This window comes from Protopterus annectens, chromosome 13.part0 (assembly GCF_019279795.1).
Source record: "Protopterus annectens isolate FY-2018-M chromosome 13.part0, PAN1.0, whole genome shotgun sequence".
Lineage (NCBI taxonomy): Eukaryota > Metazoa > Chordata > Ceratodontiformes > Protopteridae > Protopterus > Protopterus annectens.
The window spans coordinates 481,305,019-481,377,107 of NC_056747.1; positions in this window are offsets into that span (position 1 = coordinate 481,305,019).

A 72,089-nucleotide genomic window follows, 5' to 3' on the forward strand; every position below is an offset into this window, starting at 1 on the left:
CTTTTTGTCAGTGGCCAATATTCCATTGTTATCTGCAGTATCCAGCCTCCACTCCTGCATTACAGCTTACAGTTTTCCATTTAGATACTCAAGACCTGACTGACTGACTAGCAAACCATGCTTCTGTTTGCTGTTGTTTGTTCCAGTTCTGTTCTGTGTACTTTTTTCTTCCTTGTTCTGCTGCCTAAGTACCTACCCACTTCTCCTGCTTCTATAATACTCCTCTTCTGTTTTCATTTAAAGGTGCTATTATTGTTGTGTATCATTCTATCGTAACTCTGATCACCACAGTCCATTCTAGGCTAACTTGGAGTCTGTCCCTGGCAAAATCAGGTCTCTGTTTCATGTTTTTCCACATCCCAGTACCAGGCCCATGCCACCTGTGTGTTGTCCAGTGCCACATCATACTCTCTAATCTTCTTCTTTCTGAATGCGGTGGCTTTGGGAACAAGTCATATTTCTGATAATGCAGCCTTCATCTCCTCATCCTTACATCGGTCTTCCACTTTACTGCCCGTGCTTGCTTTCTTCTTACCTCTTTCCACTGAGTGGTTAAGCAGGTAGTTTGATGCAAATGGACAAGCACTGGTATGAGGCAGTTGACATCAAGACAACTGATTGTCTTCTCAAAGAAGGGCATATCCTGCACACTGCCAGAAGTAACTATTGGTGTTCGGTCCCTTTTTATATATAAGGTCACTGTAACAGTTATGTAGTAGTGGATAAAATCTGGACAGAATTCTGAAGACTCTGGATAATGTTAGGGTGTCGTGGTTAATGCACTTAGTGTTGCACAGAAGGTAGGAGCAATACTTCTCGACTAGAAAACTGAGGTGGTGATCACAATTTTCTGAGAGAGTAAGAAAACTTACATGATAAAGCATACGCACAGGGTGCTGTACAGATTTCAAATGCTGTCTGATTGTTTAGTTCAAAAATACCTATAAGGATTCTTCCAATCACAGAAAGATCCACTATTTTTACTTACACAGACATTGGCTGGGTTGGTAGAGTTTGACATCATAGTCACATGGGTTCTTTGGATCAGGAAAATGGATATGAGTGTGAAGAGCTGTAGCTATGTCATCTGGCACCATGGACAATACAACAATTGGCATCCACTCAGCCAGAGGTGAGGACTGAAAAAAAAGAGTCGTTCAGAATTGAGGATTATAAAAAAAAAAAAACTGCAATGCTTTTTGTCTGCTGCACTTTCTAAACGGTGTTTCAGGCCATGTAAAAGCTATTATGCAGAAACTGTAGCTAGCTCCTTCTTTATGTTTTTTTTTATTTATTTTATTTACATTTGTTTACTGGGTTGGGTCATATAAATCCTTTTTAACAGAATTCCAAGGAGAAAATGTCCAACAGGTTAACAGCAATTTGTACCACAAATAATCAAAATAAATAATAATGATAACAGTATGCAGCATTTTACAATAGACACCAAAGTAGGAAATGCAGAAATGTAAGTGTAACGTGTTCAAAATTGTAAGTCTTAAAATCAGAAAACTCAGCTGTATAGAAGTGGAACATGCATACATATATGGCATGGGGCAGAGTAAAAGGATGTGTTTCAATAGATAGTATATATGTTTTTGGAGGTAACTATCATTGAATTGAATAAGATAAGAGAGGAGTTTAGTGATATTTGTACAACATACCAGTGGTAGGAAGAGAATTGTGGACAAGATATGAAGATGGGATACTTTGACAGCTAGTCAGCCTCTAAGTGCAAATTATTCCATGGCTGCATTTGTCTTTGTTCTTCAACTATATAGCATTTTGTATGGCAGCTATAGCACTGTGCAGTTTAACTGTATTGTGCTTGCAGTAGCAGGTGCAGTATATGAAAGGTACAGAGCAGGATCACAGCTCATTATATGCATAAGAGACAAAATAATTCATAAAACGTTTAGCTTCATTGATTTTACAAGCAATATTGCCTGTCAGGGTGTGTGTTACTGTGTAAATAACACCCGCCCTGGAGTGTTCTGAGGACTGATGCCACAGGAGGAGGGCCTCTTTGCCCATGGATTTTGATGCTTCAGGGAGTTCTGTCTGCGTGGAGATCTGACCAACACAGTAGTGAAGACAGAGAGCAAGAATGCACCATGAATTTGGATACTTGCAATAAGATTCACACTCAGCATTTAGTAAAATCAACATTGAGTGAGATTTATTTTAATTAGAACTTTGAAGTACAAGTGTCAGCACTATAGCACAAGAATGCCTTTATGAATGTATTTATTGATTGACATTTGTATAGCAGGAATATCTGATTGGATAAATGTATTTCATTGGATGCCCGGGAGAAAAGCTCCGTAAATATAGGAACACAAGACACATATACATAAGTAAACACTGACATCATTTTACAATATACTTTAAATACATAGATTAATACAAATATTTATACACATATGGCTTGTTCAATAATATAAATATGGGTGGAAGGTTGGTATAATGGTTGAGGTTTTTGCCTTATAGACATAAGGTGCGGGATTTGATTCTCACAGGGGGTAATTGGCTAGGGTGAAAATGGCCCACAAGGGTAGTTAGCCTAGTACTAATCCATGAACCTGTTTACCATCAATAAAACAAGATAAATACAATGTCAGGGTAGCACTGAAACATGCTGAGTAAAGAGAGAGGAGAGTGAAAAATAAGATGTTCTGTAGTCCTATCTCGCCTTCATTCTTACACTTGGGCGACTCAGACTCGGCAGTTTTCTAGCTAAAAGTTTTCTGGTTGGCTCGTGGCAAGGAGGTATCCCATCATGCACTGCTGACATATCCCAGATCTCGTTTGCCACTCAATGAGTTCAAAAGTGCTTCTTCTTGGCCGTGGCTAAGTGGAATTTTTTTCTTATTATTATTCGAATTATACTGTTTGAAAAAGTTTTATTTAGCGGTTTTAGTATTTGTTTATAGTCTGGTGTCTGTTGAAGACTTTGTGTGGCATTGTTTGCTGTGTTTTTGCTGTTTTTTCTTGGCCGTTCTTCCGCAGGCCTTTTTGCTGTATCCCTGCACTCGCTTTTTTTGTGTTGTTTTGCTATTGGGCTTTGCCTAATTGTTTTTCTTCTTTCAAAGCTATTTTTCAGCAAGGGCTAGGTCCGTTCAAGTTAGAGGACCTAGTCCTCGGTCTGTTGCTCGTGTTTTCTTCCTTCCTCCAGGGCTAGGCCCGTTTAAGTTAGAGGACCTAGTCCTCTGTCTGTCTATCATGTGTTTCTTCCTCTAGGGCTAGGCCCATTTAAGTTAGAGGACCTAGTCCTCTGCCTACCTATCTGTTGTTTCCTCAGGGCTAACCATTTAAAATAGAGGTAGTTCCTGTTTTGTGTTTGGCTCTAGTCACTGTGACTTGTTTTTTTTCTGTCTATATTAGATATCAGTATTGGTTTCAGATATGTCTAAAGACATGAAAGACCACAAGCCTTCTGGGTTTAAAAAATTTACCAAGTGTGCTCAAAAAATGTCCCTGACAGATGGGCATACAATTTGCATATACTGCTTAGGTGCTATTCACCTTCAAGAATCTTGCTCCTTTTGCCATGCTTTTAGTCCTCGAGTCCTTCAAGAGAGAAAGAACAAACTTATATTGAAAGGTCTCTTAAAGCACTTCTTTGAGGAAGAATTAGCATCTTCTTCCTCCTCTAGTTCCAGGTCACCATCATCTAAAAAAGACAAAGCTAAACCTGCAAAAAGGTGGTCTCCCACTCACTCGGTGTCATCGGAGATACCAGAGAAAATTTCTAAATTGACTACTTCCTCTTCGGCTCCATTGGTTTTGGTGCCAACAGAGATTATTGATGTGGAGCAATCAGTTTTGGTTCCAAAGATCACTGAGCCGATAACTGAATCTGTGTCTCTGAGCCAGTTGGCTGAACTTCGTCTGGTGTCTCCGACACTCAGATCACCAATTTTTCAGTGGTCTAGGTCCCCCACATTATCCTCCAGGTCCTCTTGGAGCTTTTCTGATGAGGATGTTGAGAGAGTAGTGCACAGACTCACCGCTGGCAAATTTACTTTCGGCTGCGTCCTAGTTGGCTCCAAAGCCTACTGAGCCCATACACCCTATCACCATTCCTCTGAGCCACTCCAGTGCTTCAGAGCCAGAGATGTCAGTGCCACTTGCTGTGGAAAGGTCGGTTCCAGCTATCTCTGTGGGCCTCTTGGTTCCGATATCCACTCCTACACCTTCCGTACCGTCTGTGGGGTCTAGGGTCCTAAGATCTCCGGTCGGGCACAAGGGGGACGCTTGGACCCGAACTTCTTCAGTTCCGAGCTTACCTCTCAGTGCTTCGGCTCAGGTGAGCTCAGACCCCACGTCTGTCTGAGAGCCTATCTCCTCGGTACTGAGGACTTCCTCTGCTCCTCCGGAACAAGGGGTGTCCTCGGAGCTGAGGGGGTCAGCCTTCAAGCTGATAAGGAGTGTTCTGTCCAAGTCTTCAGTTCCAACTAGGGGCAGCGACACACTCCCCCCTAAAGTGCTGACCTCAGTCTCAGCAACTTCTCTCATCCAACACAGCGGAGACTCGTAGCCTCAGGAACCCTCCATGAGTGGTCCCCAGTCTTCCGAGACCTCCCCAAAATATCCTTCTTAGGAGCCCCTTTGGAAGAAAACTTGGAAGAGGAAGCATGTTGACTCCCCCGATGAGTCCATTACATCAGACATTGACCTCAAGGAGTCAGAAGGGTCCCCCAAGTCATCCTCTGATTATATCTCCTTCGCAGATATCCTTGAGATCCTGAAATGGAGATGCAGCTGACCCACCACCTCCTCTTCTGATGAAGAGTAAGTGTACCTGAAGGCTTTCGGGTCTCAATCCTCTGTGTCTTGGGTATCTCCACCTTTCGCCGAACTTTTGGATCTAGTGAGTCAAAAGGTGTGGGAATCTCCTGATACTGTGGAACCAGTTCCTAGAAGACCTAATAAATTCCTATCAGCACCTCAGGACAATGATTTTCTCACCAAAGGCGTGCCAGTAGATGCCATAGTGGTGGCAGCAGCCACCAAAAAGGAACTAGCTGAAACTTCCTCCACTGTCCATCCACCAAACAAGGAGTCTTGAATGATGGACAGGTACGGGAAGCGTGTCTTTTCTTCAGCGGCTTTTACACTCAGATCGCTGAACTACCTTTCTCATTTCACTAGGCTCCAGAGAGATCTCCTGAAAGAGCTAGACGAGACTCTTCAAGGTAATGTATCTGATGCAGTATCTGATAAGCTTAACGCACAGATGTCTACCTTAAATTCTATTGTTAACTCCTCCATGAGGCTGATATCTTATGCGGCGGATGGAGCAAGTAGGGCAGTGGGTTCAGGAGTTTCTCTTAGAATGTGCTTGTGTAATTTAAGTCTACATTTACCAACGCCCTCTTTGATGGATCCTCGTTGTTTGGACCTAAGGTAAAGGACACACTCACCAGGTGTGAACAGGAAGGGAAAACCCTGTTTGCCATGAGAGTCCATTTTTCCATTCCTTCTAGACCCTATCCTAAAGGACAGAGGGGGCGGAAAGATGAGGTGTAAAAGTCTCAGAGGTTTTTCCAGGATGCACAGGGTGATTCCTTCTCCAGAGGCAGAGGAGGAGGAAATAATGGTAGATGTCACCCTAGAGGCAGGGGAGACCCGCAGAATCAGGGAGACCGTGATTCCTTTCGTGGTCATCCCTACCAGCGCTCCTGAAAGGAGGCCCGACTGTGCATCTCTGGAGCCAATCGGGGGATGTGTATCTTTTTACCCAGAAACCTGGCACGACATCACACAAGACAAGTCAGTACAAAGGATAATTACCAGAAGATACTGTATTCCTTTCTCTTTCACTCCTCCTTAGACCAGAAGAATCCTGGATGTTCCACCCAATCACAGGGATTTAGCAACTGCAGAAATCCAAAAGTTGATGAAAAGAGAGTCATACAACCTGTCCCGGATTAGGGACTTACTCCAGATACTTTTTGGTGCCCAAATGAACAGGGGACTTGAGACCCATCTTGGATCTCAGCAAGTTGAATGAATCAGTATCAAAGTCCAAGTTCCGAATGGTCACGTTACAGTTGATACTCCCGCTGTTAGAGAAAGACATTTGGATGTGCTCCATAGATCTCCAAGATGCGTACTACCACATCAAAATGGACAGAGCATGAAGGAGTCACTTAGGCTTACAGCTGGGGGCCAGTCATTACCAATTTCACACCCTGCCCTTTGGTTTTACCACAGCCCCCAGGGTGTTCACCAAATGCATGGCAGTTGCAACAGCTCACTTGAGACACCTTGGATTCCAAGTGTTTCCATACCTGGACGACCGGCCCCTGACTGCAACTACCAAGCATCTACTATTACAGGCCAGAGATGCCACCATTATGACTTGCTTGCAACTAGGAATTACAATAAACTGGCAAAAATCTGCATTGTCGCCCTCTCAGCATGTGAATTTCATTGGCACAGGAATAAACACCACCTCAATGAGGGCTTTCCTCCCCATAGAGACAGTCCAGAATTTCAGGCAACAAGTTTGGAGTCTACTTCCACAGCAAAAAGCAAAAGCGAAGATAATACTCAAATTTTTAGGAATGATGGCCTCCATGATAACATTAGTCCCATTAGCCAGGCTGCACATGAGGGTTCTGCAGTGATTACTTTTCGCCCAGTGGTCTCTGCAGCAACTAGCTCTTTCTCACCCCATCCTGATAACAGAATTGTGCAAACAGGATCTTCGCTGGTGGACCCAGTCCAGCCATCTGTTCACAGGCAGACCATTTGTTCTGTCTCTCTCAGTCACCACCGTGACCACGGATGCCTCCCAGATAGGGTGGGGTGGCATTATCCAGGGAGAACAGTCCAAGGCACATGGCAGGAACACGAGGCTCATTTGCATATCGATGTCCTGGAGATGAGAGCCGTGCTTCTGGTGTTGCAAGTACTTCACAGCTTTCTCCCTCTAGGGACGATTGTGATTCACTCAGACAAAATGTCAGTGGTATGGTACAGAAACAAACAAGGAGGGACCAAATCTTACCCCCTATGCAGAGAGGCCGTTCAAGTTTGGGAGTGGGCATTGTCTTCCCAATGCTTTCTGGTCACAACGCATATTCTGGGGAAAACCATGTAATAGCCGACAGGCTCAGTAGAGCGATTCTTATGCCTCACGAGTGGTCTCTGAATCCACACATTGCAGAACAGATTTTTTGCAGATGGGGTCAGCCTTACTGTGATCTCTTTGCCACCCCTCTGAATGCCAAATGCAGCAACTACTTCACCCTGATCCCCCCAAAGAGGGAGACACCCAGAGATGCACTTATTCACAATTGGCCCTCAAGACTTCTCTATGCCTTCCCACCTTTTCCTTTGATATCAAAGGACATTCAGAAAGCAAAATCCTTGAGAAGCAAGATGATCCGCATTGCTCCTTACTGGCCTCATTAGATTTGGTTCCCCTTCCTCAGGCCTCACATAATGTATGAACCTTGGTTTCTGGCCCCAGTGCCAGATTTACTGACGCATATGTCAGGGGTGTTGGTTCCCTCTCTCCACACCCTCAATTTGACAGCGTGGCTGCTCTGATTCCATCCCTAGTCAGGCTTCATGACTTTTCTCCTGATGTTGTACATATTATGACATCTTCTCACAAACCTTCAACTAGAAAGATTTACGCCAGTAAGTGGAAAAGGTTTTCCTTTTGGGCTCGCGATAGAAATCTCAATCCTTATACAGCCCCATCTCTGCGATTTTGGAGTTTCTTACTCAACTGTTCCATCAAGGCTCAGTCAGTGCCACTATTAAAGTTCAATTGGCAGCTATTTCTACTTTCCATTTGGCTAATGATCGTAACCTTATGGCGCATAGATTGTGCAGAGCCTTTCTTAAAGGGGCCATATTATTAAGACCCCCCCATCATGGACCTTGTGGCACCCTGGGATTTGAACTTTGTCTTTCAAAAACTTACTTAGTCTCCCTTTGAACCATCAGCAATGTGCAATCTCAAATTCCTTTCATGGAAAACCATATTTTTAGTGGCCATCACATCTGCAAGGAGTGTCTCAGAACTTCAAGCCCTCTCTATTAGGCCACCTTATTTGGTATTCCACAGAGACAGGGTTTCTCTACAGACCAACCCTTCATTTGTCCCTAAGGTCTCTTCACAGGCTAATATTAACCAATCCATTGAACTACCTGTATTTTTCTCAAATTTTTCTAATAAGGCAGAATACAAATTTCACCAGCTTGACGTTCATAGACAGCTATGATTCTATCTTCATAGAACCAAGAGTTTCAGAAGGTCAGACCAATTGTCTCAAAACCTGCTTTATCACATTGGATTTCAAGCTGCATTTCATTAATTTCTACGTCCAGTGGCAAGGTGAAAGCCCATTCTACCAGATCTGTTTCCACATCGGTGGCCTTTCAAGCCAAAATTCCTATGGATGACATTTGTGCCGCAGCAACATGGGCTACCCCTCATACATTCATAACTCATTACAACTTGGATGTGGCTTCCAGGAACAGATCTTCCTTTGGTTCCATAGTGCTCAAAAGTATTTTGCCGTGAGCCACCCAAGATAAAGGTGCTAGAGATGCTGTCCCAAGTGTAAGAATGAAGGCAAGATAGGACTACAGAACATAAAGGGGGGTTGGGAGGATGGCCTAATGGTTAAGATGTTTGCCTTGCAAACACAAGGTACAGGGTTTGAATCTCACAGGGGATAATTGGCTAGACTTAAAATGGCTCGCAAGGGCAGTTAGCCTAGTACTAATCTATGAACCTATCTATGAACCTCTGAACCTAAGAAGTTATGCACTCACCATAACGTTCCATGTTTGTAGTCCATCTCACCCTCCTGCTCTTCCAGCTTTAGGGGATGTTATTAAAGCCTGCAAACATGCCTGACAGCCAGCTGGAAATCCATGAATGTTTTAATTCTTTCAGATTTTTATTCTTTAATCCCATTTCTGATCCTGCAGTGATTTTCTTGGCAAGTACTGCTACTGCTAAACATTTGGTAAATGCTAATCCTCTCTGTCTGATAAAGATGGGAATGACTTTGATAGATTTGGGAAAGAAAATTGTATTCTTCTGCCACACTTATTTTAAGAATTCTTAATTATCAAGTTTGCATGTTAAAGTTTCTACTTGCTTCATTTGAGAGTATGAGGAACATCATAGCCACTTTTCCCTCTTGAGAGGAAGAGTATTATCTGAATACACTTGCTGCTTCTGTGCCTTAAGTTACCAAACATTCTTTGAAGTGTCCTTATGATTCAGCTGATACTTCATCCAGAGCACCTGCTACTGAAATTGTCATGAGGAGGTTTGTAAGATTATGTTCTAAAAAGTTACCTGAGGATATTGTGGCTAAAATTATGAGCTCCCTTTTGGATAGGGAGGTTGTCTTTGGACCATATACTGCAGATGTTCTGAGAAAGTATCATGAGAGAAGAAAACCAGTTGAAGGAGTGACTCTGATATTTCTGCCTTCCTTCTCCAACATTGTTAAAGCTTTCCTGCCTTCTTCAGGACCTTTTTATAAAAGCTAATAAGCAGACTCAGCAGAATTATGGTAAGCAGTTATTCAAAAAACAGTAGCAAGGAGACTCTAAAAAGAAATGGGGAGCTTGTCTGAGATCATTCAAAAACACAATGACAAGGAGGGGGGTCAGGAAACAGGGCAGTCCAACAAGTCTGATGGGATATCAACAAATTAACCCTCCTCCCCATTCCTAAATCTGGCTCTCTGTTTTTCTGTTTGCCAACAGACAGTCTCAGACAAATGGGTTCTGAAGAGAGTAATCCATCAGGCATAAAGATAGCAGTGGGAGTCCCTCTGCCCTTTTCATGGGATTCCTCCTTATCTACTGGATTAGACTATTTTCCCTCCTGTCATTCAGCATTTGTTGACTCTGGGGTAATAGGACCTGCTCCTCTTTCTCTGACAGGAACAGTTCTTTTTTTTGTTGTTGTTTGGGAATGTTTCTGTTCTAGATCTTTCATTTCTCAGTTTATGAAAATCCCTTGACAGCTTGTTACCTTTTATTTTCCCTTTAGGTTTTTGGTTAGCCTAGATTTAAAGTGCGCTTATCATCATATCCTTATAACCTCAGATTTCAAACATTTTAAGGATTTCTGTGTCTACATTACACTTTTAGTTCACTGCATTACCCTTTAGGTTATCCAGTGTTCCAAGGGTATTCACAAAGTGTTTAGCTCTACTGACAGCCCGTTGCAGACTGTAACATATTCATACTTTCCAATATTTAGACTTGTTTATCTTTGCAGAGTCTTTTTGAAAGTGTCAGGCATGTCTCATTTTAGTAAGAAATCTTCTTTGCAGGATGGATTTCCAGGAGGACCTTCAAAAATCCCACATTATTGTATAACTGGTGTGTCACCTAGGGATTTCAGTTCTAAGAGCTATTTTCCACAAGAAAAATGGTAGGTCTGTATATAAATCTATTCCTGAGATTTCTCCTCAGTCCAGAACTTCAGCAAGGGAATTTCTCAAGATATCAGGATTCATGGTTTCTGTGAATGTCATGATTCCTCTAGTCAGTCTCCAATTGAGACAGATTCCTCTGTACCTAAAATTTGTTTGGTCCCAATATCAGGATTCCTTGACTTTTCAAATTTCAGTTTTAGGGTTTGTAAAAAAGGAACAGCTTTGATGAGAAGACTCGTATCTGAATCCAAATCTCCCATTTCCCTTCCAGCTCCTGCACAGTCAGCATACTTATTAACTTCTTAGCATAAAAAATTTGGACACAGCCTAAAACAATGGAGGGTAAAGGTCCAAAAATATGGAAAGATTTTAAATATTGGTCTCATAAACTTAGGAAGCTGTTAAGATAACAGGACTTGTGTTAACATACATTTTCTGAAGGATATGAACTCAATGATTTTCCAAAAAATGCAAATTTTATGTTGAACAGACCAAAATATGGCAAAAACCTGAATATTCTGTAAAAATGTTGACAGCTGAGAGGTATGACAGTCTGTAACTATTGATACTTTGCTTGTGGAACTGTGTCTGTGAGGATAAAGCAAGTCTTTGTAATAAAAAAGACAGACCAAAACTCACAAAGATATTTTGGCACTCATAAATGCTCTCAGCTTTCTGAATGATCTGTGGTCCCCAGAGGTGATTACAGAAAACACTTCAGTGATGTATTAAGTAGACTGGGGTTTCCAGATCTTGACCTCTGTGCAGATTGGCAGTTGCCAGGGATATTACAGTTCAGCACAGTCTCACTCTACAGCTGTCTTACATTCTGTCAGAGCAAAATATTGTGGCAGACTAGCTGAGCAGAACCAGGGCAAGCCCTCATGAATGGAGGTTGAATCACTGAGTCTTCCAAGATTTAATCCAGCTATGGCAAGTACATCAGGTAAAACATTTTACCTTCATTCCCACAAACATCTGGCACAATTCTGCTCCAGAACTCCTTGCAAACAGGCCCGTAAAACAGATGGAGTCTGATTTTCTTGGACAGGAATATTCCTGTATACTTTTCTACCATTTCTATTGATATCTAGTATTATTCTGAAAATTCAGAAATCCTCTCCAAAGGTCATTGTGATGACTCCCTTCTGGCTCAGGCAACAGTGGTTCTCACTTTTTTGGAATGAGCAATGGCAATTACCACAAGCTTCCTGTCAGACTGATCCTACTCGCACAAGACTGGAGTTGTTTGATATACCCCAATTTGAAACAACTTCAACTAACTGCCTGGATATATAGTTTTGATACCTTTTAGGCACCCATTTTCTGAGGACGTGCAGCAGGTATTAAAGGAGGTAAAAAAAAATTGTACTAGGAAATCGTATTTTAGTAAATGGAAATATTTTTGAGGTAGTGCCAAAACAAGAACCAAGTCCCGTTAAAGTCTAGTATGGATCTGGTTATACAATATTTGTGCAAGTTATTATCCTTTGTCCTTTCTTACTTTTCTGTCAAGCTTTACTTGTTGAGCATTTCATCATGCCTGCCGGTGGATCTCCTCTCATTTATGGCATTTTTACTTCAAGATTTAGGTTTGGGAGGGTGGATTAATGGTTAAGGTGTTTGCCTTACAAACACAAGGTGCAGGGTTTGAGTCTCCCAAGGGATAATTGGCTAGGCTTAAAATGGTTCACAAGGGCAGTTAGCTTAGTACTAACCTATGAACTATGAAGATGGTTTTGAAAGGGGGTTTTAAATTCATATCCAGCTGGAAAAAATGTATCTTTTCTTTTGTATCTTAATTTCGTTTTGGAAAAATTTACTATTGCTCCTTTTGAACCAGCTCATCAGGCTTATTACAAATTCTCTATACTTTGACTTCTTCAAGAAGAGGATATGATTTGTAATCTCTAATGGTGTGGCAACCTTATCTAATTTTTCACAAAGATAGTGTTTCCTTAAGAACTAATCATTTATATCTAAAGTGTTATTCAAGGTTACTTTAGGTAACACTCTCAATCTATTTCATCCAGAAACTAAAAATGTGGGAGACAGCATTCTTCATACTTCAGATGTCAACTCAGAGATGCTACCTTGACAGCACTAAAACCTTGAGAAATTCTGATCAGTTTTTCATTTCTTTTGAAGGTAAGAAAAAAAGACAACCTGTGCCAAAGTAAACTGTTCCGAAATGATTGTCCCATGCTATCGCTTTTTGTTTTTCCCACCATAACAAGTCAAGTCCAGGCACTGTCAAGGCACATTCTACTTGGGCCTTGGCTTCATCGCTAGCTTTTTGAAAAAGGGTGGACTCTAGAAATATTCCTAAGGTAGCAACTTGGTCCTTTGTACATACGTTTGCAAACTATTACAAACTCTGTTCCTTTTCCAGGTCTAAAAAAGGCTTTTCTAGGACCATTCCTTCCATTCCATGTAAGCTATGGTATTCTACATGTAGCTAAGGCTACTGCAACAGTGGCCGTTTGAACATCTACTGTTATGGTAAGTTTGCTTACACAACTGTATTTTGTCGTAAGTGCTGTTTACATCAGTACAGTTCAACTATTCATTTTAAATTAGTTTCTCAGCTTCTGACCAGAGCAGGTGTTGATATGATGTTGAGATACTGACATACAGTTTTAATATATGTGTAAATAACCTGTACATAATGTCTTTGCAACTAGCTGAGTTGAAGTTTATAAATAAAAGTAATTTCTGGGAGTGATTGCCTTAAACATATGTTTATCCTCATTGGAGCCTGTAATACTATCTCTTATCTTTTGTAAACTGACGGCTGCTGCATTGTTGCAACACTGCATCTTACTGTTACCTCTTCTGACTCTGCCCACCCAGGGCAATGTCATGTAAAATTAATTACCCTAGAAATACACACACCATTAATGCTTATTGTGTAAAGTTACGTTGAATATAAAGGTAGACTGTGTGACTTACATGATATTCTGTTAATTATCATACAATACATAGACAGATAAGCTTGATTGCAGTTTTTACCACAACTGCTCTGTGGCACTTACGCAGTACTTTTTCTTCTCTTTAGTGTTCAAGACTTAAGATGAAGAATTCCCTGTTTCTCATAAGAAATTCAATGATATACATGGCAGCTAAGTTTTGTAACCATTTACACCTCTCATTTTTTAGATTTTATCTCATTTTTCAAGGAGAGCTAGCCCAGTGAAGTCAGTGGTGTCTGTCTGAATACCCAACCATTTCTGGTCTGAATGAAGATAATGTATCACACTGCTTGATTGGCAATACCAGTTTATCTCATAGGTAGAGAAGGTGACACATACTAAAACACTCACACTACCACGTTTTATTTATTTGCTAATGAAAATTTACATCCATGGTTCTGGTATTTGTTGGGACTATTTGATTATGGAGATACAAGAGATCCTGGTCCACTGTACAAATGGCACAGAAGGCAAGGCATAGATGTCCCTTTTTTTCATAACAGTGTTTTTTTACCAGTGACATAAAATTCATCCATTCTGCTCTACATTCCTCAACAACATTTTTTTTTTGCTTTAAGATAAAGTAATATTGACCAAAACAGATGGAAAAGGGTGGGGCACAGAGTAGCTTAGACTACCTGTGAAACAGAAAAGTTATTTTATCTAAGCAAGAACAGTCTCAGATTGTACATACATAATTATGTATCCTTTTCTTTAAAAAAATGAATTTCTGTATAAAAGCAGGAAGCTTAAATATGTGTTTTAAGTTTATTCTGACACAGCCTCACACATTCCCATCCACGACACAAACAAACCCCTATGTAGGTTTTTGTAGAATTATGTCTTCTTATTTTAACATAGTAAAACCATGATGCATCAGGCAATTAAATAATTTTACCACATAAAATTGCATGAAAATATATACGTAAGCCTGGTTCTGGATATTTTAAGATCTGATAAGTATTTTATCATGTGGAATAAAAAGTTCTTCTAGTCTGACAAACATAACAGTTTTTAAAATTTATATAGCTCAACATGGAAAATCTGACTGATGATTTATTTGGAACTAAAAGGAAAATTTGTATACTTAACTGGCTGCAGTTTTACAAAAGAATTGTTAAAGCCACAGGATATGATCAGCAGGTCAAAGGTTAACCTACATGCAGCATGACAAAGTCATTATTCACTGTATGTTGTATTGGTACAAGACAAAATTAATCTTGTCATATATATTCCTCAGGGATTCCTGTCATGTTTGACATTTTAGTCTGTAGGGTCTTTTAACTATTTTACATTACAAAATTAATGATGAAACTGAAAGAACAAAAAAGAATAGATTTTTTTTCAAAAAGAGCATTCTTCTACTAGCAACTCCTATTGCTGTTTAAAATGAAGACTTAAATTCAGTTACTTGGTTTCTAAAGTGTCACTCTTCAATGTATCAATAACAAAATTCAACATTTTTTCTGTATATGATTCAATATTCCTAAACATCAGATATGTGAAGGTTTAGTCATTACCCTACTGATGGACAAAGATTTAATTCCCAGATGTCATTTGTCTGAGGTTCAACATGGCAAGGATTGGAGCTCCTCCACAGGTAATCACTGCTGGAGAGTTATGCCGGCAGTGCTGCCTTTTCTTTGGGGTAGTTTCCCACTTTTTCAAGTTGGTGCAGCTGTCGGGTTGGTATATATAAGTTCTGAGGTTGTAGGGGGTTTTCCCATTGCAAAAACACTTAAAATGTGGGTTTGCAGGGGGGCATGGAGTTTAGGAATTATAGTCCTCATTAGGTTGAACTTCATCTACTCATAATGGAAACGTACTTCTGTAATTCTTTCATCAGACTGAAGCTTTTCTTAAGCTATTTTTCATATTTGCAAATGTAACAGTTTCCATACTTGTTGAATAAAGCATAGAATACATTTTACAAAATGGCAGGTTTTCCCACATAAAAGACGCTGTGTACCCAGCTAAAAAAAAAATAAAATATTTACTAGGTTCTAGTCATTTGATGTATCAGTTAATTCCGGTATGTACTGAATAGTATTAATACCAGTCATGATGTTTTTGACTGCACTCTGCGCTTGTTCTCAAGCCCATTAACCCAAGTCAAGATATAGTATCAGAATAACATACTCTCTGTCCTGCATTTTTGTTATATTCTAATAGCTGTAAACATGAATAATCAGTGGTTTCTTCATAACATCCAATCTTTTCTGTAACTTCAGTCATTGAACTCTGTTATATTGCCAGTCTCTAACTCTAAATGCCTCGAGTGAGATTACATACAGAATGTTTGCATCAGGACAATCTTTATACAACAAGAACTGTAAATATAGCCAACAGTAGAATGATACGTGTTTATTAAAAATAGTAAAAATGCAGTTACATAAAGGACAATTGCATAAACAAAAAAGCATCATAACAGTATTATATTGTATATAAACATTAAATGATAACATCTTGAAAGCCCCACCTAATCAGCCATTCCTTCAAAAGAACACACAATGCAACAATAGAACAATGAAACGAAGGAGTATGCAATTCTTTACACCTGGCTAACCATAATAAATATAACGTAGAAATCAAAACAAAATCTGACGTCATCACGAATGGGATCCAAAACATATTATAGTTACCATATCAACATTTTTCTAAGGTAATGGGAAGTAAAGCTGGGACATGAAAAGTTTTTTTAAACAAAGGCCAAAAACCCTTAATTCAGGTACATGTAAAGAAAATGTGTCCCACTGTTTCAATGTCATTACAGCCTCTAAAGCAGAGACAATTGGAAATGCCTCTAAATTTAGATGCTCCCCGTAGAGCTAATGAGTTTAGCGAGCATCGCCAAAGAAAATCATGCCAATGTGGGACATTTATGAGGAATAACTTGAGTTTTAGGATGCCATGTTTCCTGAATGCTGGGTACTAAGAAGGCATCAACAGAATGGAATGTAGATAGAATTTGTGAATACCAGTTTCTGGAGGGTAAGTCCATGTCCAGTTCATGCATTCGGTATTTTAGAACAACATTGCGAACTCCTTGCAGTTCTAGATTGGGCGCAGGATGTTGTCTCTTCCCGTGGAGGCATGCCTGCCAAAAGGAGGGTGAAGGCATTAGCAATATCTGTCCAATAAAAGAAGGTGGGGTGGCTTTAATGCAAGTTAGTAGTTTGTGTAGAAAAAGGATGTGCAGGAATAGTACAGGGTGCTTTAATCCACAACCACCTTTATTACGTAATGAAAAAACTATTCCCCTCCGGATAAGATTCAACAGGCAGTTCCAGAAAAATTGAAAATAGCTGCTCATTAGAGGAGAAGCCCATGCAGGAGGAAAAAGGTAAATTGAGAAAACATAGATAAGTCTGGCTAAAAAGGAGCCAACTAAAAGATAGGTCTTCTTTTTGTAGGAGAGGCGAAATGTAGCCCAGAATTTTAACAATGAGCAAGCTTTGTCCGACCTCTGTTGACAGCCTCGCTGTACATATGCTGGGGTGCCAAAAGGGACACCCAAAATGTCCATACCAATGTTTGTAATTGCCAACTGCTGGAACCGTTGGCCGCATGGTGCCCAAAGGGTGAAAACCATGGATTTGTCCGTATTAAGTGACCACCCGACTTCCTGAATGAGAGGCTGCAAGACCTGTGAAAACTGTGTATGGAAAACAGTGGGATCCTCTACCAGAAACAAAATGTCATCTGCATATGACAAAAGGCGGGGAATGAGCACCCTTCAGTGTGAATAGGAGAAGGGGGCAAGATGTAGAGTGGCTCTGAATTTGTAAAAAACAGCACTGACCACCAGAGCTAAAAGAAAGCTACTGATGCGACAGCCTTGTCTGATGCCATTGTTCATATGAACCGCCATGCCAATCCAGGAGTGATCATGGAGCCATGTAAGATTGAGTTGAGCCAGTTCCTGAATCGAGGGCCAAAACCATATATGGATAAAATGTGCTATAGAACTTCATGTGAAATGTTGTCGAAGGCCTTTGTTATATCACAGGAAAGTAAGAGTGAAGAAGTTTGGGCATCCATGTCGCTGGAGACTGCCTTAATAATTTGAAGCAAGTCCCAAATCGGCCAATTTGGGACTCCATAGACTCCAGGATCTAATAGCAAGTGCAATTTGGACCACAGACGGAGCTGAAATACCTTTGTAAAAAGCTTGAAATCTGTGTTGCACAAGGCAATTGGCCGCCAATTGGAGAGTTGTGTCCTAGCTCCCTTTTTCCAGATGAATTTTAAGGCGACATTTTAGAAAGTTGTGTTCTGGAATCTGTGAGTTTGCCAGTGCAGAAGTACTTTGTGCAGATAGGGCAATTGTTTGTCTGAGTGTGTGGAATAAAAGCTGTATGGGATGCCATCCTGTCCTGGAACCGAATGATTCCTGGTTAACAGTTGTAACGCCTCTTTAAGTTCAAGCATTGTGATGTCTTCCTCAAATGCTGCAACAAGCTCATTTGGCATGGATGGAGTGGGCCAATGCACAGAAGTGTGTGGCTTGCCCTGATATAATATCTTGAGAAAATTCAAGACTATGTCCAAAATTTTTGTCTTGGAATTGTGGAGGTTTCCCTCCTCATCGCGAAGGCCCCTAATGGTGGAATCCTTGTATATTTTCCTCCTACCCAAATATGGGAGAAACTCTTCTCCTTTACCCTTGAGGGAGTGAGCAAGGTTGTATAGTTTTGCAGTTACTCTTTTTTTGTTAAGGTCAAAGAGTTGCCGAAGTGGCCAGTAGAGCTGCGGTCAAGTCCGTCCTAGCATATTGTTGATACGTGTCATATGCTTTATCAGTGTCCCTTTTCAGTTGAGCATGGAAGTGTTTCAGAAACCACCGGTACCTGTCAATAAGTTTGAATTTAAAATCCAGCCACCATGTGGCAACATCAGTATAAAGAGATTGGAGGGTAAGGTGATCCTCCCACAGTTCTTGAACTATCATGCACCAATCTGGAGAAGTAATGAATAAAGGTGACATCCGAAAGAAACCTGAGCCTTTGGACTTGTTGGATGTAACTCCAAAGGTGTACTGTAATGATGTATGGTCCGAAAAGGGAACCAGGTGGGAGGCATAATCGGCAACAGAAAAGGATAAGGAATGCCAACAAAAGTCAATGGTGGTTGTGATGGAGCCCTTGTGATATGTGAAGAGGGGAGCTGGAGCCAAGGAAAGGCAAGCTGCCATCATGATTTTGTAACATTCCCTGACATCGTGACGTGGGCTATGTCCGCCCTCCAAGAGGTGAGTATTAAAGTTGCCCCCCACAACAATGGGGAAATCCACCAGCAAAAAGGGAATTAATAACAAAAAGAATTTGACCCTTTCGGTCAGACCTGGGAAGGCATAGATGGAAACTATTCAAAAAAATTGTCCAGAAATGGAGACATCCAGTAGGAGGGCTCTGCCTGGGAGAATATGTATAGTATCATGTACCGTTACGACTGCTGGATCATAGAAAATTGCCAGACCTGAGTGGTGGTCCAGCCCTTGTGACCAGATAATGCGGCCATCCCAAAGGTGTTCCCATTGGATACGGGCTGTATCAGACAAGATACCAGTGTCTGAAATGCAGATGAGGTGTGTACACAAGCTTTGAATCCATTGCATAACCATGAATCATTTTCTGAAGGAGGCAACACTGTTAACGTTGCAAAAAGTTATCCCGATACTAGCCATCCCGCTTGGTGTGTTTTGCATTTTGACTGTCTTCTTGGTGTTGGCGTGTAACTTGTTGTTCCTCTAGCCATTTCTTCTTTGCAGCGAGGTGTTTCTATCTCCTGGATACAGTTGCTTGGACAGAGAAGTCGTCTCCGGAGGTGTGAGGGTCGTCTGTAGTGGGATTAAGGTCTGATTCCATATGTACTGTGTCGTTCACATCTATCTCAATGTGTTTGTCATTCTGGAGGGGATCCATCGATGTCGTAGTAACTGGTAGTTCCTGTGCCCCGGGTTTTGCTGGTTGTGGTGGTGGCATGACTTCTTGCGGGTGTTGAGTCGTATGTGAATCCACATCCTGCTCTGTCCTGGCATCTGGAGGTTGTAATGAGGTTGTGGACGTCTCTTGAGGTCGAGCATCAGTGGCATGAGGTTGATTGAAGAGATCAGTGGTTGGTGGGATAACATCTCGATTTCCACGAAGAAGCTGCAGAGGTGGAAATGTGGAAAATGGAGGATCCTTCACAGTAGTGAGAGGTGCAGCTTGAGGGGCATCATCTACCTGTTGTGATGAAGGTGTGCTTGGAAAGGCATCCATATTGGTTAAAGGAAAGGCCTCCAGGCAAGCCGTCCAGTGATGAGGGGCCTCGTAATATGTGCACCGCACAATGCACGCTTTAGAGAAGTGGTCCTGGGAGCCACGACATGTGCACCGTTTAAGCGGACAGGCTTGGATAAGGTGATTGAAGTCCCCACAGAAAAAGCAGAAGCATGGCTGGCCGGGGTATCGTAACATGCTTCTCTGGCCTGCCACGAAGCAAATGCCTGGAATATGCTGGATGCCCGATGCTCCCACTTCCATAGTAACAGAGGCCTCCCATCCTCCATCCCAGACCCCAGGGATGGATTTGTGGAAAGTTTTCTGTACTAAGTGAACTGCTTTACAATGATGACTGATGTAGTAACAAATTTCGTCTTCTGACATATATAGTGCGAAAATTAATCCTGAGCTTTTTTCGCAGTTGTACATCCATATGGGTGATGACGAAATCCACCCATGGAGAGACTTGCCTATGTGCCATATAAAAGGAGGAGAAGGCAGAGACCGAATCTTGGGCCTCAAAAAAGACATCTGTAAAGCATTCCTTTCCCATATGGATGACGGTGCTGTGGGAATGTAATTGGACGCCTGCCAGATGCAGCAACTTATCCCAAATGAAATCTGTGGTGAGCGGCGTGCCCTGGATAGATTTTATCCTGATGTATGGTTTTGGCACTATACATCTTGTAGGGAGTGAGGTATTTAAATTAATTCCTGCTGCAGATGCATAAGAGGTTGACCGTGTACCCTGTGCTGATGGTGCAGGGACAGACTGCCGTGGCCTCACGGAGTTGGTGGCATGGCCATCAATTAGAGCTTCTTTCCCAGCTATGCCTTTTGTGGCTGGAGAAGTTAGCTAACAATAGATGAGAATGAACAAGGAGATGCTGTGAATCAAATCGGGTACTTTTGATGTGACCTAGTTCTGCATATCTGTGAGCAGATGACATTGTTCTTAAAGCTCACTGTCTAATTGATCTGTGCCTCACTTCTGCACTTTGATCTCTGTGGTTCTGTAAAACTGCATTACAAACAGTTGTACATTTAAATTTAAAATCTTGGTAATTTTGGCATCCAAGTGACTGCATCTGAATTTCAGTTACCTTTCATATGTGCATCTCGTGTTGAATTCAGTTTCTGTCACAGCGAAAGTAACTGCTCATTTTTCAAGTAGCAACATATCACTTCACATATTTGAAACTGTAAAATAGTTTCGGAGATTTTAGTTGGAAATTATTAATTTCAAGTTAAAAAATAAAGATCCAATTTAATGTAATTTAAGGGGAAATTTGACATAATAAAAGATTATTTGATTTAGCATGTAGGACCTGAAGACAGCTATGAACTGGTGAGCATGAACAAAATGTTAATTTGTTTTTGTAGCTTTCCTTAAATTGTACAGCAATTGCATTTTATCTATGTTGTGCAAGTAATCAAACTGGCTAGCTTGATAAAATTCAATTCTTTACAGTTTGGCCTAGTGTTATCAGAATAGGCAGATAATGGATTTGTTTATACCTGTTTTGTAAGAATGTTTTATCAGTTGATTGCAGTATTACATGTGTGAGGGTATGGCAGTATGAAAACTGGTTCTGATTTACTCATTTGCTTGTGTGTTTCATAGCCTCCTTTCTTCTCTAAAGCAGTTAGCAGAATGATTCAGAATAAATTAATAATCATTCCTTTTGACACTGTTGGCATCTGGCCTTGTAAGAAAGTAAAGGCCTGTGCCAAAAATCATGTATAGAAGAATGCTGTTATGGAGATGCTGTTAAATTTTGTGGAAGTTATGTAAGTGATGTAGGTAGCTTTAAGTGATGCACTGTTTGCATTCACCTAGTTGGCCTTCTAATATGGAATACTAGTATGTCAATCACCTTACATGTAATATGTTGGCCCCAACCTTATCCACTCATAAAGTTTCTGAATTCTTCTGGTGTTCTGAGGTGCAAAAACTCAAAACTTCAGCTCTACAGGTCCATAGACATAACACTGACCAAAGCAATGACTAGCAGTTTGTCCAGACGTGAATTATAAAACAGCTTTTCTTCAAACATGAGAGAATGAAAGTGTCAACTGCCTCTTCCTTTGGCATGCCTAAAGTAATGTGGCAGTCATGAAAGTAATACTGATATATATCAAGCTGGTTTTACATAAAAACAGTTAGACAATAGAAAACTCATTACCAGTCCTATTTGGCTAAACAGCAACATTTGATATGGAGTTTTGTTATAATAATTGAACATGTTCTTGCTCTTGTTTTCTTGCAGAATATTTTGGTTGAATTAATCTGATAAAAAAATGCACATAGGGAGAGCCATCTTTGGAGCAACAGGTATGCTGTGAACTAATCTACCTATAAGAGTGGCACTGGTAGCAGCCTGCCAAAGGAGGCATGACCATCCCCCTATAGTCTATATGCTGTGTTATCGTCACAAGAAACACTTTTATATTCCTAGACTATATTGTGACTAGAGGAAGAAAGGGAACAGTTAACCTGCAAAATTGGTATTTTGTTTCTTAGCCCCATGGCTCCTCACTTAATTTTTTCCAGTTTCTTTTCTTGAGACTTAGTAATGAGGAAGTTTTTTTTTTTACATGTAAAGGTGAAATGATACTAGCAGATGTTCTGCAGGACAACACAAAAATGAAGACTAAAGAAAGGAAACTAACATAGCAAACTGTATCGTAAAGAGGATTTTTATACAGTTGTACACCAGGTTTGCCCGCTGGACACAAGTGTCCTTTTTCAGGGGGAGCACAGGAGCACTGTCTGGTAGTGATTTAGTCAGAGTTGCACAGAAGGGAAATTAAGGTTGAAGAAATCAAACCCTCTACCATGAGTGCAGGAAGTAGCTCATTAACAGCTCTGAGCATTAATACTCTAGGTTCACACGCCCATCTACAGACAGAAATGTATATAATATCTTTTGATTAAAAGTTGACATTCAGTGCTGTGTTGTCGAATAGCAGTATACGATAAATAAAAGGAGACCACTATGCTATCATCAAGGCATGCACTACAGAGGCACAGTACAGCCATGGCAGAAGAAAAATGTGAAATGCAAACACATCAAGAACTCTGGGGGTTAAAATAAGTTTCCCTGGCAATGAAGAAATGTAATAACCAGATTGTACTGGTAGTTCATATCTGTCATCAGCATCCTTTTTAAACACAAATGGTTCAGCACCTCATGGATTTGATGCGGTGTGACAATCAGAAGAGTTATTGCAAAGTATTTATACCTAAACTTTTACTTCTTGATTATTTTTTATAAAAAAAAAAGAATGTGAGTAAGTGATTGTGGTATATATGTGTTCAGTTTTGCCCTTATTATAGCTTGCTGGATGCTAATATGCGTTAGTCTGAAGACAGAGAAAAGTAGCTCTCAACTGTCTAGATTTTTGCTTCATATTTTTGGTGGTTTTGTGGTTTCTGGCAAATCAGTGAGGATTGAAGTCACTAAATACGACATACATTTGAGTTTCAGACTTCACATATTTCAGAAAATGCATGCTAAAACAAATCCTGTGATTCTAGCAACTTTTTAGGTTTATAAGAGCAAGAGTTAAAAAAAATGTCCCTATTTTTGGGCCTTTGCACCCCCAATTATTTTTGGCCTTGTCCATATTTCTTGCTCTAAGAAGTTGAGAGGTATGCTTATATGCCAGAAGGGTTCTCCTCCTTTTGGAGTGCTCCATTGGTACATGGACCTACTACACACTTAAAGGTATGAAGTGTTTCATGTTAATGGAAGTGTGGTGTGATTTAATTTCGCCAATACAGCACACATTCATTGCATTTTTCTTGCAAAGAGCATGTTGTCAGGAATGTAGATCACAATGCTAAACTGCAGTACCTAGGCTGGAGCATACGAAGACTCGTTTGCAATATTAGTGTAGGAAGGATGGAATGTTCTGTCAAGGTGTAGGGTAGGAAGGACAGGTATGTACAGATGTCTGTTGTAATGACATGAACTGTGTATTGAGAATAAATACTCATTTTGTGAAATGGAAGCTTAAAAAAACTTTGGTCATGCTGAAAAGGTCAGGGGTAGAGGTCTGCCTAGTGGGTTAGTGGAAATTAATACTTGTTACGCACTTATAGCAGGAGTAAATTAATGATACTTAAGAGAATCAAAAAACTACACTTATATGCACTTGTACATATATATTTGATTTTCTCTTCCTGTACAGCATGGTCAGCCCTATCACTTCTGTGAAGTATGCTCTGGTATTTTCTTCCTGCCAGCATAGGCACACACACACAAACACATTCACTCTGTCTCACTTAAGATTAATGGGACCCCCCCCCCCCTTTGCTGGGCTGTCACTGCAGTCTGCATCCATTATCTTGACCTAGGAACTTAATTTATTGACATGTGTCTTGAACCAGTCAAACCACCATCCCATTACCATTGTTTCCTTTTCCAAGATGTGAGCTGTACATTAATGGATTGACATTTGACCTACATGTCTGCAAGGCACACTTCACCATCTGGCTTCTCTCTTTATGACCTTTGGGACCGTCTGTCTTTCTGTGTGCTTATTGCAAATTCCAGACATATATGTTGGGTTTCTCATCCCCAAGGAGGAGGTGGAAGACAGCAGTTTTTAGGGCACTGACCTTCAAACAGACTTCCAATGGTCTCGGCTTTTATTTATTTAAATGTTGCATTTTTTTTATACAGTTTAATTCAGAGAAACACACAGATAAATGCCTGATGTATTTTGTATATTTTCCTGGCATGTTGTCAAGGAGCATAAGCTTCTGACTGGACAGCATTGAGAGGTAGTCAAAACAACTAGCTTCAAGTTATCGCTTCTTCTCATAGTCACATTTGTAGCTATTACATTTCCTAAAAAACTTCCACTGTGATGCAGTGTCAAATATTTCTTGAGCATTCTGATAGTCTTCCAGAAATGTGAGCGTAAAATTGTTCTTTCACTTAATTTACTCTCACCATTAACTGCAGAAAATAATAATCTAAGTGTTTATATGTTTATTTCCATGGTGAGATAACACTTTAGGCCTCATAACTGTTCTTAGGGCATCTGCTTGCTGGTTTCTAAAACCTCATTATTTCTGACAGCTACATCAGTGTCACAGATACTGTGTGCTGTAAGCCATCATACTTTACTGTTTGCCTTTCTGCTCACTTATCCTTCAAAGCACACTGCAAAACTGCTTTCTGAGAGTACTGCAAGCTATTTGTCTTTCTGTATGGAGATTAGACAGATTATAATGGCTGATTTAACATTGTGCACTTAAATGCTAATACATTTTGTTGATAAACACATTTTTGACAGCCACAAAAATAGGAACCCCCCCCCCAAAAAAAACTGTCAATGCTGTCTGTTGTGTTTAGTGAAAACAAGACTCATTCCACAAAGTCTTACCAGCTCCATGGATCAGTTTATTGACATTTGAATATACTTTATTTATATGAAGTTAGAATATTATTTTGTCATCTTATTGCCAGCTACTTATTTCTATATAGTGCTCAGCATAACAGCACACTTTATAAGAAAGAATAACAGAGAAGGTGCCAGACCTGTGGTACAGATAGTTCATGAATATGAGCCATCTTTGATTAGCAGCCTGGGAGCTGGAGGAGCTGACGTGGGAGGGCACATTATAAGGATATCCATGCTCCCCTCTCAAAGGGGAAGGCATGAATGTACATGTCTAGGCACTACTTCCATGTTTGAGTCCATGGTGGAGACTGAGGATATCATCAAGGTGCTGGCTCAAGGGAGTGCAGGGTCATTGAATGTTTTGTACTTGGAGGCATGGGCATACCTCTCAGCAGTGCATTGTACTTCTGACCTTTTGGCTGTTTACAGGTATGCATGGGGAATGTAGGGCTTAAAAGGAAAACAAATTTTACTGGGGTTGGTGATATCAGAGTTTTTGGGTCTATATCAAAATTCTGAAGAGGTACAATATCGAATGTGAAAACATCGAACCCAAAATATCGAATGGTGAAAATAGTGATGCCCCGGAACTTCGAAATCTTACCTAGGGCAAGATTTTGGTGGGCCATTCTGTGGCTTCGCTATTTCCCCCACTGTGGTGTGAGAGTTATGGACCTTAGGGTTAGGGTGCGGGTTAAGGTAAGTGGATAGTTAGTAATGTATGTATGGTGTAGTGTAGGGTTGTGTTTTGTTAACTGTATGTGTGTGTATTAATTAGTTTGTTTGTGTACAGATTTGTAGGGTATGTGTGTGATAGTTACGTACCTTAGGGTTAGGGTGCTTGTTAAGGTAAGTGGATAGTTAGTAATGTATGTGTGGTTTAGTGTGGGGTTGGGTTTTGTTAAATGTATGTGTGTGGTTTATTTATTTTGGTGTGCTTGTGTTAGGTGTATGTTTCTCAGAACAGTAAATTTTTTCCCTGGGAAAAAATTCGCTATTCTGTGCGTTCGATGTTTTCAATATTCGAAATTCCAAGTTCGAACATATGGTGTTTGACATTTTGGAATTTCGAATATATGATGTAGACCTGAGTTTTTGTGTGCTCAGCTCTTGACTTCAGAAGAAAAACATGGAACTTAGAATTGTTGTCTTATGGGTAACAGATGATTTTGTGGGGTAGTCGGAGGGTAGGTCTGAGTGGTCAGCAGGGGATCAGTGCAGAAAGGTACCAAAATGAAAAATGTAAAAGCCGGTGGGCAGGGAATATTGAATATTTCATTTAAATTACTACAGTTTTGAATGTCCAGTGCTCTTGTCTTTAGTGATTTGGAGAACTGATGTATTGGATTTAGCCGCATAAGCAACAGACAAGTCAAGACAGAATGAGCATGACTTTTATCAAGACACTGCCATCACTTGCAGCAATATCTGAATGATGGATAATCATGTTGTGATGTCCCCACTCTAGGCCAGTAATCAAGGAGCCTGAATCTTCACCACTGACACTGGAGAGGGACAGTCATTTGGAATACAGATGGATACACTCAGGATTTCCAGATGCAGACCTCTCTGCATCAAGCACATTTTCCCTTAAGAGCATACAGCCTGGTGTCTGGATTTCTTTATATCTGTCTCCCTTCAAGGCCTCAATAAGGCTCCCCACTAGAAGAGCTATAGGGTTAAGTTATCAGCAGAGTGTTCAAGCCAAGTTCTCCAGTAACTCTCTCTGTGAAACCAGTGCTTCATGCCCCTGCTCCAAGTAGCTGATGCACATACACTGTGAGATTTGATTTACACACACACACACACATACACACACACACACACACACACACACACACACACACACACACACACACACACACACACACACACACACACACACACACACACACCTGGGAAAGGCTAACAGAGATTTACCTGCTGTCCCCACTTCTGCCCAGACTATACGGTAGTTGTAACTAACACCACATACTACAAAGCCAGTTACCTAAGGCTCTTGCAAGGGTACACAATTATACAAAGTGAAATTAATATTAATATAAATAGTAATGTTGACCAAACAGCCAGGCTTCAGGAGTGGCCGCAGTGTCACCAATAGATATAAGTACTCTCAAAGGTTAAAATATTCTCTAAAGGTCCAGCCACAATGAAAAGTTTAAATATATTTAACATTAAATAATAAAAGAACATGAAAATATGAAATATATATTTACAGTAAATACCATAGTTTCATTCACAGGAAATATTAAAAATAACACATCTGGAAAGATCCACACAGTTACATAAAAACAATACTTAACTATTCTCAGTATATTTTCCTGACTGATCTAGAGAATTACTGTTCCTACTTACTTGATAGAGCAAGGCAAAATGAAGTAGGTGAGTGATACTTCTATGTCGGGTTCCAAGAAACAGACTGCCCTGACACTTCTGTCTCACCTAACTTTAAGACATTTGTTTCTTTACAGAATGAAATCACATCCATCTGGTCATCTGACTGCTGGTTCCCATGCAATCCCCCCCCCCCTATTGATAGAAAGTGCAAGGATTTAGCACCTACATGTCAATAATACACACGCAAGAGCATTGCTCAGATCTGGTTTAGCTTCAGGAAGTCATAAAACAATTACAAACATCTGTACCTCCTACAGAGACTAGCAAACCATACTTATTATAGACATTGCATCTCTGGCTTCATTCAAAGCTGTGAGATAACATCTTTATGGCCTAGGCCCAGTAATTTAATTTCTCACTATTTTCCAAAGTTTGCTGGAGCTGAGATTAACCTCTCTCTTCCAGTATCCTTTGTTAACACACACACACATATATATATATATATATATATATATATATATATATATATATATATATATATATATATATATTTAATTCAGTTACAATCCAGTCAGGATTCACTGTTGGCACATTTTTAACACAAGCAACTTTACAAATTCATTTCCAGCACAAGCATCTGTACAAATCAGTTTGATATTCAAATAACATATAACTCTTTACTAAGTTCCAGCTTGCTGTGCTGGCATATGTTACAAATCCACTACCCTACTTCTCCTGGCATAGCTGGCAATACCTTACATCATCACATATGTAATTTGAAGGAATCTAATTCTCAGATGAAATTTGCATTGCCTACTAAGAAAATGAGAATGGTTATAGTTTGTGTTTATCTTTTACCTTTAACAGCCAACTAATCACACAACCTTTCAAGGATTTTCCCTGTCTTTCTCACAAGAAAATGATTTGCAACATCCTATGGTCTGTGCTTTTAAAATAATGTGTTGCTCATCTGTAGTACTGAGTGAGTAGTAATAGAATAAACCTAAATGAACTGAAGTATGAAGCTTTAAAGGTAAAAGACATTTCTATAAAAGCTAATAGTTTAAAGATTTATTACCTGCTACAGAATTTGTAGATTGTAATGGTGTGCCTTTCCATATCCTGCGATGAGCAATTTGCTACACTTCTAATGCAAGTGTTTACCTTGGCTTACACCTTTGTTTTGCAGTAGTACTGCTAGCTTTCCAGATTTGCTCTCAGTTGCATCTGTGCACTTGCAAGCTCAGTTGCTATGTATGTCTTGATCTATGAGGGTACCACAAGTTGTCTGTAAAAGACAGCACACAGTGTAAAACAGAATGTGAGATGGCATTAGGGTAATTAAAAAAAAAAATCCTTTCTGTATTGCACAACAGTTGTTTGGAACATGAACAGGCAGGGCACCATCACTGCTTTGTTGATGTTAACCTTGTCTTATACAGGAGCCCCCGAATGTCAGCCTGAGGTTAGTTCACCATACCATAAATCTTTTTTTGACAGTTTTTGAAAGTGGTCATTTATCCTTTGCTGGCAGGCTGCAGTCATATCCTGCTGTTTCGAACCAGAGGTTCAGGAGACAAAATGAACCTATTCGGAGAAACACATTAGTTAAGCATGAGGCAGATAAAAGTAATTCACATTTATTTATTACTTTTTTTATATTTTATTAAATAGATCTAGGTTTGGGTTGTTGGATTGTTTTGCACTGATGGAAACAGTGATAAATCATGTGTAATTCAGGCTACATAATATTACAAAACAATTCCAATGACAAAGATTTGCTCAGTCGTGTTTTATAGTAAAGATCCTCTGCAAGAGGCTAGAGAAGTAAAATACTGTGATACAGGGTGGAGATTTTTTTAACTGATCCCTAAACACAACAGACAAGTAAGACAGAACATATATAACCCCAACCTGTCAAGTTTATATATACATGATTTTAATCTCTTTTTAATAGAGAACAGCACGCAGCACTGTCTTATTTTTATGTTTCAGTCACAATATTTTTAAACAGTAATATGCTGGTAAACATAAGTTTGGCCTATAAAGTGTTTTGTTCTAGAAGTCATATAAACATTTGATGGAGTCTGTAGATATCCGATTGACTTAAAATGCACATTTGCTGAACTTCTGTTGAAGTGCTTACTTCTAATCAATAACAAATTTAAATCAGCAATGCTTAACTTGAGGAGTATGCAGGCTTCCTATATAGTTGTTAGGCAAGCTCATAGTCACCCTTTAGTATACAAAGATGTTTTTTTTCCACAAGATATTAGTGATAAAGGTCTTTAAATGCATACTTTTATGTCCTGATGTTTGTCATCACTACCTTTGAATCATTTGACACTTCCTGAGTCAAGTGGCTCATTCATTCCTCATCACCAAGATGATGGTTGTTCGGAGAGGCCATCATTCTGACAGCCATTGGGATGATTTAAGGATTTTTAATTTTTTTCTCTCCATCCCTAAATACCTGGCAAGGTTTGGGGGTGGGGGTGGGGGCAGGGAACATGCAATGGACTATCGGAGAACATATGGGCTGCCCTTGGTTGGTATCCCCTCAATTCAGCATGGGATTTTCCTTCTAAGTAGCCCAGCCTCTCTCTGTGTGGCAGAAGTGATGGTTTCCCTATTTTGTACCAGGGGATATCACACTGTCTGGTGCCTGTAATGTGGGTAAACCCTCTCAGCTCTTGGGAGAGGTGAGTATGCCACTTCAGTCCACCCCCTCCCTTCCTGGCTCCTCCAGTGCCTGAGATGATTATTCAGCCTGGTTGTCTGGATCATAGGGCTCCATATCTTTACGTATGAGTCTACAAAAATAGTAGTTAGAGTAGCACTATCACAATAGGAATAACATATAACAAATGACTTAAAGACTCAGCCCTGAAGTTCATTACCATAACTAGTAAATGTTTTTATCACCATGACTTGATCAGACTATGAATTTAAGTTTGAAACCATGTTGTGTTTGTAGGTTGATAGTTTCATAGGTAAGTGGTAGGCTAGTTGCTGTTGTGAGTTATTTTAAGTCTAGCTCATTTCCCTTTTTGTGCTTGAAATAACCTACCCAGTTTGCTTATAGATTGGCCTTATCCATCCCATGGTTGATAATTATATATTAAACTTAATGACAATAACTGCGATCATATCATAGATAATTTCAGGGGACCCATGCATGAGATAAAGCATTTAGGAGCTGTATCTGTCCATTAGTAGTACAGATGGTGGTCCTGGTGTATGTTTTCTGTTTCTCATCAATAGATCTGAGTTGCAGTTGAATATGGATAGGGATGAACTTTTGTTTTGTTTGGATGAAAAGTATGTTCCAAAGAAGCAGTATCCTCTGTGAGATAAACCTTTCTCTCCAAACTATTCTGCTGATGTTGCAGAAGAAGTATAGATACCTAGACTAGGTATTTCTAATGTATTTTGTTTTGCTGATGTGCAGTAATTCCAACACTATTAGAATGGAGGATGCCTTGTATGCCAAACAGAGTGCACCTCTTAGCAGTCTGTGAGATAATAAGTGTAGTGACAGGGCTTTGAGTCAGTCCACATTAGAAATGTTGTTTAGGCTTTGCATTCTTTTAGTAATGTATCTCTGGGAGTTCCAGTTTTTGCATGTATCTTGACAAATACATGACAAAGGGGCATTCTGTTCAAAGATGAAATAATGGTGGCTTAGTGGAGGGGGACAATGACATTCGTAGATCTAGCCACAATCCCTTTGCTTATAAGTTATGCAGTATAGAAGGACTTTCTTACAACAATAAGATTAGAATTTTATATAAAAGGCCAGTCAAGACAATCAGTTAACCCATTAAACACAATGTCATTAATTTGTTATTTGATAATGGGTTTGTAACATAAATGATCATCTTTGAACCTTTTAACCACTGATCCTGGGAACTATCACCCCATTATCCTGATGAGCCTGGTCTGCAAGGCTATGGAACGTATCATCATGGAACTCATAAACAAAGACATTGGTAACCTCCAAATTCTGGACCCCACCCAGTTCGAGTTTGTGAAAGGCAGATCATGCCTTCTGAACCTGATCGACTTCTTTGAGGCAGTCACCAAAGCTGTAGACGAGGATAAGTTGATTCATACAGCCTATCTTGACCTCGCCAAGGCTTTCGACACCATCCACCATTCTGGAATTATAGCTAAACTCACTAAACTAGGTATAAATCCCTACATCACAAGATGGGTTGCCTACTGGCTCACTGACAGAACCCACACTGTAAAAGTTGCAGACTCCAAATCTGTGACAAGTGGAGTACCACAGAGTTCAGTCCTGGGACCTCTCCTGTTTGGTATCTACTTCTCTGAAGTACAGACTAACACAGAAGGCATCTAGCTAATGAATTTCGCAGATGACTGCAAACTAGGAGCCAAAGTCGAGTCCCCAAATGATGTGGACATCCTACAGAATGGCCTCACTGAGATAGATGCCTGGTGTCAGAGGCATGGCCTCAAGCTCAATGCCAAAAAGTGCATTGTCATCCCCTTTGGTAAAAAATCTGTACCCATGAACTGCCACATAAATGGCAGTCTGCTTAACACTGAATGTGTGATAAGAGACCTTGACACTCAGGTGGACAGTAGTCTCTCCTTTGATAATCACATCGCCACAGTAGTCAAGAAATCCTTCTATGTGGCACACCTCATCACAGAAGGGTTCTCGTCCAGGAAAAAAAAGGTCATTGTTCCCCTCTAATCGGCACTCATTAGACACATTATAGAGTACAATGCCCCTTTTGGAATGTACCTCACAAGACATCTGCAGCAGTTGGAAAGGCCACAGAAGTACCTCACAAAGAGGATTACTGGCCTTAAACAGATGTCCTACATTGACCATCTAAAAAAACTCCATCTTTACTCCGCAGCATATCGCCTCCTCAGAGGAGATCTCTGCCTAACATATAAAGTTATGTTAAACCCAGAGCTGTTGTACATGCTACACCTAAAGAAATCCCAATCCCTCCCAGCTACACGCACTAGGGAGCTAAACCTTGCCACCACAATAAACAGGATATGCTGGAGGGATAGATTCCTGTCCCAGAGACTTCCTATACTCTGGAACAAGCTACCCATCTATGTCAAGCAACGTTTCTCATTAGCACTCTTCAAGAAAAATCTTGATGAGTGGATGGGAAATAGGAAATACACCCCGGGGATCTCTTCTGTGGCTCTGCTTGACAGGGGCACAGGAAATTAACTTTCTTGGGTGGCATAAGCCAGGGAAACCTGTTGACTAGACTTACTTAGGCCCTTGGGCCAATAGTCTAGTACCTACCTATGAACCTATGGATGCTCAACATTCCACAGTAGGGTAGAAATATATCTCATTGAAAACTGAGAGCACCTTATCTGACAGAAAATTACTGTCCGGATACTTACATTAGAGCTGCTATTTCCTTTCTCCTTGCTAACTGCTGATCTTGTGCAGTTAGTGAGAAAAAACAAAAATAAATAAATAAATAAAGCAAGCTTAATCAGGTTACTGCCGGCAGTAGTTACAAAGATTTCTTCTTACCAGAAGCTCTGAGAGGGTCACGGTTAGTGATTGAAGAAAATAAGATAAACAAAAAAAGCTAATGTAAGTAACTGCAGTAGCAGTTACAAGGATGTGATGTGATGTGTCTGAAAACTGAATTCTTGTCAGGGTAGAATTCTAATTCTTTGCACTGTATCTAGCTGAGAATAATAACCTGAAATAAGTTTAATTTATGTATTTGTTCATTTGATCTGAAGAGTGCAAAGTCAAGGCACTGGGTATGTTTAATGTGTGTATCTGTGTATATATATTTATATATATATATATATATATGTGTGTGTGTGTGCGTGTGAGATCGCCTATATATATATGTGGTGAGGTTGTCTCTCTCTCTTTCTCTGTCTCCATCTCCAGTGTGTGTGATGTGGTATGAATATGACTTTGTGTATATGTGTTTCTATGTATGTATGAGAGACTGTCTCTCTGTGCCTCTGCATAAATATTTTTGTGAGAGTAAGTTTGTGTGTTTATAGAAATTATTAAATACTTATATTACTTCTGTTTTGGATGTAAGATTATTCCAAATTATGCATCCTGCAGCAACTTTGAAACATCAGGTGGAGGAACTATTTTACATCAAAATTTTAACAGATAGCCCATTATCTAAGTGTAGTAATGCCCTCTGGGGATGTTACTGGGAAATAGATCATCCAAAGGTGGTAAGACCCACTGCCCGCAGCTTTGGGTCTTACAAGCCCCCTGGTCAAACATTATTTCCATGTTATGCTCACACTGCCAGGTATAATTGCATACATATTTTCAAGACCTACCATTTAGAATAGTTTTCAGAATGTTATTTTCACTAAGTCTATAACTAATTATACCAGAGTACTCAGTACTGGTCCTGAGTAATGCTGTCATACCTTTCCATTAGCATCCTATGCAATAATTGTATTTTATATACATTTCATGACACTTGAAAATATGTGTGTTTGTTTTCATCCACTGTAGTTCTCTACATGTATGTTGTGTTACTTTCTTGTATGGTGCAATTGGACTTTCCGTGTTTTGCTACCCTAATCGCTGTTTGTACTTGTAAGTATCCCTTTCTTTGCTGTAACTGTACTACATAATGAATATGCTTTGATTCATATGATTGACTTTTTGTAATAAGCTGAAATTGCTACTTTGTAAGTGGTGGTTTGTAATTTGTAACAATATTCAGCGTTTTTGTATTACTACTTGTTAAGGAGCTTTTTTTCCTTGCTTTCCCTCTGTAACTAGATCTACATAGTTATCAAAGTATGCTTATAAATAAGTAAGTAAAATAATGCTATTTTCTTTTTTTTAATTCATTTTTTACACAAACTATAAACATTCAAATAGTATTGTACAAGGAAAATATATTAGATCTATGTATTTTATTGCTTACTGTCATCACTATAGTTTTTCTGTCCCAAAGTAATGCTGTCTTATATGCATATGACGTTGTCAGTTTCATAACCTTTTCATTATCTTGCCTAATAAATGTTTAGGCAATGACTTTGCAAATCTCCTTAAGTGGCACCTATCAAAATTCAAAGAAAAACAAGCACAGTGACATGTGAAACAAATCAAAGTCCATCAGATCTATCCTGACTCAATACTGCTGCACACTGAGCATTTCGGTAGAATATGTCCTCCATTTCTAGTACCTCATATGTCCTGCCATGTAAGTAATGCTGTTACAGAAGGTACACAAAAAGAAAAAATGTGCTTCAGATACACTGGACTGCTCATTCTGCAGCCTAGGAAAAAGTGTTGCCAAAATCGACACATGTTCAACATTAAAAGTTCAAGCATTTTACTGAAGTGTACAAATTAAACAACAATAATCAAACCTTGTTGGAACACCGGCAACATTTTCAGCTGGAAAGCCTTAACCTCCCAGACATCCTGACACTGGGGGTTGTGGCTTCCCTACCACTGGTAATTCCAAGATCACTGAATTTTACAGTAAGACATATCTCTCAACTGTATAGATTTTTGTAGAATGTCCAGATTTTTGCCTCATATTTTTGGTGTGTTCCTCCTAAAAATCTGTAGTTTTCTGGCAAATAGCTGAGGATTGAAGTCATTAAATAATAACAAACATTTGAGTTTGACTGCACATCGTTCAGAATATTCATGCTAATGCAAAACCTATTATTCTACCAACTTTCTAAGTTTGTAAGAGCAATATTTAAAATCTATCCCTATTTGTCCCCTCATCAATTTAGACTTTGTCCAGATGTTTTGCTCTAAGAGATTGAGGTATGCAGTAAGGTTATTTATCCAAAATACTGTCATCTCAAAATTAGTGTATAACCACATTATATTGCTGTTATGTGTTCACACAAGTCAATGTCAAATGTGCCAGGAAACTGACTTGCTGTCCCAAAAATATATTACCCACACTTGCCAATCTTCACTTTAAACTATCCTTCAAATACCAAACATATTGAAACTATCACTAACCAAATGTGTTGATTCATCTCTTTTGCTTGCCAGTTACAGAACTAAAAAGGACGCTACTTGTCAGTGTTAAATGGCTATCTGCAGAGCTAAGGGCTGAGTAGTTGCTTTCTAGCTTTACCTATAAACTCCTTTACATAGACTACTAAACCCCTAACAGCACTTATCATGATACCATCATCCAAATAAAACCCAAAGTCAACCAATGATTGACCCATCATCTTGTCTGATATTCCTCCTACTCTATGAACTATGCTACTTAGTAGTCTCAGAAACATCACAAGCCATTCCTCTTTCAAAAAAGTCTTTTTGTACCGAATCCATGTATAACAGTTTTTACTCTGGAATAACATAATCTTGATTTTAATAATTGATTAGAGACATAAGAATATTATAAATATGTAACCATTGTACATACAACACCTTAACTGCTATACTATGTATACAGATAATGTCTTGGCTGTATGATTATAGCACAGTTGCCTGAATTACCTTGCTTTGTTATACTTACCATTCTACTTGCATCTATATCAGATGACTGAACGTTTAGTTAAGCGAATAACTAAACGTTGATCACTAATAATAGCACGCACTAAACATTGAATGGCAGTTTCCACTCAGGGAAACAATGCTGTTACCCAACTGAAAAAAAATATACACAAATGAAGTGGGGGGCTTAGTCCCCAACATCCATTGATGTGGGGGGCTATGCCCTCCACACCCCCTAACTAAAAATATAAATTCTGAGATTGCTCCACACTGAAGAAAGGGCAAACTCCACGCAACAGCCAAACGACTTGTTTCCCTGAGTGGAAACTGCCATTTGAGGTTTTGTGTGTTTGATTATTAGTGATCGATATTTAGTTATTCGATTAACTAAACATTCGATCAACTAATATAGACCCTTGTACTTACGTATGGCTACAGCCAGTGTCAAACCAGGAAAAAAGTCATTTTAAGTAGCTTAAAATGGCTGACTGACTACATCTTGGGATAGATACAAAACATCTTTCTACCTCTGTGTTGTCAGACTTTCACAAGACTATTAACATATTTTCTAAATTACTTCAGAATGTTCTGTATTGGATTAGCAGTTTTTGTTAAACGTGACTCTCTCTATTAAATTTTGCAGCACTTTATACCTTTACTTGTATAGCCCTCTTTGTTAATTTCTTTAGCACATTCAGTCTTTAGCTTAGCAATTCTCATATTCCAGCCATTTCAGCCTGTATAATGTGATCTTGCATCATTCATCAATTCAGCGCTATATACATTAACAGTAAACATTCAGGGCAAATTCAAAAATGTAGTCACAAGGATGATTTGTGGCAATCACTGATATATATATATATATATATATATATATATATATATATATATATACATATATATGTATATATATATATATATATATATATATGTATATATATATATATATATATATATATATATATATATATATTCCACTACAGCCTACATACAAAACAGTAATTGCTCAATGTAAATAACTGGAAACCCAATAAAAGCTTTCTGTACTGGACAACTGAAGCAGCTGATATAAATGAAGCTGTGTGCAATACTGATATGCACTTAATTCTCTTGTTTTACAGGCTGAGAATTTACTTTCGTGTAATATACAAGAATATCAAATCATTTTCTAATATATTATAACTGAGATTTGCAGATACAGATAATTATAGAAGGAGAAACCTTAGGCTGCTTTCTTTTTATTCTGAATCTCTTCTTCAGCCATGCATTGAGTCATTTAAGGAGGATGCTCCTGCCTGATCTATCCATCCATCCTTAATCCACTTTTCCCATTTTGTACATGGGTCTGGGTGTCACTTCAACAGTGGCAACCATATCGAACCAAGGTTTACACCGCCAGGTGGCTAGCCCTGCCTTGGTATTCATCAGTACCCGAAGTCCAATCCACCTACTGCATGTCTTGGAATGTGGAAGGAAACTGGAGCACCTGGAGGAAACCCACATGACCACAGGGAGGACACGCAGACTCCACACAGAAGGCACCCCATACAATAATTGAACCAGAGAACCTCTCTCCCCACAGCAAAAGTTTCTCCAGTTGGATTCTTGGCTGGGGTGACTTGTGTGTGGAGTCTGCATGATGATGTCAGCATAGCATTATGCTACTAGAGGCAGTATGTAGCCATAGTGTTAAAAGCCCACCAACCCTGTTATTAATAAGAGATCTGTTGGGGACTCTCTTTCTAAATCCTTAATTATGACTCATTTCCTACTGGCTGTATGCAACAAATTACTGAGCCACAAATAAATTTTCAAACTCTGACCTTCAGGCTGTTTTGCTAAGTACTGTTTTTGGAACTGGTCTATCCCATTCTTTTGTTGTTTTTTTTTGTCCTAGAACATCTTGAATAAGTAAAAATGGCACTTATGTGGACTTTAATTGAAAATGATTGTTTCAATAAAAAGTTATTTTAAGACCTGATATTACAAAAAAAAAAAAATTATTGTGTGTTAAAATTCTAAAACTCATTACCAAAGAAACTAAACACATTTTAGAGAAATGTGGGTCAAGAGAAAAATCATGAAATTAATTCTATTGACAGAAATTACTATAACCTACCTGACAGGGGAGCCACTACTGAAACATTTCTAAAACAATGGCTATCCAACTGGTGACATTGCAAAACATCCACCACCTTTTCCAGAAGAACACCCAGCATTTCTTTTGTGCAGTAATCCTGCAGCATTAATCGTCAAACATGATGACCCATGAGCTTCTGTAACCTGAGTTTAGGCAGTTGGACCCAATCAGCTGACCATCGGACTCTTATAAAGGAACCAGTTTTACTGCTTATATTGATTGACACTAAAAATGATATTGACATCCTAGTAACAAATGGTTTAATTCCTGGAATTTCATCTTCGAAAAATTGTCAGTATTTTAATAGTTATAATTACAAGATTCTTGTTGTTAAATACACAGAATATTAAATGGAGTATTAGAAAATATTACATTTATTTTTCTTCCTTAAATTTGACCTTAAAGATATAGCTACAGTCATATCACTCATGAGTTCACAAGACAAGTTGCACTTGCCGAAAATACATCAGATATTTTTAAGTGTCCCATTAATTATCAATCAATGTTAAGTTTAACCACATAAACTAAATTAGGTATAAATACTTAGTAATTTTCATTAAAGGATAAAAAATGAGTTTAGCAATTTTATGAATTTCTGTATGTTTTACCCTCCCTGGTTGTAACTAGAAATATAGACATGGACATAGAATTTTCAGAACAGCCCTAGCAGAAATGTCAAGTTAAGAGTGCTTGGAACTTTTTTCATTTAATATCAAACATTCTACTACAGCTGTGTTGATGGTATATTTTCTACCTTTATGTTTTGAAACTGTAGGCTGCTGTCCTGTTTTACTATTCTAATACTCAATTTTAGGGTATATAGATAAAGGCTGCTCCTAGTTTCATGCAGTGTGTAACATGCTATTCCTAGTTTCATGCAGTGTGTAACATACTATTCCTAGTTTCATGCAGTGTGTAATATAATCATAGCTCACATTTTTTGTATGCATTTCATGCCAGAGTTTCAGCAATTGTGTAGGGTTGTTCTGTCTATTTGATCCTGATCTTACATGCTGAACAAACACTAAAAACTTATCTCCTCCTAAGAAGCCGGTCAGCCTCCATAATACAGTCTATGTGGTAGCTAGTTTTGCGCATCATTTGTCTCTGGTTATTTGTTAATGTGTTCCCCTCCTTTTCTGTGAGATAATGCCTCTGTTCTTGCAGGCAGTATGCCATGATAATTTCTGATCTTTGAAAAGATTTACAGACAGCAAATTTTCCATGGAACAAAAATGTAAACTCCTGAGCTTGTTAGTCAAGTAATAGGTTGATGTCCTTACATTCACTGTCACTGTATTACTAACATATGGCAGTATTCCTAACATATGTTATTCCCTGCCACGGGTAGCCTGACGTCAGCCAGTATACCAAAGCCTACTGTTGCTTTAAGGAATCCTGAATGTCACATGCAAGCTCCTCGCTTAGTGTAGGGCATAAAAGTGTTGTCCGGATGTACCATCCGCAGAACTTCTTTGCCTGCCATCCAAACGCATCTCCAGATCATCAGTCTGAATGCCTACATTGCTTCTGCCGGTTTAAACACAGTTTTCATTCACTGGTTTCAACCCTTACATTGTTTTGCTGATACCAGGCCATTGCAGATAAGTAGCCCATTGAGCTTTTGTTTTTTCTTAGCTTTTTTGTTGCTCTTAGAGGGTTAATGTCATCTAGGAAAGGTAAATCCCAGTGCAGGAAATAGATTCCCCATAAAGACCACCACAATAAGTGTCTTTTTTGCCTAGGAGCTTCTCACGACCACATGACCTGTTCTATTTATCAGGCTTTCATACTGAAGACCCTGTATAGTAGACTTTTGTCCCTGGCCTTGTATCTAGAGAATCGGTGTCTTAAGATTCTCACTAAGGATACAATGGAAAGAGCTTCCCGCCCCATGGGTCAGCCATTAGGGAATAAAAAGTTGAAAAAGGTAAGACCGGAATCTTCTACTTTCCAGCCTGTGCCAGGTGTTTCTCCCAAGGTCAGTGAGAACTTGGTGGCTTGTCTGGCTATGTTGTTGGATTCCTCTGCCACAACCGGGTTTGAGGCCAGTGAGGATCTGGCTGGCAACATGTCCAATGAAGCTTTCCAGGCATCCATTTTGGATGTTCAGGGGGAACCACAGTTGATTATTTCTGAAGGTTTAGGGGTGTTCTACAGATTCTAGTTAGGGAAGAGGTTCCTACTATGGCTATTGAATGCTGTTCTATGTCTGAGTCTTCTATGTTTTATAGAGTGGACGTTCTTTTAAAGAAGAAACAAAACACTAAACATGTTTCTTCTGTTCCTAGGGATCCACAGAGTGAATGGCAGACCTTTACTTGGGGATTGTTTAATGCTTTGGTGGCATTAAAACCTCCTCAAGAGGTTTCTGTCCCTGATCCTTCTTGGTCCTCTACTCCCCTTAAAATGCCTAGAGAACAGGATTCATTTGGAGAGGAGTCAGATTCCGATGAGGAATCCCTGGCTTATTCTACCCAAATTCCTTCTCCTTTGGACTATGGGTCAGAGGAAGAGGAATCTACTAGTCCTGATACTCTTTTTGAAGAAATTTCCTTTTGAGACACAATCTCTAGGATAATGGAGTTTTTTTAAATGGGATTGTGCTCAAGTTTCTGAAATCCCTAAGAGGGACTATGAGTTGCTGCAGATGGAATCTTCAAAACCTTCTGCTGTTCCTCCTGTTTTGGCTGCTTTGTTGGAAGCTTTTTGCTAATGCCTTTAAAGCTCCTGATTCTCTGCCCACTTCTCCCAAAAAGTGTGATAGATTTTATAGGGTGCCTGAGGGTTGTATTTTTTTTGTACAAATGTCCTACTGCTGACGCTTCAGGGGTGTCTGTAGCCTTTGACAAGCCCTATGAACTGCTTCCTTTGCTCAAGCTACTGCCTTCTGATAAAGACATTAGAACCATGAAAGGCTAGGTAAGAAGGTTTACACTTCTGTTACTCTGGCCTTTAGGGTTATTAATTGTTAGACCCATATGTCAAGGTATGTTTTGGCTCTTCTTTCTCAGGCTTCCCAGCTTATATCTGATCTCCCTGATTCTGAGGGTAAAGCTTCTGCTCTTTCCTTTTTAGGGACTTCCTCTCAAGTGGTTTATCATTCTATCAAGTGTAGCTGTGATGGAGCAGTTGCCTCTTCTAGGGCTACTGCTTTTGATTCTGTTATGAGGAGGTATTCTTAGCTTAGGCTTCAGCCTTTACCTGATTACATCAAGTCTAAGTTGATGGATGTTCTTCTTGATGATGATCTTTTGTCTGGGGAAGAATCTGCTGAGTTGTTTGTCTCTTCAGGATAAAGAGAAGGCCTTACAGGAACTCAAACATGTTTGTTTCTCATGTGCCTAAACTTCAGAGAAACTACCCAAATAAGCCAGCTTGTTTGCGGGCAAACTTGCACTCATTTTAACTGAAATAAGAGTGTCAAGCGAGCTCTTCATACTAAGGCTATTCAGACATCAGGGACTCAGAAGTCTCCTTTTCCTGATAAACCAGGTGATGTGTGACTATACATCTCTTCCCAGCCACATTCCTATTTCTCTTTGCCTTTCTCTTCCTGTTTGGCTTCAGATAACTCAGGGTTCTTGGGTTCTGCCCCTCATTCGTCAGGAGTACTTCATGGTATGGAAATCCCTTCCCCCTTGTATGGGCCTTCCCCAGCCTCCTCAGGAACAACTTCCTTTTTTTCCCAGTGGTTCTTTGAGGTCTTTTGACTTAGGGTACTATTCAAGAGGTATCTGTGTCCCAAAGGGGGATGGGAGTTTTACTCAAGAATGTTTCTAGTTCCCAGGAAAGAGGATACTTGGAAAATGATTCTAGTCGTTTCTCATCTAAACACTTCTCTGAAGGTGCCCTCATTTTGGATGTTGTCCCTTCAGACTCTGTTTCCTCTCTTACTCCCTCAGGTCTATCTGGTGTCTCTCGAGCGCAAGGATGCTTATCTCCATATTCTTATCCATCCTCTTTTCAGGGAATTATTGCATTTTTCTGTTGCTTCCTGGCATTTTTAGTTCTCTTCTATGCCCTTTGGCCTTTCTACTGCCCAAGAGTATTCATCAAAAGCCTTACATCTGTGATTCTTTTTTTGCAGGCTTCAAGGGATCCAAATATTTCCTTACTTGGACGATCTTCTGATTCAAGCTTCTTCTCCAGAGATCCTGTTACAAAGTCTTCATTTTTGCCATTTCCCTTCTTCAGAGTCTAGGGTTTACAATAAACTTCAAAAAGTCTTCTCTGACTTCTTCTCAGGATTATGTCTTTGCATCTGGGTTGCCGGATTCATATGGTGCCTATGCTGGCATGCATGCCTCCTCCTCCAAAGACCTTAACTCTCATTTACTTCTTTCAAAGTCATCTTCCTCTAGCCTCCATTACAGACATGGAGTTTCTGAGAGCTGTGGGTTTTATAGCATCCACCATTCCAATGCTCCCTGTGGTCCAACTCCACATGAAGAAGTTTCAGTGGTTTCTGAAGTCACTGTGGCTTCAACACCAGAATCAGAATCACATTTTTGGCCAAGTATGCACGCATACAAGGAGTTTGACTCCAGTTTCAGTGACTCTCCAGGTATGAATTACATAAATGACATATGTTCATCTATTAAGAACAAGACAAACAACATACATGCAAATATTAAGAACACAACAAAAAAGTAAATATACATATACATGTACGTACAAGGTGCAAAGTGCAACTGTGTGCAAGAAATACTGAAATAAACTCTGAATGAACAAGTATTAACAATATGTAAACAATACTGCAGAATTCTCAGAGGCTTGGGAAAAAGAATACCACAACCTAATAAGCTGAGTTAACCATTTATAAGCTTGATGGCCTGTGGAAGAAAACTGTTCTTATATGTGCTTGTTTTGGTGCATATTAATCTATAACACCTGTCTGAGGGTAATAATCTAAAAACAACCTCTCCAAACTTTCCACATGTTATAATAGCATAGCTAGATTCGTCACATGCTTTCCTTTCAAAACTCACCACTGCCTTAACTTCAAACAACTAGGATGGCCTGAACTGCAGAACCATATATTCTGTCAACAGTTACTTATCACTCAAAAGAATCCTATACCACCCCAATAATACCCCTATCCTCACTAATCTGATTTCACCATATAAAAATCTAGCTACACTACGTTCTGCTAATAAGCTCCTGGTTTCCTCAATTAAATCTAGCAACAAAGCTGGTGACTCACTTTTCTCAAACACTGCAGGTAAAAACTGGAATCAGCTTCCTCCTGAACTATCTACCCTAGCTTCTACTTCTGTATTTAAAAAACATCTTAAAGAACATCTTAAAACTCAGTGGCTTTGTCCTTGTGCTAACCCAGACTGAAATCTTTTTCCCCTCCTGCTCATGCCCCTTTCCCTACTCCTCTAACCTATGCCTCCAAATCTAGTTACTTCTCTTTTATTCATAGTAAGAGGATAAAATATAAGGGCTTTACTCTGTCTTGCTCATACCCACTTTTGTGTTTAGTATAATTTCTTTTTAGTTTAATTTTTAGTATAATGTTTATAGTTTATAATTATATTACTATATTTTTCTTTTGACCAATGCTACCCCTGTACTGTTATTATACATGCCTTTTTTTATATATTGTTAACTTTGTCACTGTTCATGCTTGGAGCTTTTCTCCCCGGGCCTCTACTGAAAATGGACATATATCCAGTTAGACTTGCTCGGTCAACAAATGTAAAATAAAAAATAAAATAGTTCAAAAAGATGGTGGCCTAGATGTGAAGGATCTGTGATGATCTTCCCTGCCCTTTTCATGACTCTGGAATAGTATAGGTCTTGTTAGGAGAGAAAACTAGCACCAGTCAAATTTTTGGCAGACCTGACTATTCAATGTAACCGATTTTTGTCATGATTAGACAGAGATGAGCTGAGAACAGACTCAATGACTATAGAACTGAATCAATAGTTCCTGTGGGAGGTTGAACTTCCTCAGCTGTCGCCAAAAGTGCATTTGCTGTTATGTCTTTTTTATAATGGACCCTACAGTGGTCTCCCACTTCAAGTCCCAGGAGATTATAGATCCCAAAAACTTGAAGGAATCCACAACTGACACAGCAGTATTAAATATAAAGAGGGGGGATAATATTGTATTACCACTCCTTAAGTCAATTGTCATCTCCACAGTTTTAAGAGTGTTCACTTTCAGATTATTCTGACTACACTAAAGGGCCAGCTGCTCAAACTCCCATCTGTATGCAGACTCATCACTTTTCCTGATGAGCCCGATGATAGTTGTATTGTCTGCGTATTTAATAAGTTTGACAGAGGGGTCCTTGCAGTCATTAGTGTAGAGGGAGAATATCAGTGTGGAGAGCACACATTCCTGGGGGCACCTGTATTGATAGTGCAATCGCTAGATTTACATTTCCCCAGTTTCACCTTCTGTTTCCTATAAGTTAGAAAATTGATGGTCGATTGACAGGTGGAAGCAGGAAGAGAAAGCTAGGAGAGTTTCAAGTGAAGAAGTGAAGAACATGCACATCCTTTAGACTTTGTAGTTCCTCTTATTCCTTGTCTCAAGAAGGAACTTCACTGGTAGATTCAGCAGTTGTCTATAGATCCAGGGCTCCCCGTTGTCCCCCTCTTCAGGGTACAGGGGGTGTGGTCGCCTCTTCAGCAGAAGGAGCACATCAATGCCAAAGACATGAGAGCTCTTCTGCTGGCTCTTCAGGCTTTTCATCCTCCTTTCTCTCCAGGGCCTCTGAAGGTATTCACAGACAATACCACAGTGATGTGGTATGTAAACAAGCAGGGACGAGCAAGATCTTACCTTCTTTGCCAGATGGCACTCCCGGTTTGGGGTCTTGCTGTCAAATATCAAGTGACTCTTCAGGCAGTTTATATCCCTTCAGATCAGGATATTGTGGCAGACAGTCTGAGCAGGTTCTTAACTCAATCCCATGAATGGATGCTTCACAGGGATGTGTTTCTGGTCATTGTCCATCAATGGGGTCCTCCTCAAGTAGATCTGTTTGCTACCCTGCTGGCACAAAACAGGAAGTTTTCTATTCAGAGTCCCAGGTCCTCTGCTGTGGAAGGTGGGCACCTTCTCTTTTCCTTGAAAGGAGATGTTTCTTAATGCATTCCCTCCCCTTCCTCTCATTCCAAAAGTCCTGTTCAAGATTCAGTGGGATGCTCCCAAAATCTTGTTGGTGATTCTGTTTTTTAGCCAAGGGCAATCATCACAAGTTACCTCACAGAGTGGATCTACTCACACAGGACAAGGGATCTTTAATCCATCCCCACCTGTCCACTCTTCAAATGACACTGTGGGTGATAAGATATTGATTCCACAAATACACCATTTTAGTGAGGACATGTTGCAGGTCCTGCAGGAGGCCACAATGCCCACTACTAGGAAATCCTACTTATCCAAATGGAAGCCGTTTTCTGGTCGATGTCTTTCTTGTAATGCGGACCCACTTACTGTGGATGTTCCTGTGGTTCTCTCTTATTTGTGTGAGTTGTTCAATGCTGGTTTGGCCTATTCTTTTATTAAGGCCTACTTGTCAGCTATCTCTGCTTGTCTGTTTTTATCTCCTCCTTTAGCTTATAGATTTGAGGATAAACAATTTCTTAAAAGTGTCCTTCATATGCGACCTCCCAGAAAGCCTCTTCCTCCTCCCTGGGATCTTAATTTTATTTTGGAGAAGTTGGCTTAGGCTCCCTTTGAGCCTGCTGCTTCTGCTTCCTTGCAGCATTGTACTTGGAAGACTGTTCTTTTGCTAGCTCTTACTTTTGTCTGACAGGTATTTGAGCTTCAAGCCTTATGGCTTGTCCTCCTTTTTTGGTATTTCATAAGGACAGGGTGTCCTTGCATACTAATCCTTCTTTTATGCATAAGATGGTTAATGAGTTTCCTCTTAATCACTATTGATTTGCTTACTTTTTCCCCTCTCTGCAATCTGCTTGTGAGAGGGTGCTGCACACTTTGGATGTGCATAGAGAACTCAAATTTTATTTGGACAAGACTAAGGTTATCAGAAAATCTGATCAGTTGTTTCTTTTCATCCTAGGTATTTAGGATTAGCTGTATCCAAGGCAAACTGTTTCTTCTTGGACTACAAAGGCTATTTCTTTTTTGTTAATGTTTTCATGGCAAGAACTTTCCTTCTTCCATAAATGCTCATTCTACTAGAGCTATGGCTTCTTCTGGTGCTTTTTTCAAGGGCTTAGATAAGAATTCTATTCTTGAAGCAGCTGCTGGACTTCTGTGTATACTTTTGCCAAGCACTACAAGTTGGATGGCATCTCCAGAGCTATTCACTCCCTGTCTCCTACTTCTAGTCCTTTTCCTTCCTGGATGAACTGGTTACCTCCTTAGTTTCCTTAGACTGGTGCTCCAACTGGGCATTCAGTTCTGAGGATGGTACATCCGGATGTCTACTGGCCGACATCGGGCTACCCATGCTAGGGAATCCCATATGTTAGGATTTCTGCAACAATGAAGGAAAGGGCATCTACTGTTATGGTAAGATTTTACACAACTGTACTCTCTCTCCCAATAAGTGTTTGCCTTACCGATCTACTGATATAAGATTAATGGGAGAACTTTCTTTGTAGGACATGGATTTCAAAAACCCTTCTCATAAGTGGGCGAAGTTCAAATTTAATAATTCTCTGTTTTCTTTTGGAAGACATGAGCTGTCATGGCTATTCAAGCCTTCTTGTCTAAACAAATCCAAAACAGGTGCAGTTGTGTACACTTAGCACTTAATTCACATTATTGCTTCCCCTGAATTGCTTTACTTTTGCTCTCACCCTTCTTTTACTCACTCAGTAGGAATCTCAGTTTTGTACATAGTTGTAGAACTACGTTAAAGCATTCTGACATCTATTTTTTTTTTATTATATAACATTGTTTTTTTAATTGCTTCTGTTTTACCTTATTCTGTCAATCTATCGTGCTCTGCAACTTGTAGAACTCTACAGATGTATAGAGAGTTTGGCAGCTCTTTTTATTTTGCCAAAACAGTTTCTATTGCTTCTATTTACATTGTTATGCAAATCTGTTGTACTCTGCAACCTGGGCTGAATCAGAAATTGGTTGGCCTTTATTAGTGCTCTACTAAGGTAAACTAACAAAAGAAAAATAAATGTATAACTTTATTCGTTTGAGAAAAAACAATAGCCTTCCTTCAAAGGATAAAGAATAAATAATGAATTAACACTATATCATTGTAAAGGTGTATTATTTCACCTGAATGCTTATTTCATCTCACTGAACACATTCATTGCACCAGTTTAAATATGTTTTTTTTCTGATGCATAAGCTTGAGTTCTTTAATAAGTGTTTAAGACTAACTACATTTTTGAAAAGACAATGAAGTGTATATTTTTAATTGGTAAGCTATTGCTACTGTCCATTTTCTTCAGTAGGGATTTAACATACCAATCTAAGAAAATTATCTCAAATATATGTAGACTAGCTGCACACAGGTATGATAAAGGGAAGACATGCCTACTGTAACGGAGGTGAACCAGGTTTAAGTAATGAAACTAGCCCCTGTGGAGTAGGTGTGTGTGTGTGTGTGTGTGTGTGTGTGTGTTGTGTGTGTTAATGCATTTTGCCAGCCCATATATCACTTTGAGAATGAAGGGATCCTTTGCACAAGTGGGGACTTGTGCCTTCATCAAAACAGAGGAACTCACCTACAGATTATCCACAAATTAAGTTCTTCATTGATGTTTTATTCTGAAAATGAGCCAGAACTTGAAGCAAGCTGTAAACATCACCTATACCACACAACAACATAGTTTAGGTGCTTTCTCTGCTTACATGGTACCTATGTGTATAAACCTGTCTGTCTAATGAATCTGCTGTACCAGTCAAGTGACTGTAGACAGTTCCCCCTTCCAGGAATCCAAAGAATAGTTCAGAATGTGCCAAATGTTTGAACCATGTGAACTGCCTGGGTGATTCAAAGACACATTATAAATAATGCCCTGGGCATTACAGATCACCAGGCAGTTCAGGGGGTATAAACCCTCCTACTGATTTATCCCAGACCCTGGACCGGGTTAATTCTTGATAGCAACATACAAACGCAAATGCAAACTTTGGAAGCCAAGACCTCAGGGAAACAGGGTATGTCATTGAAAGTCTGCATAGTATTGGTTCTGTCCACCACTGCCCTTTTGAGCAGACATTTTCCTTCACATGTTGATGAACTAATTAGTATTCATGAGGGTGACATCTGCAATATCCCTAAACTGCCCTCCAGATATCAGTTAAAGGTCCCGGTGCCTAATATAGTTAATACTACTTGTACCTCTGTGTCTATAGGAATAGGCATATCACACACCATCCTAGATTCCTCTTGTGGAAGACACAGTTTAACTGTATTCCTTACAGTATGCCAGTCCACTCAGAAATGGTCCACAATCTGCTGGCCTTTGAGTTGGTAGTATGTGAAAGCACTGACTGTTCCTCCTACAGTGGTGGGGAATAGCTGCAAACTGTAGCATATGACAACTGGATCTAACAGCAACTTGCCAGCACATGCTCCTGTGTCACTGCTACTGCAGCTCCTAGTGTGGCTGCAATGTACAGTATAGATCATGCCATTCAAAATGGATATGCACCATCATGCAGCACTAGTGTTCAGCACATTTCTGAATTGTTCATGAGATCCTTCATTTGTAGAATTTGTTGCTAATTTGCATAGAGTTCCTCATTTCTATGTCATTATGCATTTATTAACATGTACTTCATAACATTCTGTTTTGACCATGCTGAGTCTGTCACCCACTACCTGTCCGTGGCCACTGCTTGTACTAATTTTTTCAACACAACATGGTAAACATCTTTAAATCCTAGCCTCTATGTGCACCACAACCCTAAGCTGTCATGGAAAGGGTTACGGCAACTGCCCACTTCATAACAGTGAACACAGTATAAATGATTAGTCCAGATAAAAACACTTTAGCTAGCAGATCTAGGAGACTTTCTCTCTCTCATACCTTTCCTGTGGGAGGAATAAAGACACCTTGTTAACGTTTCCAGTTGTTTATTCAGTTAAGCAGGTAGATGGACAAGTGTTCTTGTTCTAATACATTACATTTGACAGGTCAGTTATTTAAATTCAGTTGCAGACATTAGATTCAAAGATTTAAATTTTGCTTGTGACAAAAGATATGTTAGCAAGACAGATGTACATTTCTGAGGATCCTTATCCTCTAGTCTCCTTTTCCATGTGAAGCAGAGTCCATCCCTAAGTCTGTTTAAGCATAAATGATAGAATCATACGAGGTTACTAGGCTAATGGCCCTGTGGCCCTTTCAAGCCTATCCAAGAATTTATCCCCAAAAAGAAGCCTCAGTCAGCAGCTGTCACCCCTGTCAAAGAGGGACACAGATGGAACCCCTGGGATGAATTTGTGGTTTCCCATCCACTCATCAAGACTGCGCTTGAAGAGGGTCAGCGAGGTGCTCTGTTTGACATGTAAGGGAAGTCTATTCCAGAAATGGAGCAACCTCTGGGAGACAAATCTGTCTCTCCAGCAGGTTTTGTTAATGGCACATATTAGATTCAAGCCTTTAGAGTGGGTAGTGAGTGAAGAGTTAGACTAAATGGATATGGAGTATCTTTAGTAGAGCAGGGTCCAAGATCACTTTGTAGGTGAGACACAAATCACCCCAGAGCTTGAGCAATCTGTACGATACCAACTAGAGTGATAGTGATTTGAGCCTGTCTGCATGACAGGTGTTGGAGGCCATGGATTCTCTTTGTAAGGTATTTCAGTGGCCTTTCCAGTTGGTGTAGATGTTTGGAGGGGTACATCCCAAACAGGGCATTGTACTCAATTATTGGTCTAATGAGGAAAGAGTATATAGAGGTAATAACCTCCTTTTTTCTGGATGAAATCCCCTTACTTATGAGATGAACCAAGTAAAAGGTTTTTCTGACTACTGCCGCTACATGATGGTCGAATGTGAGGAGGTTATTAACCTGAGTGCCCAGGTCTCTTACCACAGGTTGTGTGCTTAGGGGGCTGCCATTGATGTGGTATTCAGCAGAAGTCGTGTTTTTGCCGAATGGTATGATGTTAATTTTTTTGTATTTAGCTTGAAGCCATGACTTTGGAACCAGTCATTATTTGCTGTGAGGCCCTCTTGCAGTTGCTAACATCATTTGGGGAGTCAATGACAGAACTCAGCTTACAGTCATTGGCAAACTTCGTCAGCCACAGGCCTTTTGTCTTTACCTCCAAGAAATAGATGCCAAACAGTAGGGTCCCGGGACAGATCCTGGGGAACTCCACTAGTGACAGGTCTGCTATTGGAGGTGGAAGTGCCTATTTTGACTTTGAGGGTCCTGTCAGTGAGCTAGTTGGCCACCCACCTGATGAGATAGGGATTTACACCAAGTTGTGTTAGCTTTTTGATGAAGCCCGAGTGGGGGATCGTGTCAATGAGCCAAAAATTATCCAAAACCTTCCTTAAAGGCGTTCTTCATATGAGAACTCCGATCAAAATTCCCTTTTCTCCCTGGAATTTAAACCTTATGCTGTCTCAACTTATTCTTCCTCCCTTTGAACCAGCCTTTTCTTGTGCTTTAAAATTTTTATCTTGGAAAACAATTTTTCTTGTGGCCATTACGTCTGCCCGCAGAGTGTCAGAACTTCAAGCATTATCCATCAGACCACCCTACATGATCTTCCATGCTGATAGAGTATCTCTCAAAATGAACCCCGCATTTTTACCTAAAGTCTGTTCTGAGTCAAACATCAATCAGGTCATTGAACTACCAGTGTTCTTCCCCAACCACTCTAACAACTTAGAATATATGCTGCACAAACCTGATGTTCACAGACAGCTCAGATTTTATCTTGACAGAACTAAGGATGTTAGGAAATCAGATCAACTTTTTGTAGCCTACTCAGAAGCAAGAAAAGGCAATCCAGTGGCTAAAACAACCTTATGGTTATCCGATTGTATATCCTTTGTTTATGAAAATGTGAACATGCCTTTAATGCACAAACCAAAAGCTCATTCTACCAGATCTGTCTATGCCTCTTCTGCTTTTCAAGCTAAATTGCTCCTTGATGATATTTGCACTGCAGCCACTTCGTCTAACCCTCATACCTTTATCTCACATTACAAATTAGATAAGGCTTCTAGGGACAGGTCTTCCTTTGGTTCTACAGTACTGAAGAACATACTCCCATAAGCCACCCAGGGTTGATGGTGTTAGGGACGCTACCCATCAGTGAGAATAATTGTCAAGATTAACAACTTCACATATAGAAGTTATGTACTTACCATAACGTTCCATGTGAGTTGTTTATCTCGCCTTTATTCTCACGTCCCTCCCTCCTTCCCCCTCCTGGCTGACTGTTGACTTAGAGGCTAGTGCCATCCTGGTTATTCAATATTTCTCTTTCCCTTTGGGTACTCTTCTTTGTAGATATATATAAGAGAGTATATATAGGTTGTATATATATATGTATAGACTATTATTCACAGCAAACAAGATCTGAGGTAATTCTAGCAGTGCATGGTGGGATAAGGGGCTGGTCTCGAGCTACTGGCAAATCTTGAGCTTTGCTATCGGCCATGTCGGAGCCGAGGATCGGCTGCAACCCATCAGTGAGAATAAAGGCGAGATAAACAACTCACATGGAACATTATGGTAAGTACATAACTTCTATTTAATTCCTGTTCAGAATGCTAGTCTTAGAAGCAATCCCTTTAATTGTTGTCCCGTTAACCTAACCATTGTTTGTGGGGATTCATTTAAGAAAACGTTTGTAGGCAGAATCTAAGTTAGTGGTTTATTATTTGATATTAAACATCATGCAATTATAAATGATAAGTTTTATGCATGAGCAGAATTGCTGGTGTTTGAGTATGAGTATATAGCTATGGACTTGTGACTGTCTGAGATTTATTGTACCTTGCATTGGCAGCAGTTTTGAATTTCTACCCATGTTGGTATACTAGATATGTAACAATCAGTTAATATTAATTTCATTTTTAAATGTCATGTTGGCTGAGAGGTAAATATGAGTCATTTTTCAAGTTTATATTTTGTCATAGACTACACCTCTCAACTGCTCAGATTTTTACAGAATGTCCAGATGCCTCACATTTTTGGTCTTTTTCTCATAAAACTTGTAATTTTCTGGCAAATCACTGAGGACTGAAGTCGCAAAAAATACATTTCATCTTCAGATTTCTTATCCTTCAGAAAATGCATAGTAACACAAATCCTCTTATTCTAGCAAACTTTTGAGTTTATAAGAGCACTATTTTACATGTCCTTGTATTTGGGCCTTTGTCCCCCCATTTATTTTAATCTTTGTCCAGATTTCTTGTCTTAAGAGTTTGAGAGGTATGGACTTACTGAAGTAGTGTTGTTCAATATCAGTTTTTGGCTCCCATTTATGTAATTCTTTTCACTTCTATCATAGCTTGGTTAAATGTAAAATATGATATTCTGTGAGTCTCCTCAAACGAAATCCACATTCTGGACTTGTATAACTGAGATATTGGAGTAGTATATTTCTATTTTAAAAAGGAAAATGTTTACATGCAGCATATGGGGTGACAAAATAGTTCATAATCTTTGAAAGCAGTATGATTACTATAATTTCAAACAGTTGTTTAATGCGCTTTACATTGCAAAAGTCCTTTGCCATTATATACTTTTAATGGAATTTATAATTCCTTGGTGTAGAGAAGATACTACCACTGTATGGCCTGAAGTCACTAATATACAATCTGCCTAGTAGATGTTTCATAAATAATAATGAAGTCCTGGTATCATGGTCAAAGCCTTCACTACACTTAATAACTGTTATGGTAGGCCATTATATATAGTGGATCCAATAACATTTATCAGTGGTTGATAGGCCACTAGGGCAGGTAGGAGCCTAGACTAGCTAAATAAGCCCCTTAGATTATTATGTAATTCAATACTGTTCACACTGTTTGTGTTGAAGAGTTATAGTGGATGACCTAGGGGGGTGGGGGAATGACTTACGACTACCTTTCCATCTGACAAGATTAGTTCGGAAAGCAGACAAAGTACTACTTTGATTGACATTTAGTGGGATTTTGTCAAATGAATTGGGTTAGGTACCTTTTCACAAGTTTTGATAACCTTTGATATAGGAGTTTGCAAAGCCAGCAGTTCTGCAGAAGTGCAGAAAGTTAATAGCCAGGGTCTTTCATGGCTTAAAAAGCAATTCAAACATCATCACAAAGAAGTCGGTAGGAGATATAATAGAAAGTGAAGGCTCATAGTCTGTATGGGTAACTAAGAGACTTGAGACTAGTTATCATTTTAGTTAATAATCTGTGATGTCTGAAAGTAGAGAAATATACTTAGAAAGGTACGTGGTGAAAGGAGCATTTCATTCAATCAGGGACGTCGGGAGGCATACGCACTGTACTGATTTCAGTACAAGTTATGTAGAAGGGGGGTAGCATTTTAAATTTTCACTTCTTCGCACTTTACTGCACGATGACGTCAGCTAATCAGGGCAGCCAGTCGGAATTGAGCTCAGCGCACGTGTATTTCCGGCCGACCGGCCAGTTCAAATACTTTCCGAGCGGGAAGGAGGATTTTGGTCATGCGGGAAGGAGGATTTTGGTCTCACTTCATGAGTTCCAGGCGGGAAGGAGGATTTTGGTCTCATCTGAGCGGGATTATGGTGGTCGGTCGAAGCGGGAGGAGGATCCGTTCTGTTGGTCTCACTTCATAAGACCCGAGGGTTGGTGAGTAATATGAAGTGTGTGTGTGTGTGTGTGTGTGTGTGTGTGTGTGTGTGTGTGTGTGTGTGTGTGTGTGTAATACATATTCTCATTAAGGCTTTTAACTTGACCCCAGTTAACAGATAGATCAGTAGGCTGAAAGAGCCTAAAGAATGGCAAAAGTGAAAAAAATGCATGGATGAATGGTATAGTATGGAGAAGGAACGCCCAGTGGTTAAGGGAACCCTGTGAAAACAAGGAGAGGTGCTGAGTGGGATTCCAGAGCATTGGTCCTGTGCTCAGTGCAGTTCTGTATATGATATCAGTCATCATAAAAGGAGTACATATAATTTCGTTGAAGTGACTACCCGTCGAACACCTATTCGTCGAAGTTAATCTATTGAATGCTAATTCCATTAAACATTCATTTAAGCAAATTTCTTCCCACCGAAAAAAAAACTTGTTGGCCATCATCAGGAATTTGCCCCTTTCTCCACTGTATTGCAATCTCAGAGTTGATATATTTAGTTGTGTGTGTGTGGGAGTGCAGTCTCCACATTGGAGGGTGTGGGGCCTTGGCCTCCCACATGGGTGGGTTTTAAATAATGTGTTTTTTTTGACGGTCGATAGTTTGGCTGACTGTTTTTTTCCCTGATTAGAAATTCACTTAAATGAACATACAATTGAATTAGTGTTAGATGGATTAAGTTTTGACAAACAGGTATAGAATGGGTAGTCGCTTCGACAAAATGATATAGACCTCATAAAAGGTACTGATAGTGTAATTGTTCACAGATGTTATGAAGGTATGTGGGAAAATGTGAAGCGGGAGGAGGATCCGTTATGTTGGTCTCAATTCATAAGACCCGAGGGTTGGTGAGTAATATGAAGTGTGTGTGTGTGTGCGTGTGTGTGTGTGTGTGTGTGTGTGTGTGTGTGTGTGTGTGTGTGTGTGTGTGTGTGTATGAGTGGGGTTACTGCTTTAGCTCCTCAGAAAATATATATACCATCTTTATTGCTGCAGTCATGAAGAAAGATAAATCTCTTGTATGATGCTACATTTAACCTACTGTAGTTTGTCTTTCCCATAGCTTGACCTACTTCATCACCTACAACATTGCAATGAAATTCTGTTCACAAATAAATGGAACCCATACGTGTGTGTGTGTGTGTGTGTGTATGTGTGATTATATGTGGGTGGATGTGTGTGCATGTGTCTATGAATGAAAATCTTTCTCTTAAAGATTAAGAGAGACAAGGATTAGTATACATGTTGGTGAGTATTCACTGGTTTGTGGCACATGACGTCTTCAGTTCTGGCATTAAATCAGGCAAATATATAAACATTTACTATGATGATTTTTTAATAAACAACATTTTTCTAATAACTTAGTATGCTCCCAAACAATGAATTATTTTGGTTGACAGAAAAAAATGAATGTACCACATTTTATTTGCAAAGTTCATTATATTCTTTGTTGTAAATGTGTGGATGATATCTCTTGTATCGAACATTGTATTGCAGTATTGTTGCCTCACAGCTGTAGGTTTTCTGGTTTGATTCTTGGCTGGGGTGCCTTCTGTGTGGAGTCTGCATCTTATCCCTGTGTTTGTGACATAGTAAAACAACTTTTATTCTAGCAATAAATATATACTAACACAACCTTTTTATAGCAATTTTTTAAGTTTATGACTATTTGAAATTTGTCCTTATTTTTGGGACTGTAATACCCTGTTATTGGCTTTGTCCAGGTTTTTTGTGCTAAGGTTGACAGCTATGGCAAGAACTGAATTCACTGAATATGTTTGAGGGCTGTATTCCCTCATTACTGGGTTTGTCCAGGTGTTTTGTGCTAAGAGGTTGACAGCTATGGTGAGAACTGAATTCATTAAATGATAGCCATTTAAGCTTCAGTCTTCCTCTCTTTCACAAAGCAGGTGATTTGGCATAGTGGTATGTTGTTCTGACTATTTTGCTCAGTGATCTTGGCAGTAAAATGTTTGATGGTAACACAGCATTTTATTCTAGCAGCTTTCCAAGATTATACAAGCAATGTTTAATGTGTTCCTGTTTTTTGCCCTTTTGACCCACCCCAATAAATTTGGCTTTTTCCAGACTTCTTGTGCAGCAAGTTGAGATGTAGTTGAGTATTGCGTAGATTTTACAAGGAACTGAGAGCTGCAGGGGAAGAGAAGTTTAGTGCTGATTATACTCAGTCAGCTCACATTGCTAGTAGCACAAAATGTTGTGTACTTGCTTTTAATGCAGAAGGTTGTTGGTTCTACTCCCATAAGGGGTGAATGCTGCTGTACTGAAAGTTAAGACACTAACTATGAGCCTGTTATCAGTTTGCCATCCATTTCCTATTGCAATATTACTAGCTTATTAATGTAATTTAGGCAATTTATTCCTCAGGGGCATCAGACACTTTTTTTCGGTGAAGTCATGAAATATAAAGGTGATTGAATTATTTAGATGACTTTTTTTACTACTTCAGAGATTGTGCATATTATTTACTGATAATGGTGGACTGTAGAAGTTTGACTAGAGTTTTATGATGGAAATGTTCTGCATTGGGCAGTTTTGTTTCATTGTTTACTGGAAAAATGTTCAAAGCAATAGGAAGGTGTATCAAAGAGCACATGTATGTTTCATATGCAAGGGGCCTATGATTTAAAAGCAGCCCAGAATTAATTTTTATCTGCCACGGGTAAAATGTATTTTTCTTTGAATGTGGGTTTTAATGTTGTTTCAATGAATGTGAGTTTCAAGGGCAGAGAAGTTTTATTGCCAAGTTTGTTTAGCAGATGTCTTAGTGTTTGTGCTGTAAAATGCAAAATAAAACTTTCAAATGAAGTTCAAATCATCCTAGAAGTAAATCAGTATGCACATTAGTGTTTATAATAGCAAAGTAATGGATCATTGGAATGGCTGCAGGGGGGGCTCCATTCGACCATGGTTTTGTGAGGGGGAAGGGCGGCAAACTTAGACAGACCCAGCTGAACTATACCTCCCAACTGTCCAGATTTTCAAAGAATGAATAGATTTTTTGCTTCTTATTTTTGGTTTGTTCCTCAGTTTGTGGTTTTCTGGCAAATGATTTAGGAATTAAGTCACTAAATAATGACACACTACTTTCAGACTTTATAACCTTCAGAAAAATGCATGCTAAAATAAGACCTGTTCTATCAACTGTCCCAGTTTATATAAGAGCAATTTTTAGTACTGTTTATATGTCCCCTCAATATATTTGGCCTTGTCCAGATTTATTGCATTAACAGGTTGAGAGGTACATGCAAATTGCTTTATAGAATTAGGCATAGCCAAACCTCAGCTGTCCCTGATTTTGGCTCAAACTGTTGCTCTTCCCCTAATGATCCCTCCACAAAATAGCAATTTTGGAAGAAAACATAGAGGGTTTACTTTACTTTTATAAATAACTGTAATGATCAGAGTTGTACATTACTTTTATTTCAGAAATGCATGTAGATTCTCTAATTTTGTCAGCTGCTCTAAGTTAACTGTGCTCATATTAAAATGGTGTCCCTCCTTTGACAGGTTCCCAGCTGTATTGTCTGGCAATTTTATATTTTTGCATCACATTTTTGGTCCGTTTTTCATAAAGTTGCAGTTTTCTGGCAAATTAGTAGCAAATTGTTAAAGACTGAAGTTAGAAAATAATGCAGACATTTCAGTTTCAGATTTCATACCTTTCAGAAAATTCGTACTGATGCAAAACCTACTACTATTCTATTATCTTTCTAAGTTTATAAGAGCAATATTTAAAAAAAATTTCCTTATTTTTGGGCCTTTGCCTCAGTTTTATTTATGAGTTTGTTGCTGTGAGAGGTTGTGTGTGTGTGTGTGTGTGTGTGTGTGGTAGGTAGCATACCTCTCAACTGTCCAAATTTTGCAGAATGTCCAGATTTTTGCCCCATATTTTTTGTCTGTTCCTCATAAATTTTGTGATTTTCTAGAAAATCATTGAAGGCTGAAGTTGCTAAATGACAGACATTTGAGCTTTAGACTTCATGTCCTTTAGAAAAAAATCATACTAGCACAAATCCTGTTATTCTAGCAACTTTCTAAGTTCACGAGAACATTATTTAATATCTGTCCCTCTTTATTTTAGGCTTTGTCCATATTTCTTGCACTAAGAGGTAGGTAGGGGTGTGTGTGTGTGTGTGTGTGTGTGTGTGTGTGTGTGTGTGTGTGTGTGTGTGTGTGTGTGTGTGTGTGTGTGTGTGTGTGAATGAAACATCCTAGTTAGTGGTAGCAGGTGGTTAGTAATTTACTCAAGCTCAAAACCTGTACCTTAGTTACAGAAAACAAAAGAATAAAGTCTCTACCCCAACTACCATGCTGCATTTTTCAAAGAACTGACATTTCAGGTTAATTTTCAATTCAAGGAACAGAGTTTGAGTGAATTTATATTGTATTACTGAAGAGGCATTACAGCGAATGCCTCTTCATCGACACTAAAAGAGCGAACCGTGAATTACGAGAATGGCCGTAGCTTGGCTGGGGAGGGGGGGTAGCAGTTTGAGAGCTGTCAGTACAAATTTGAAAATCCTAGCTACACCCCTGCATTCAATGGCAGCTTTTGTGAAAGATGAGTAGTAAGACAAATTTAGTTGCAGGGTAGATTCCTTTGGAAATTAGTTGGGCCAAATAAAAGGATTGCTGAACAATTGTGGACACATGGATGATGGTCAAAAGATAGTGAGTTGTCAATATAGGTACCTGAGTCTCTGGTGAAGTATCAATTTTGGGGGAAGTGTCATGTGATATATATATCCTTCTTGAGCCAAAAAGAGCATTAGACAAAAGGTACTCGTACTTAAACTCAAGTATGCTGTGTTCATCTTGTCACTAAATTCCACTGTAAACTGCTGTATGCAAAATGACACTTGGTCATTCTTGATGAATCTAGAATACACCACTGCTTCCTTCTGCAAAAATCAAACTGGTTTCCTGTTACAAGGACAATAGCCTGTCTCTACATTTGTATTTGGATTAATCTGTGAAAACATTTACCCTCCATAACCCTCAATGTTTTCTATTAGAACCCCTTCCTGAAAAATTAGAGCCTTTGATGATATTCTCACCATACTAAGTAAACCACTTTTCAGTACAGTTGTTGTTGAGAAGGCATTTTGCAAAATAGGACCTGTCATTTGAAATAGTCTTAGCGTAGAAGTAAAGTAAGCAGCATCAAACACTGCAATCATATCAAAAAAGGCACACATAATTGCCTTTCACAGAATATAAATGCAATTGCTTCAGCGACTTTGGAAAGATGCTGTAATATTCTCTATTAAATAACAATAAGCTTGTAATGAGCAAATCATTTCTTTACAAATATCTGAGTATTACCAGTTCTTAATATATAGTTGTGTATGTTATTTTTCACATCATACCTGTGACATATATAATCTTCTTAAAGCCATTGTAACATCTTATGCTGTGTAATTCCAGTTATGTATTTATTTTATGGTTCACTGATGAGCCCAGGTCATGTCTGAAAAGGGGATTGCATCCATTCCAGATACCTGGTTAATAAACAGACAAATAAGCAAACACAGGAACACAATATGCATGACTATAAGGTGAAATAGCCAGTCTGATAATGTACAGTAATTAAGCCATGACTATAATCCAGGATGACATTTGCAACTCAGGTGCCTCCTGGAGTGGTCATGGGTAGGTAAAGAATGATGAGACTTAACCTGTTCACTTTCCTGAGGGGTGTTCAGATGACTTTCTGGTGGGGTGGATCCCCTCTCTTACTCCTGTGGAAGCTAGGCAGTGCAGGTCACATGGGTGGGTCTAGAGGTATTTCTAACCTAGGGCTCTGTGTCAGACACATTACCAAGATCACACTTCATGACACGACCAGCCTACTTATGTGATGACAACACACAGGGAGGTAGGGCCATAACCAACAAGTGCACACACACAAACTGGACTGAGTAAGTTGTAGGGGAATGCTTAATTTTTTGCAGGGATACCTTCTCAACATTCCATTGTCATTTTTATGTTTCACAGAGAAATTGCAGCCATTTTTGTAAGTGGTCACTTGGATAATTCCAATGTTGTAGACACTGTTGATCATAAAGAATAATGATTTGCTAGAGTGTACCCTGGTCATTGGTTCAGAACAGCCTGCACCCCTACCTAGTTGCAAAAACTGTACTAGAAACATTCAAAACTATTTGTCTCAGGTGCCTTAGCAGCTGTCAGTGTATGTCCTCCTTTCAGTCACTGTTGCAGTATTACTAACTAATGCGATATACTGCCAAGGGTAGACATACATCAGTGCAGCATAACAAAGCCTGGGAACCTTCCTCTTGTACATCCGACTTATGAAATTTGAGAGATACATGGGTCTGAATTGCCTCAGAACTTACTTTCTGCTTAGACCACTGAATACTGAATGTGTGCTTCTACTTTGTTCTGTCAGCTGTACAATCTATGATGTTTTCCATTGCCTTAGGCAGATAAGTATCATTGTTGGGGATCCTCCCTTTTCACTCTTTTTTTGTGACTAAAATATCTTCTTTCATGTTATCTAAGAGGGGAAGATGTGATTGTGGGAAGCAAATTCCCTACAGGGATAATCATTCTAAGTGTTCATTTTAATTTGGTGCTAGCAGTAAATGATAAAGACTGCTCTACCTGTCAGTATTTTGTTCCTGAGTCCCTTAGAGCTGTTTGTCTTTAAAACATTGATTAATGAACCAAAGGTCAAGTGAGCTTGAGCAGGGTAAAACGGTTTCCAAAGCTTCCCATTCAGACATCCCTTTTCTGCTGAAAAAGGAGGTTAAAAAATGTTCTTGTAACTTCTCATGTCCAGTTGGATCAAGACATCTCCACTGTGCCTCTTGAATTATCAGAATGCCCGGTACTTTGGCTTATCCTTTTATCATGACCCCTGCAGGAAGCCAATATGGCTCAAACTTCTCACATGTCCATTCCGATTGATTAGACGTCCACTTTGGGTGGGAAGGGGGATCTTCAGTTAGTCATATCACAGGGACTTCAGAGTATTTTTCAAATTCACATAAGGGAAGAAGTCCCTGGGTCTCAAATTGACATGTGTCAGGGATCAGAGTCACCACATTACATGCGAGCAAATATTCTTGTCAAAAAGTAAAAGAAGAATACTAAATACACCTGTCCCTTACAATAGCTTATGAAAGACAGAGAAGGAGTCGTATGGTTTCTCTCAGGGACCTGAAGTCATTATACCTTTAGGCCACTTCATGCAGTTCTTTTCTTCAATTCTTTCTTCTTACCTGAAGAAACACAGAGACACCTCCTCTGAGCAGGGTGGCAATTCTGAATCTTATATAGACTCTGTGGCATATTGTTCCCAAATTCATTCCCCAGTAGGTTTGAATCTGAAAAAGAAAACACCATGTCCCCTCATTTTTCATTGGGCAAGCTGTCTTTTGGAAAGAGAGTTCTAAAAATGATGCAGCATTTTCAGTGAGAAGGAAAGCTGGTGTTGGACATTCAAAAATGATACTACAGTCTTTTGTGCATGTAAGACCACAAAACTTCTGCCATTCCTCCTGTTTTGGAGGCCTTACAGGATACTTTTGCTACCATTTCTCTTAACTGAAAATCCCATCCTGCATATCCCTATGAAGTCTGACAGATTCCTTATGGCCCCAGTCATATCTCTCAACCTCTTAGAGCAAGAAATCTTGGCAAAGCCATAAACAAAAGTGGGACAAAGCCCCAAAAATAGGGACAATTTTTGTTCTTACAAACTTAAAAAGTTGATAGAATAACACATTTTGCATTAGCATGAATTTTCTGAAGGGTTTGAAGTCTGAAACTCCAATGTCTGTTATTATTTTCTAACTTAAATCTTTAATGATTTGCCACTAATTTGCCAGAAAACCACAATTCTATGAAAGATGGATGAAAAATATGAAACAGAAATCTATACAGTTGAGAGGTATGCCCCCAGTTCTTGTAAGTTTTTGTACAATAATCCATCATATGACCCTGCTTTTACTTCCTTAACATCTGATAAACCTTCCAAATTGCTTCCCTCTTCCAACACTCTGCCCAATGGTAAAGACAACAGAGCTATAAATAGTTATATTAAATAGGTATGCACATCTGTCTTTTTTGCCATTAACTATCAAACTCCTATAAGACACCTTTTTCTATTTTGGGGGCTTGAATATGTCTTTCTGATATCAAACCAAGACTGGAACAGTGAACCACCAATAAACTTTGTTAAGAGACGTTATTAGGTTAAGCACTTTCGTTCATTACAAACTTCATCAGAACACTTCAAACAATTAATTCCAAGGTTAAATACCACACTAATAACATCATATGACGCAAGCCGATCAATGTGTAAAAAACATAAAATTATATAGCAGGGAGTCGATTATCTGAACTAATTGGGACCTAGGGTAGTTCAGAAAATCAAACTGTTCAAATAATCAAACATACATTGAACCAGATAAAAAACTTCTAAAATCTTGTTTGTTCTGCATGCAGGGAATACACTTTTTAACCATTCACCAATTCCAATGTACAATAAAGAATATTTTTCACACACAAGCAGGCTACAAGTTCAAAAAACATGCACCAAGTGAATACGTGTAACATTTACATATTCAGACTTTATGATTTTCCTACCCCAGAACACTGGAAGGCTGTGTTCGGATAATTGATGTTTCTGATAATCAACATTTGGATAATCGACTCTCTTACTGTATATAAAAACATGATTTTAAAAACTTCACATGATGCATACCAATATTAATATAAAAATATATAAATATGTACAAACAAGAATTTCAACATTATAAGGACCAGCCCTGTAAAATTTTAACTTAAGCAAAGAAGTAATAGAGCAGGAATCATTCAGTCCAGGATAATTAGTGGCATCTAGCAGTAACTGCCACTTAAGGTTCATAGGATGATACTAGGCTATTGACCCCGGGAGTCCCTTATAAGCCTAATCAAGAATTTTGCCCATGTTCCCACATAGTCAGCACCTGTTTCCCCTGTCCAGCAGGGACACAGGTGGGATCCCGGGAGTGTATTTTCTGTTTCCCATCCAGTCCAGGTTCCTCTTAAAGAGGGCTAGAGAGGTACTCTACTTGACATGGAGAGGGAGTCTATTCCACAGATGGGGGAATCTTTGGGACACAAATCTATCCTGCCAACAAGTTCTATTAATGTCATAGACTAGGCTGATGCCTTGTGTGTGGGTTGCATGAGTGGAGTTTGACTTATGGATATGCAGCAATTCCATCAAGGCTGTGTCTGAGATGGCCTTGTATGGTAGATACAGGTCACCTCTGAGCAGACTGTATGAGACTGAGTAGAGGGAGGGAGCTTTTAGACTATCTGTATAGGATAGGTGTTTGAGACCCTGGATTTTTCTGGTCAGGAATCTCTGTGGTCTGTCCAGCTGCTGCATGTGCTTGGCGAGATACATGCTGAAGTGGCCATTGTACTCGATAATGGGTCTGATAAGGGACGAGTACAGGAATGTTATGACCTCCTTATTCCTGGATGAAATACCCTTATTTATGAGGTGGGCCATTTAGACAGCCTTCTGTACAGTGGAGGCAACATGGTGGTCAAAAGTCAGGTTGCTGTCAATCTGGGTGCCCAAGTCCATCACAACTGATTGCATGCTTAGTACATTGTTAGTAACATGGTAATTGGGGGGGGGGGCACCATTTTCCCCAAAGGGGATAATGACTCATTTCTTGGCATTCAGTTTGAGTCCATGCTTCTGGCACCAGTCATTAGTTTGAGTAAGGCCATCTTGGAGGATGTTCACATCACTAGGGGAATTTAAGATAAAACTCAGCTTGCAGTCATCTGCAAACTTGGCCAGCCACAGACCACTGCTTTTGGCTTGCATGCCAGAGTTCATTTTTATCCAAATGCTCAGTAATAATCCATCCCTGAATATCCTTTTTAACTTGCTCTATAACTAAAAAAATTAAAACTATACATATTGCACTCTTCAATGTGTTTATACAAGGCATTGGTCGACTTTTTATTTTTAATATCTGTATAATGCTCATAAATATGCTTCCTAAATTGTCTTCTTATCTTGCCAATATAAAATGGAGGGCAACAATTACACTGAGCAAGATAAACTGTATTAGAAGTGTGACAAGAAAAATACCCTGTAATTTTATATTCCTTATTTCTAATAACAAACCTATCAGCACTGTTGATCAAATGACACTGTGAACAACAACCACATCTAAAAGTACCACATTTTGGGTTAATCAACTCACCCATTACTCGCCACTTCCTATCCATATAAAATTTTATGGATTTGTCCTTTTTATAAGTGACTAGTGGTTTATCTCCTAACTTTTGGGCCAAATCCTTATCCCTCAAAAATAACTCCCAGTTTTTGTTAATGCAATCTATGATAGATTGACTATCCAATGTATATGTAGCAATAAAACATTTGGCAAAATCAGTGTCAGTATTAACTATTCTCTTCCCTTCATCCCTAACCCCAGGGGATAGTGTGCAACCTGGTGGACACAAAATGGATGAATAAAAAACAGCATTTATTGTATTAATCAATTCTTTAATATCACCAAGAAATTTTGCCTGATAGCCTCTTTTATGGAACATCTCCAGTACATTTTCACATTCAAGATAGAATGTGTCAATATTGGAGATCACCGTAGCTAAATGAACTAGCTGTCCTTTGACAACTGCCTTTTTTTGAAATCTGGAGTGCCAGCTTAAAAAAATGTAAATATGTGCTGGAAAAGGTGGGGTTCCTAAACATATTGGAAGAAAAGTACTTCTTTTCTGTATCTTTGTTGATTTCAACATCTAAGTATGAAATCTTACCCTCGTCAAATTGACATGAAAATTTTAGAAGATCCACAGTATTGTTAATATACCTGAGAAATTCATCCCGCTTGTCAACAATATCCACCCAAAGGATGAACATATCATCCAGGTACCTAGTGTGAAGTGTCCAACAATCCAGCATTTCCCTGTGCTAAGTACTAGTATTACTTCTACACCTGAGATTTTCAGCTTGCCTCTCGCACTAACCATCAGTTAGGGATGATCATAGGACTGCTTCCTCTGCTCATTTATCGATGGATGGTCATGACTGGAAAACTATTCATTTTATTTTTCAATTTTGAGTCCACACAAGAGATAAATGTTTCTAACAGATATGCCTGTCTCATGGAGCAACTTCATACTTTTTAGAAATTATTAACGGAGTATAAAAAACTCCAACTTAATAATAGCTATTTAGGAAAAAATATAGAACTATCCTAGGTACCTAAAAGTTTACACTTATGGCATTATCCTAATGGGGCTGCCAACAATATTGAATTTTTGAGGGAACTACATGAGCTGTTCAACAAAGTGGGCTGGGAATTAATGATTAAGTATAACAATGTGTGTCTGGAACAGCTTTCATGTCAGTTACATGAACTTAATAACTCTATACACAATGATTTGAATTTTGAACATTACTCCATTAGTTATGATACTATTATGTCCTCAGTGGAGAATGCGTGTAAAAAATCTTTCAACTTAAAACTTTAAAAATAAAAGAGACATGAATGATTATACTCACTGTAAGGTATATCCTAAACCACCAGGTTTCTGTGGTAACCTAGGTACTGGAGCCAAACAGGAGTCATCTTTAGTTCCTTGTGAGTCCACGTCATTAGCCAAATCTAGAAATGGTGCAGCCCCTTTAGGAAAGGCCGAAGTAAGGAGATCTGAATGGATCCAAAACAGTAATCTGTGTCTGCCATCATGGAAGCAGCAAAACAGTGTTAATCCATATTTGAAAGATGGAGTACGTCTGAAGCAGAAGAATGGCTATTACCAGAAATAATTGACAATTCCTTTTCTTACTCCCAGGACATTTTACCAGTGATAAAGATTGTTTATAATGATACTTCTGACTTTAAAATAATAATTTTCCCCATAATGTTTTAGATATTGCACATGTTAATATTCTAGCCAAAGGTTTGACATTTGTTCCAGCCTGAAAGGCTAATGTTGCAAATATCCTGAGTAAGTTAAAATTATTCACTCATAAATTGAATTTAAGGTTGTTGTTTGCTCATAAGTCTAGACCAGACACATCATTGCAGAGAGCAAATTGTTTTAACCCACCCTTGAGTGATAATATTCAATTATTTCAAAGAGCTTGTGAGTTTGAAATACATAATATTTTAAAACAGCAAAATGTGTGTAAATTTTATAATGTGTCTAAGGATGAGCTTAAACTAATTAAGGAGTTCACTGATGACCCGGACATAGGAATCATGAAACAGGACAAAGGGGGTGGGTTAGTGTGATGAATACAATGTACTATCATAATCAGATGAATACATTGCTATTCGAGGACACACATGAGGAGGTCTCATAACAAAATTAATATTGCCTTCAGGAATTTTGATTTATTGCTTGAGGATATGTTGTTGCAAGGACAAATGTAAAACAAAAATTAAGATTTTATGTTGAATGATAAGCCGATGTTGGCCAGTAATTTTGGAATCTCAAAGATGCATAAAATCCTATTCACTCCACCTTTTAGTCTCATTGTAGATGGGTCTAGATCAAAAACACATTTTATTGCATAACAGATTGAGCATAATATGAAAAAACTTGAGAGAACATTCAATGTATTTGTAAGGATTTGTGGCAATTTCTGAATATGTTTAATGATATTCCTTTCAATGACAGTACTATTTTCGTGACTGTAGACATGCATAATTTCTTTTCAGTAATACCTCATGTAGAGGGGGTTAAGGTGGTTTGAACAACATCTGTTTGATTCAAAAACATTAAGTTCTGATAAGTTAGATGCTATCACCACCTTAATGGATGTAGTTGTAAAAAAAAACTATTTTATCTGTTTTGAGGGTCAGTTTTATAGACAGACTACTGGAGTGGTTATGGGAGCAGCATGTGCCCCTGGGTTCGCAATTTATGTTATGGCCTAGTGGGAGGTGGATTATATTTTTAAGAGTATTTATGTAGATTGTTGGACACTTTTTACACTAGGTACCTGGATGATATATTTATCCTTTGGTTGGATACTAGAGAAAAGCTAGATACATTTCTCAGGTATATTAACAATACTGTGGATTTTCTAAAATTTGCATATAAATTTGATGGAGGTAAGATTTCATATTTAGATGTTGAAATTGGCAAATATATGGGAACAAAGTGCTTTTCTTTCAATATCTTTAGGAAACCTACCTTTTCCAACACGTTTTCATGTTTCCAGCTGGAACCCAAGATTTCAAAAAAAGGCAGTTGTCAAAGGACAACTAGTTTGTTTAGCTAGGATGATTCCCACTATTGACACATTCTGTCTTGAATGTGAGAATGTACTGGAGATGTTCCATAAAAGAGGCTATATGGAGCAATTTCTTGGTGATATTAAAGAAGAAGTGGTTAATAAAAGAAATACTAGGTTTTATTCACCCATTTTGCATCCACCAGGTTACACACTATCCCCTATGGTTAGGGATAAAGGTTAGAAAATAGTTAATATTGACATTGATTTCAGCAAATGTTTTATTACAACATATACATTGAATAGTCAGTCTATCATATATTGTATTAAGAAAAACTGGGAGTTATTTTTGAGGTATAAGGATTTGGCCAAAAAGTTAGGAGATAAACAACTAGTCACTTATAAAAAGGGCAAATCTTTAAAAGTTTGTATGGAAAGAAAGTGGTGAGGAATAGGTGAGTTAGTTAACACAATATTTGGTACTTTTAGATGTCGTGGTTGTTCGCACTATCATTTGATCAACAGCGCTGATGGGTTTGTTATTTAGAAATAAGGAATATAAAATTACAGGTTATTTTTCTTGTCACACTTCTGATATATTTTATCTTGCTCAGTGTAATTGTTGTCCTCCATTTTATATTGGCAAGACAACAAGACAATTTAGGAAGTGCACTTATGAGAATTGTACAGATATTAAAAATAAAAAGTCGAACAATGCCTTGTATAAACACATTGAAGAGTACAATATGCTTTAATTTTTTAGCTATAGAGCAAGTTAAAAAGGATATTCAGGGATGGATTATTAGTAAGCATTTGATTAAAAATGAACTTAAGTGGCAGTTACTGCTAGATGCCTCTGATTATCCTGGACTGAATGATTCCTGTTCTGTTACTTCTATGCTTAAGTTAAAAATGTATGAGGCTGGTCCTTAAAATGTTGAAGTTCATGTTTATGCATATTTATATGAATATTGGTAAGCTTCATGTGAAGTTTTTAATATTATGTTTTCATATATCATTTTATGTTTTTTTATACATTGGCTGGCTTGAGCCATGTGATGTTATTATTGTGGTATTTAACTTTGGAATTACTTGTTTGAGGTGTTTTGATGCAGTTCATAATGAACCAAAGTGCTTAACCTAATAAAGTCTCTTAACAAAGTTTATTGGTGATTCACTGTTCCATTCGTGGTTTGGTTCTTGATTTTCTTGGGTTAATATGCTTTCTGATATGTCAGAATCATAAAATAAAACTTCTGCTCCTTTTCTAATGGATTATTTTTTCTGAAGTAGCCAGACACTCCTTTAAACACCATTTTGATTCAGCAGATTCATCTTCTAGGCCAGCTGCTGTAGGTTCTGTACTTTGAAGACTTTCTTGGGTAAGGCTTCACCCTTTACCAGTTTATATTAAATCAAACTTGTAGACCCCGTTCTGGATAAAGAGCACATTTGTGGACCTGCTGCAGTTGACCTTATCAAAATTTTATCTGAGAGAGACAAGATTATGCAAGATTTCAAGTTAAATTTTCTTTCTTTCCTTTCTACCAAAGTTTCAGAGAAACTATCCTTTCAAGGCTGCCCCACCCCCTTTTTTTCAAAAATCAAAACCCCTCCTGATAAAGGAAAACATTCCTCAAAAAAAGAAATTCCAAGACAAAGCTCAGCAGGACTTGTAAGTCTAAACCCTCCTTTCCTGATAAATCAGCCTCCTTCCTTTGCATCCCTCTCCCCTCCTCAGACTTTGTTCTGTCCTTCTCTCAAAGAAGCTATCTCTTTCTATTCCTGTTTGGGAAGCCATAATAGCATACAAATGGATTGTGTCCTTCAAAAACGTTAAAGAATGTCATGGATTTTTCCCTCCAGTTCATTTAAACATTTCTCACCTCCCTCCAAACTGAGTCCCTCTGATTCTTCCTATTTTCAGGACCTGTTATCTCAGGAGTCATTATAGTCGGTTACATCTCACTTGCAAGGAAAAGGGTTTTACTTGAAAATATATCTAGTCCCCATAAAGGAGGGCAACTGGAGACCTATTCTCGATATGGCCTTTCTCAACACTTTTCTAAAGGCATCAAGTTTCAAATTGTTGACTGTACAATCTTGTTCCAATTATCCTTTGTTAGGCTTTTCTTGTAACATTAGATATAAAGGAAACAGACCTTCACATTTCCATTTACCCAGATTATATGAAGTATTTGAAATGTTGTACCTTAGTATTTCACTTTCAGTTTTTTGCCTTGTGCTTTTGTCTGTCCACTATTCAAAGGGTATTCATAAAATGCTAAACACCAGTCACTGCCTTTTGCAAGCTTCAGATTTCCCTTAAGTGGATGGACTCCTGATTCAAACTGATTTGTACTTCACAATGAATCTCTTTTATTTTTTCATGCCAGAAGGATAAACAGTACCTTTATTTAATGGGTATCCCTGCTTTTTTTTCTTTCTTGTGTGAGCTGCTCAATTCTGGACTGGCATTTTCTTCTATCAAAACACATTTGTCAGTCATCTCTGCCTGCCTGCCCTTGGATCCATCTCACTGCATGGTCTGAGGTCAAACTTTTTGAAAGGTGTCCTACACACTGGACCACCAAGAAGAGCTGTTCCTCTTCCTTGAGACGTCTAAGTACATCATAGAAAAACTCACTGTTGTGCCATTTGAACCTACTTCATCCTCTGCTCTAAATTTCTGTGCTTGGAAGACTGTTTTGCTTCTAGCACTAATTTCAGCCAAGAGAGTTTCAGAGCTGCAAGTACTTAAGGTCTCTCCATCTTTATTCATCTTCCACAAGGACAGGCTAACCTTAGAACTAACCACTCCATTATGTCTAAAGTGGTTGAATGAGCTCTCCTCAAATCCTCCCCACCTATTTTCCATCACCTATTGGTGTTGACACCCATGCATATGGACAATAGAGGTACGGATGCTGAATCCTACAAAAATGCACTTTATAAGCACTTACACGAGTGCATGGATCGTGCTATCCCTAACAGAACCAAGATGCTATCCTCCAAAAAAAAGGAAACCAATCTGGTGGTCCTCTGCCATAAACAAACTCTACAAGAGAAGGAAGAAACTGTTGCAAAAAAAAGAGTAAAATCTTATGACTGGAGGAGATCCCTGGCCAGCTTCAGTAAGAAGCTGAGATTCCTCATAATATCCTCCAAAGCTAATTATGAAAAAAAATTTCCACTGACTCTAAAGAGAATCACAAAGCGTTCTATAGCTATGTCAAGAATCTCAATGGCAACACTCAGATCTGTTCTAAGTTACAGCACAATGGCACTAAAAATACAGAACCAACTGATATTGCCAACAACCTGGCAGATAGGTTCAGTGATAACTTTTCCCCCCTCTTACCCCCTAGAGAGCCCCTCTCTATACCGGAAGAATGCAGAGTTCCTGTAATCATGACTGCACAGGTAAAAAACACGCTCTCCAAAGCCAAGAACACAGCATCCATGGGACCTGACAATATTCCGGGCTGCGTTCTACATGAACTACAGAATGAACTGGCACCCCACCTAAGTACTATGTTCAATCATAGCCTCACCTCAGGCTTTGTGCCCACTGAATGGCACATCACGTCGGTTATCCCACTCCACAAAGGGGGAGCCATGACTAACCCCGGAAACTACCACCCCATTAGCCTGACGATCCTGGTCTGCAAGGCCATGGAACGGATCATCATGGACCTCATAAACAAAGACATTGGTAATCTCCAAACTCTGGACCCACCCAGTTCGTAAAAGGCAGATCATGTCTCCTAAACCTGATAGACTTCTTTGAAACAGTCACCAAAGCCATAGATGAGGGTAAGGTGGTTCACACAGCCTATCAAGATCTTGCCAAAGCTTCAGATACCTCCCCCCACTCTGGAATTATAGATAAACTGACTAAACTAGGTATAAATCCCTATGTCACAAGATGGGTTGCCAACTGGCTCATGGACAGAAACCACACTGTAAAAGTAGCAGACTCCAAATCCGACTTCAGACGAGTGACAAGTGGAGTACCACAGGGTTCAGTCCTGGGACCTCTCCTGTTTGGTATATACTTCTCTGAAGTACAGGCTAACACAGAAGTTCTTTGGCTAACTGCTGTGGCTTAGTGGTACGTCATGCAGACTGGTGAGTCTAATGAAGTTTGCAGATGACTGCAAACTGGGAGCCATAATCGAAACTCCTAACGATGTGGACATCCTACAAAAGGGCCTCACTGAGACAGATGCCTGGTGTCAAAGCCATGGCCTCAAGCTCAATGCCAAAAAGTGCATTGTCATCCCCTTTGGTAAAAACTCTGTACTCATGAACTACCACATAGGTGGTAGTCTACTTAACATTGAAAGTATGATGAGACCTTGGGACACAGGTGGTCAGTAGTCTCTCCTTTGATAATCACATTGCCACAGTGGTCAGGAAATCCTTCTACATGGCACACCTCATCACAAAAGGGTTCTCATCCAGAAAACAAGAGGTCATTATTCCCCTCTCCTCATCACTCATTGGACCCATTATAGAGTACAACGTCCCTTTTGCTATGTACCTCACAAGACATCTACCACAACTGGAGAGGCCACAGAAATACCTCACAAAGAGGATGACTGGCATGAAACAGATAGCTTACGCAGACCGTCTCAAAAAATTCCAACCTTACTCCATCTCATATCGCCTACTCAGAGGTAATCTCTGCCTAACATACAAAGCTATGTCAAACCCAGAACTGTTGGACATGCTCCACTTAAAGAAATCCCAGTCCCTCCGAACTACACGCTTTAGCGACCCAAACCTTGATACCACAATAAACAGAACATGCTGGAGGGATAGATTCCTATCCCAGAGACTTCCCACACTCTGAAGCAGACTACCTATCTATGTCAAACAGAGCTCCTCATCAGCACATTTCAAGAAGAATCTTGATGATTGGATGGGAAATAGGAAATTACCCCGGGGATCACTTCTGTGGCTCTGCTTGACAGGGACACAGGAAAATAATTTT